The following is a 72,089-nucleotide window of genomic DNA, read 5'->3' as shown; positions in this document are numbered from 1 at the left end:
ATTTGTTCAGGAAGAATGCAGGAATATTGATGTTTTGCTCGTCCAAAACAGATAAATGGACAGCACGGTAGCACAAGTGGCTAGCACTGTGGCTTCACAGCGCCAGGGTCCCAGGGTTGATTCCCCGCTGGGTCACTGTCTGTGTGGAGTCTGCACATTCTCCCCGTGTCTGCTTGGGTTTCCTCCGGGTGCTCTGGTTTCCTTCCACAGTCCAAAGACATGCAGGTTAGGTGGATTGGCCATGGTAAATTGCCCTTAGTGACCAAAAAGGTTAGGAGAGGTTATTGGGTTACGGGGATAGGGTGGAAGTGAGGGCCTAAATGGGTCGGCGCAGACTCGATGGGCTGAATGGCCTCCTTCTGCACTGTATGTTCCATGTTATGTATCAGTTAGGGTTTCGTCATTTGTGTATGGAGCTCAGTAAAATGAACTGGTGTGCTCTTTATTTTTGAACCAGTATATGCTACAAAGTCTTGTGCTGAGAATGGGAACCTCTATTTCCACAGTCAGACAAATGGATTTGTGTCAAAACTTAAAGGCCCCTAGAGTCCTATACCTGGAAGGGCAGGGGGAAGACTTAATTTTGGTTGGAGAACGAGGGAGGTGGAATTCGAATTGGGTCGGATTGAGCAAGACCTTTTTTTTTCAAGGTGAGGAACAATGCCAAACTTTTGCTGTGTGGCATCACTCAAGAGTTGGCACTCCTACTAGTTCCATCACCAGCCAGTCTCAGCACAATCGCATTTACTCTGTCATGGCGATTGAGGACTATGGCCTGTTCAATGGCGGCAATCAATGGCAGAAAACAATGGCCAAGAAATCGCTGCAATCCTTTTTGTTAACTGTGTCTTTGGCTGGGCGGAATGATACTGGCTTCCCGAAGCTGCATCTGCTCTGGCATTCACGGTTCCTGATGAGGCTGACTAGAAAAGCTCCGGGAGCCTGAGAAGGTAAATCCAAATGAGTTTGAATTCGATAATGAAACTAAAGGCCACACACGAGGCTTACAGCACCATGGTCCCAAGCGGGACTACCGTTCCAGTCGGTCCCAGTCCACGCCAACTTCTAATGGTCGATTTCCATGCGCCCCAGCTGATGTGCCTCCGACCACACATGGTGGAACTCGTATTCAAATAGACAATTGGGCCAGGAACTGAAGGTTACCAGCGTCAGTAGAATCGTACAGCAGTGTAATTCAGCACCTACAGGTGAGGAAGGGAGAATGTTGGAGGAGGGAATCTGTCGGTTGGTGTGAGTCATGGAGGATGCTGAAGAAAATCCAGTATTTCCAGAGTTAATAATTTCCATCACGCTGGGATCTCCTTTACTATTTTATTCTTTGTTTACCCTGGAAGCCACTGCAAACCTCATAGCTTATGAAGCTGTCCTGTGCAAACATCATTTCAATAAAGAATTCATTGATCCACTAATGTGACTTCAAAGATGCTGGCATCCTTCTGTATCAATATTTATTCAGCATGAAGAGTACCTGCTGCTCACAAACCTCTCCTAGAGTCAAATGGCATTGTAATGAATCTTTCTGGCTTGTGAAATTTACATGTTGCTAATGCCAAATATTTGCAGATTCACAGTTCATTTTGGTCGCCAAGGGATATAATGCTGTCAGCCAGTGGAGCACTGAGTCTACGGCTGGTGGATTCAGGGACCTGGTTGGTGGCCAATGGATTTTAGGCCTGGCATACGTTCGAACTTTGCAACTAATAATTTTAGTCTTGGCGCAGCCGCAAATCTCTGAGGTTCAAACGGGCTTCTGTCCCAGGCCTAATATGTGGGCACCTACCTAGCCTGACGCAGTCCTGAGTTCAAGACTCAGGGCTGCCCAATTACACTCAGAAATATGGCGTATATGTTGCTGGGTTTCGTCAGTTCGTAGTAAGAACGTTATAGAAGCAAAACACAGCTGGTCCCCATAGTTTGAAAGAAGCACTAACCTAGAGGGAGAGCTCCTGCTGCACTGTGTTAGATCATCCACCTTTTACCTTTAGTTACCTGGTTGTAAATTCAGAACACGCGACAGGGATCAAGGTCTTCCCTTCATTGGCGGGGTGGTGGACTACTGAAATTTTGCAAGTTTTGGTCCATTTGTTTGAAGCTATCTCTGGATCTGGAGAGGATGCAAGGCCATTCCAATGAAAGACATTTTATGGGTCTAAAATGAAATGGGGTTGACCCTACTGCAGGCTCATTGTCAGTGAGATAAATGCTCTATAATTAAGGCTAATTGAAGTGCTTCGCTGACAAGTAGATTGGAAAAACAAAAATGCTACATTGGTGATAAAGTATATGCCACGTTTCTGAGTTCAGATACACTGTGAGCGCAATGTCTGAGGAGAGCTGCTTGGCATCTGACCCACATTATTCCTGGCAAGTGCTTCATGTCATCACTGAATGCATAGGGATCAACATGTGAAAACCTGAAGTTTGGCGATCTATCACAGGAAAGTGTACCCAAAAATAAGGATAAAAGCTGAAGAGAATTGTGATAAATATTGGAAGAGCAGATTGCTGTTAAAATGTTCTCTTGAGGTAGCAGAAAATTGGCATCTTTTGCTCAGTAATGATGATGATTAGAGTTTTAGGTCTGAGCTGCCTGATTGGGGAGGTCTAAGCTGCCTTGGATCGTTCAGTCGGTATATTATGCGGTGCTGTACAAGGCTCCAGTTTCATTCACTCTTGTATGCTATTAGGTGACTCACTTGGATACTGGGGAATGTATGATTTGTCTCTGAGCTAGAATGGGGAACAATCAGCCAGGATTTTTCCTAATCACCTTGCCGGGTACTGTATCCAGCACGTTTTAATAGCCTAACGGTACTAAAAGTACTAGGCGACATGGTGGCACAGTGGTTTGCACTACTACCTCACAGGGTTGCGCAAGGGACCCGGGTTCAATTCCAACCTTGGGCGACTGTCTCTGTGGAGTTTGTACATTCTCCCCTTATCTGTGTGGGTTTCCTCCGGGTGCTCCGGTTTCCTCCCACAGTCCAAAGATGTGCAGGTTCGGTGATTGATCATGGTAAATTGCTCCTTAGTGTCCAGAAAAATTAGGTAGGGTTCCTGGGTCACAGGGATAGGGTGGAGGTGTGGACCCAGGGGGAGTGCTCTTTCAGAGGGACGGTGCAGACACGATGGACCGAACGGCCTCCTTCTGCATTGTAGGGAATCTATGAATCTATCAATGAAGTGTTGACTGGGCACCGGGACTGGATGAGACGCATCCAAGGATATTGAAGGAAGTGAGACTGGAAATTGCAGGGGCGCTGGCCAGAATCATCCAGTCTTCTCTGGACTCAGGGGATGACTAAGGACTGGAGAATTGCAAATGTTCCACCGTTGTTTAGAAAAAGGCTGTAACAATAGCCCCAGCAATTACAGGCCAGTCAGTTTAATATCAATAGTAGGCAAGCGTCTAGAAACAATTAATCGGGAGAGAATTAGTAGTCACATGGAAAATGTGGGTGATTAGGAAGAGCCGGCACGGATTTGTAAAGGGGAAATCATGTTAACTAACTTGCTAGACATTTTTTCAGGAGATAACAGAAAGGCTTGATGAGGATAATACTGTTGGTGTGGCGCACTTGGACTTTCAGAAGGCATTCAGTGCAGTGCCACTCAACAGACTTATGAGAAAAGATATAGCTCATGGAGCAAAAGGATACAAAATTGGCTGAATAATAGGAAGCAGAGAGTAATAGTCAATGGATCTTTTTCGGGCCAGAGGAAGGTTTGTCGTGGTGGTCCCCAGGGGTCGGTAATGGGACACTTGCTTTTCCTGATATATAATGATGATCTAGATCTTGCTGGGCAGGGGACAGTTTCAAAGTTTGCAGATGATACAAAACTTGGAAGTGTTATAAACTGGACAGGACAGTGTGGAACTTCACGAGGACATGAACAAGTTGGTGGAGTGGGCAGATAGGAGGCAGATGAAGTTCAATGCAGAGAAGAGAGTTGTGATGCATTTTGGTACGAAGAACATGGATAGACAATATAACGTAAGGAATAAAATTCTAAAAAGGGTGCTGGAGCAGGGGGACCTCGATCTATGGGCGGCACGGTGGCAGAGTGGTTAGCGCTGCTGCCTCACAGCTCCAGGGACCTGGGTTCAATTATGGCCTCGGGTGACTGTGTGGAGTTTACACTTCCTCCCTGTGTCTGTGTGGGTTTCCTCCAGGTGCTCTGGTTTCCTCCCACAGTCCAAAGATGTGCAGGTTAGGTGGATTGGCCATGCTAAATTGTCCCTTAGTATTCAAAAGGTTAGGTGGAGTTACTGGATTGCAGGGATATGGTGGAAGCGTGGGCTTGGGTGGGGGTGCTCTTTCCAAGGGTCAGTGCAGACTCAATAGGCCGAATTGCCTCCTTCTGCACTGTAAAATCTATGATATGTGCATAGATAAGTGAAGGTTGAAGGGCAGGTGGAGAAAGCAGTTAAAAAAGCATGTAGTGTTCTAGGTGTTATTAGAACATAGAACATACAGTGCAGAAGGAGGCCCTTCGGCCCATCTAGTCTGCACCGACCCACTTAAGCCCTCACTTCCACCCTATCCCCATAACCCAATAACCCCTCCTAACCTTTTTGGTCACTAAGGGCAATTTATCATGGCCAATCCACCTAACCTGCACGTTATTGGACTGTGGGAGGAAACCGGAGCTCCCGGAGGAAACCCACGCAGACACGGGGATAATGAGCAGACTCCGCACAGACAGTGACCCAGCGGGGAATCGAACCTGGGTCTCTGGCACTGTGAAGCCACAGTGCTAGCCACTTGTGCTACCGTGCTGCCTAATAGGGGCATAGAGTACAAGAGCAAGGAGGTTATGCTGAATTTATAGAAGACACTAGTTAAACCTCAGCTGGAATGTTGTGTTCAGTTCTGGACGCCACAGTGTAGGAAGGATGTGAATGCAGTGGAGAGGATGCAGAAGAGGTTGGATCCAGGGATGAGAAACGCAGTTATGAGGATTGATTGGAGAGGTGGGGCCTGTTCTCCTCAAAGAGAAGAAGGCTAAGGTGAGATTTGACAGAGATGTTCAAAATCATGTGGGAGTAGATAGGGAGAGTAGATAGGGAGGAACTGCTCCCCCTCTTAAATGGATCAAGAACGAGAAGAAGGTGATTTACAAAAGAAGAAATTGTGATGTGACAAAAAATTGTTTCAGACAACAATTGGGTCGGGTTTGGCACTGCCTGGAAGTGTGGTGGAGGCAGGTTTGATCCAGGCCTTCAAGAGGGCACTAGATGATGACTTGAATAGAAGCATTGTGGTATAGGGAAAAAGCAGGAGAATGGCACCGAGTCATGATGCTCGTCTGGAGGGTCAGTGCAGGCACGATAGGCCACATGGCCTCCTTCTGCGCCGTAGCAGTTCTGTGAGGATTCTTGGGATGTATTCCTCAGTTAATGATGTTTAATAAATGCCAACTCTTGTTGTTGAGAGAGAGATGCGGAGGTTTAGGGAGGGAATTTCTGAGCTTCCAATGTCGCCAACATCAAAATATGCAATTGTGGCGTCAACACAATTTGAAGATCCGCGAATCAAAGTTCATTTCGGCTTCCCCAACGTTCTCCCTTTCTGTCTCACAGGTGCTAATCTGGTCCCTCAATCAAGTGCCTGTGGAACAGCATGTGCTGGACTAATGGTTAGGTTATAGGAATATAAAGGCTAGGCTTATGACCTGGTGATATAAGTTCAGGGCAGTTGGGGGGCATTTAAATTAAGTTGACTCAATAAAACTTGGAATTAAGAACATATCATTACTACTAGGAGGGCAATGAGGAGAATTCTTTTCCCTCAGCGGGTTGGACGACTTTAGAACCCTCCGCCTCAGTGGAGGTGAGGTCATTGATTATTTTTATGGCGGATGTAGATAGATTGTAGTTAGGCAAGGGAATCAAAGGTTGTCGGGGTAGATGGGAATATAAAAGTTGAAACACAAACAGATCAGCGATTATTTTATTGAATGGTGGAGCAGGCTCGAGGGGCCGAATGGCCTACTTCTGCTCCTATTTTGTCTGTTCATATGTTCCAATCTGCGTTTCAAGCCTGAGACATTTAGGGCACGGTTTAACCACATAAAATTGAAGTCCAGTTTCGGAAGTGTTTGGCAGGGTGTTTCTTGGTGGCTGCCAAGAAACACCCGATATTTAACGGCACTTTGTCGTACCTTTTTGCCTCGGGGAGTTTCCCTCTGCTGAGGCTGTGCTTAGAGTCATTTCTTGCTGAGGAGTTTCCATTTTGTCCAGCTGCCTCAGTCTCCTCCCGTCCTCCTCGCCCCACCACCTTTCCAGGTCCTCTCAGTTTTCAAGCCCCCTTCTCCCCCCCCCCCCACCCCACCTCAGGGAGGCCCCCGGGACGCCCCCCCCCCCCGGGCCCCGGCACCCTCCCTCCATTAAGGCCCCCCGCCAGGTGGGCAGGTGCCAGAGGGCGTGCCCATGTGCCACCTTGCCCTGTCCCCGAGCACTTGGGGGTCGCTAATAGCCTTGGAGACCCCACCCCAGGTACCATTATGACTGGCCCACGTTTGTGGAAACCAGTACTAAACAGCGCCTTGGCGAAGTCTCCCAGATGTGACTGTTAGGTCCCGGGCGCTGTGAGAATCCCACGACGTATATTTAAGTAACCCTAATGGCTCATCTCGCGAGACTCCGTTAAATATGGTGAGGTATTTAGAGCATTGCACATCTCGCGAGAGGCCTCGCATGAGATTCAGCAACCTTGTCCCGACACCAAATCAGGCACAACCAGGCTGCTAAATTGTGCCCTTTGTGTCTATAAATACCAGGACTAAATTCAAATCTTCCTTCGCTAAAACAGCCACATTCACAAAAGGAATTTGGAAAAAGGAGCCATTGGTGATACTTCCCCACTAACTCAGGCACTAACATTAATTGTAACTCTCCAACCAACCGACTCACAGGCTGGGATTAGCTGACAAGGTAAGGACCAGGGGCTGGTCTGGTCTTTATCAAATCCAATATTTCTGAAAATAAAGGACTTGAACCTTACTCAACAAGCTGCCAATAAACATTTTGTTTTCACAGCACAAGCAAACTGGAATTCATCTGTTTTTATACTTCAATGCTAAATAGAAAGGAGCAGTTGGATTGCTCAAGCGAATCCCAGGTTATGGAACACGGCGAAATGTGACTTGTGCCAACCTTTCATCGGAATCCAGGCTGAACTCCATTTCCCATCCTTTCCTGAATAGCCTGCCCTTTCCTTTTTGCCACAAAACCGTTTGAAGTGTCAAAGGTCACGCTGAGGATTTGCAAAGCATCAGCTGGAATTTGCGCACTATTCATCACCGGGCTGCTTAGAATTCCTGTCATCCTAAAGGATCAGGATCTGTACACATGGGAACAGAGATGTATTTGCACTGGGGGGTGCTTTGCAATTTACAGTACCTTTGCAGATTTAGAAACGTTACGTGAGGAGCACTGTGTACACTCCCCAAATGGAAAAAGCGAGTGACGTGTTGGATATCAGCTTTATTAATGAGTTTTCCCTCGATTCTTCTCCATTCATCCAAACTGCTCCTGCTGCGCAGGGAAGGTGCGATGGGGTAAAGCACGTCAGGCATTTGGCACCAGGGTGTTGTCTAGTGATTAATTTAATGATTGAATAGTTCAGCATTTATTGAAACAACCAGGCAGATGTTCTGAGAGATTAAACCTGTGTAAAAATGTTAGTTCAACAAATACTTGAGAATTGCAGCAAGATGCCACGTATATATCTGTAATTATGGAATCAGAGTTCAGTATATTTCACGGGCTGGAAGATGTGCAGGTTAGGTGGATTGGCCATGCTAAATTGCCCCTTCATGTCCAAAAGGTTAGGTGGGGATACTGGGTTCGCAGGGATAGGGTGGAGGTATGGGCTTAAGTAGGCCGGTGCAGATTCGATGGGCCGAATGGCCTCCTTCTGCACTGTAAATTCTATGATTCTATCAATCCCTGCCTGTTCGTTTTTTCCCCAATCTGTAACCACCTAAAGTCTAGTCAGTATGGATTTAAAAAATAAAAATAGTGTTCCTTCCACAACGATCATGATTTTCTTTCCCCTTTTTAAAATTTTCATTTTTTCCAATTAAGGGGCAATTTAGCATGGCCAATCCACCTACGCTGCACATCTTTGGGTTGTGGGGGCGAAACCCATTCAAACACGGGGAGAATGTGCAAACTCCACACGGACAGTGACCCAGAGCCAGGATCGAACCTGGGACCCCGGCGCTGTGAGGCAGCAGTGCTAACACACTGCACCACCGTGCTGCCCCCACAATGATCATGTTGACCCATGTTTGGAATGTCCACTTGTTTAGTAAAAATCCACCTTTTAGTGCATATCACACATTTTAACATAGAACATAGAACATTACAGCGCAGTACAGACCCTTCGGCCCTCGATGTTGTGGCGACCTGTGAAACCACTCTAAAGCCCATCTACACTATTCCCTTATCATCTATATGTTTATCCAATGACCATTTAAATGCCCTTAATGTCGGCGAGTCCACTACTGTTGCAGGCAGGGCATTCCCCGCCCATACTACTCTCTGAGTAAAGAACCTACCTCTGACATCTGTCCTATATCTATCTCCCCTCAATTTAAAGCTATGTCCCCTCGTGCTAGCCATCACCATCCGAGGAAAAAGGCTCTCATTGTCCACCCTATCTAATCCTCTGATCATTTTGTATGCCTCAATTAAGTCACCTCTTAACCTTCTTCTCTCTAACGAAAACAGCCTTAAGTCCCTCAATCTTTCCTCATAAGATCTTCCCTCCATACCAGGCAACATCCTAGTAAATCTCCTCTGCACCCTTTCCAATGCTTCCACATCCTTCCTATAATGCGGCAACCAGAACTGCCGCAATACTCCAAATGCGGCCGCACCAGAGTTTTGTACAGCTGCAACATGACCTCATGGCTCCGAAACTCAATCCCTCTACCAATAAAAGCTAACACACAGTACGCCTTCGTAACAACCCTATCAACCTGGGTGGCAACTTTTAGGGATCTATGTACGTGGACACCGAGATCTCTCTGCTCATCCACTCTACCAAGAAACGTACCATTAGCCCAGTACTCTGTCTTCCTGTTACTCCTTCCAAAATGAATCACCTCACACTTTTCTGCATTTAACTCCATTTGCCACCTCTCAGCCCAGCTCTGCAGCTTATCTATGCCCCTCTGTAACCTGCAACATCCTTCCGCACTGTCCACAACTCCACCGACGTTAGTGTCATCTGCAAATTTACTCACCCATCCTTCTACGCCCTCCTCCAGGTCATTTATAAAAATGACAAACAGCAGTGGCCCCAAAACAGATCCTTGTGGGACACCACTAGTAACTGAACTCCAGGCTGAACATTTCCCATCAACCATCACCCTCTGTCTTCTTACAGCGAGCCAATTTCTGATCCAAACTGCTAAATCACCCTGAATTCCATGCCTCCGTATTTTCTGCAATAGCCTACCGTGGGGAACCTTATCAAACGCTTTACTGAAATCCATATACACCACATCAAATGCTTTACCCTCGTTCACCTGTTTGGTCACCTTCTCAAAGAACTCAATAAGGTTTGTGAGGCACGACTTACCCTTCACAAAACCCTAATCAAATTATTCCTTTCTGGATGATTATAAATCCTATACTTATAAACCTTTCCAAGACTTTGCCCATAACAGAAGTAAGGCTCACTGGTCTATAGTTACCGGGGTTGTCTCTACTCCCCTTCTTGAACCAAGGGACAACATTTGCTATCCTCCAGTCTTCTGGCACTATTCCTGTAGACAATGACGACATAAAGATCAAAGCCAAAGGCTCAGCAATCTCCTCCCTAGTTTCCCAGAGAATCCTAGGATAAATCCCATCCGACCCAGGGGACTTATCTATTTTCACACTTTCCAGAATTGCTAACACCTCCCCCTTATAAACCACACGCCCTTCTACTCTAGTAGCCTGTAACTCAGTATTCTCCTCGACAACATTGTCTTTTTCCTGCGTGAATACTGACAAAAAATATTGATCTAGCACCTCTCCTATCCCCTCAGACTCCACGCACAACCTCCCACTACTGTCCTTGACTGGCCCTACTCTTACCCTAGTCATTCTTTTATTCCTGACATACCTATAGAAAGCTTTAGGGTTATCCTTGATCCTACCTGCCAAAGATTTCTCATGTCCCCTCCTGGCTCTTCTTATTTCTTTCTCTTTAGGTCCTTCCTAGCTAACTTGTAACTCTCGAGCGTCCTAACTGAACCTTCACATCTCATCTTTACATAAGTCTCCTTCTTTCTCTTGACAAGTGATTCAACTACTTTAGTAAACCACGGTTCCCTCGCTCGACCACTTCCTCCCTGCCTGACAGGTACATACTTATCAAGGACACGCAGTAGCTGTTCCTTGAACGAGCTCCACATTTCAGTTGTGACAACCCCTGCAGTTTCCTTCCCCAACCTATGCATCCTAAGTCTTGCCTCATCGCACCATAATTGCCTTTCCCTCAGCTATAACCCTTCCCCTGCGGTATATATCTATCCCTTTCCATTGCTAAAGTAAACATAACTGAATTGTGGTCACTATCGCCAAAGTGCTCACCTACCTCCAAATCTAGCACCTGTCCTGGTTCATTTCCCAGTACCAAATCCAATGTGGCCTCACCTCTTGTTGGCCTATCAACATACTGTGTCAGGAAACCCTCCTGCACACATTGGACAAAAACGGACCCATCTAAAGTACTCGATCTATAGCGTTTCCAGTCAATATTTGGAAAGTTGAAGTCCCCCATAACAACTACCCTGTTACATTCACTCCTATCCAGAATCATCTTTGAAATCCTTTCCTGTACATCTCTGGAACTTTTCGGAGGCCTATAGAAAACTTCCAACAGGGTGGACCTCTCCTTTCCTGTTTCTAACCTCAGCCCATACTACCTCAGTAGACGAGGCCTCATCAAACGTCCTTTCTGCCACCGTAATACTGTCCTTGACTAACAATGCCACCCCTCCCCCTCTTTTACCACCTTCCCTGAGCTTACTGAAATATCTAAAGCCCGGAACCTGCAACAACCATTCCTGTCCCTGCTCTAGCCATGTCTCCGAAATGGCCACAACATCGAAGTCCCAGGTACCAACCTATGCTGCAAGTTCACCCACCTTATTCCAGATGCTCATGACCTCACTACTCTCAACTTCCTGTATACTGGAGCTACAATTCAGGTTCCCAACTCCCTGCTGAATTAATTTAAACCCTCCCGAAGAGCATTAGTAAATTTCCCCCCCAGGATATTGGCACCTCTCTGGTCCAGGTGTAGACCATCCTGTTTGTAGAGGTCCCACTTACCCCAGAATGAGCCCCAATTATCCAGGTATCTGAAACCCTAAGGATGCTGAAGTGGGGAGTATGGGACACAGTGTGACAGAGAGTGCAGGGTAGGAAGAATTAAAGAGAAGAGCAAGGATTTTGAAGTAGATATGCCGGGGTGTAAACAAATAAAAAGTCATTACGTTAAGGGATGATTGCCCCATGGTTTAGGAGAGGTCACTGGCTGCAGAATTCTGAATTAGTTGGCATTTTAGGTAGTATTGGGGTTCTGAAAGAGAGAATATTGGAGAAATTTAGCCTGTAGGTGATGAAGGTGTGGATGAGGATTTCATTGCGAGGAAAGACAACGAGGCAGGGATGTAGATAGCAATCTTTAAGAGGTACAGGTAATCTATGTTTGGCAACAAATTGGATATGAGATTTGAAACTGAACTCAGGCTCAAATATGATGCAGAAGTTATGTTGTGTGGGTTCAGTCTGAGCAAGCAGCCAGGGAAACAGATGGAACTCATATCTCTACAGTGCAGAAGGAGGCCATTCAGCCCGTTGAGTCTGCACCAACCCTCCTACCTAGACCCAATCCCCACCTGATCCCTGTAACCTCACCTAACCTAACCTTTGAGGGGCAATTTAGTGTAGCCAATCCACCCAACCTACACGTTTTTGGACTGTGGGAGGAAACCGGAGCACCCGGAGGAACCCACACAGACACGGGGAGAATATGCAACTTCCACATGGACCCTGACATTGTGAGGCAGCAGTGCTAACCACTGTGCCACCCCAACTCAAACAAATGCTTTCCGATGGAAGTGAAAAAGGACGGGTTACTGGCGTTGAGCTAAAGGAAGTGTTCGTTCTTTCAGGGCTTGGCGTCAGTCAGATAGCCAAACAGCACAATGATGGTCATCTAATCAATGAACAGGTACGGTTGGGAATAATTGAAGTGCAGATGGAAGCTGACCTCATATTTATAGAGGCTGCTGCCGATGGGCAGTATGTATAAATAAAGACAAAGTGGCACCCAGAGATAGATTCTTGAGAACTTTGTGGACAACCATGCTGGCATGAAGTTTGCAAGGTACAGGAGTCTGCAAGTTTGGCTTCAGTTCACATAGACTTGAGAGTTATGTAAATGAACGAGCAACCCTGCCCTGATTACTGTCTAGTTAGACATCAGGCAGAAAGCCCTAAGGTGGAATAATAAGCATGCACCAGTGGAGCTTTTCAAACTTTTTTGCCCGGGACCCATTTTTACCAACTGGCCATCCTTCGGGACCTACGTTAGCCGATCTTTGCGACCCACCATTTTCACTTACCTTTATTGTGATAGGTGAGCCTGCTTGGTCCTCACAATCTCACTCGCTTTGTCATTCCATGTTACATTTCTGATAATGACTTCAGCTCCTGATGGAAGTTCTCACTGCCTCCGTTGAAAAATATAAAGAGGTTTGTCCTCGAACTCGCCATGCTTAATCTTCAAATGCCTTTGAAGTTTTGTGGGTTTTAATCTTTCATTTGCCAGTACTTCCCTGCATATAAAACACATGTGCTATGCACCCAGAGTTGCATTGGCACAATTAATAAACACATACCTCCAGAAAACTTATTTATGCTGCTTTGTTCCTGATTTCAGCTTCTTCTGAATGGGTTGTTCACCAGAGGCCCTGGAGCTCACACCAGCACTGTTGGCAGCTACAAAATGGAGGAATCTCTCTCGTCCCCAGAACACATGACATCAGTTTACGGGACACGTGACCTGCTCCCTGCCGCCGTTCCAGGCAGGACCCTCCATCGATTTTCAAAAGAATCTGCTCCTGGGTCTGCACACCGATGTCTGGAGGGGGCCGTCTACCTTGCTGGGATTCAGGCCTGCACACTGTTGAGGGAGCCCGCATGCATGGGGTGGCCGCCATTCTGAAAGCCGGTCGCTGCGGACATTTTTAAAAACCAGTCCGCAGCCATTGTGCTCTTCTTCCCGCGATTGGAAACGCCGCGACCAATGGCCCCACGACCCTCCTGACACCTGCCCGCAACCCACCCACGGGTCGCGACCCTGAGTTTGAAAATGACTGCACTAATAGAGCGACAACTTGGATCAGTTACTGAAGACAACTGTCACCCATTGAATTGCACTCAGGCATACATTAGCATCGATGAGAAAGGAAAAGGATTGGGGGAGGGGGGAAACGGGACGGGGGAAAGGTTAAAATAGAGGGATGAAGCAGCCATGAAAAACCAAGGATTAGAAAACAATAGCGGTTAATCTAGGGAGACAAGGCTGGTTACAGTCACAATGTGTAGAGTTTACGAAGTGTCAGCGAGATTTAGAGATGAACAATTCTTTAACACTTTCTAGCTGCAAGTTAACCATTCACCAGTGAGTCGACCATCCACCTGGGCTTCATATCGTTCGAAGCTGTCGATGGTGTCAGTCAGGTCTCCTCCAGCAACCTTGATTGAGGAGGTAATGGGTGAGCTGCAAGAAGAAGCTTTGATTTGTGCTGGTCAGCACAATTTGAATCTGACGTGGAAATGGGGCTTTATTTCTGATTTTTCGCTTCCCTCATTTGATAGTAGGGAAGGCGCAGACAGTTGTCTCTGTTGGAACATCTGACAGTTCTGAGAAGCAGAGTACGTTTCCTCCCCAGGGAGCTGAACTAATATGAAGAGAGACAATCTGCGAGCGGCAGATAGAGAGGGCAGCCCAGAGCAGTGTCAAAACGCTGTCTGGGAATTCCCACTGGGCCACTCGGTGGGGGGCACGTTGTGGATTTTGTTTATCATTCACATCACGCTGTTGTGTTTGACAAGGACTAATGAACGCTGACACTAGGAGGTTATGCAATATTTATACAGAGACATGGCAACGCATTGGACAGGCCCTGTAGGCCAGTCATGATCCCTCGTACTATTTCCATTAACCCTTAAGTAACTGCAGTCTCTCAGCAACAGCTCAGCGTCCCAAAGGAAGAGGATAGGAAATGTAACGTTTTGTGCAACAGAATCCAAATTCCAGCTTGAAGAGTGTGTTTCATTCTCTGCAACGTAAACTTTCCAGACTTTTTTAAAAATAAAAATTTAGAGTACCCAATTCATTTTTTCCAATTTAGCGTGGCCAACCCACCTACCCTGCACATCTTTGGGTTGTGGGGGCGAAACCCACACCAACACAGGGAGGATGTGCAAACTCAACACGGACAGTGACCCCGGAGCCGGGGTCGAACCTGGGACCTCGGCGCTGTGAGGCAGCAGTGCTAACCACTGCGCCACCATGCTGTCCAATCTGAATGGTGTGGGTGGATATGCGAAAGGATTGCGGTTAGCACTTGAGGTGCAGATGTAGCACCGAGGAATGGGACAGGGGCTGTATTTGCAGTTGTGAAGTCGTCTCGGGGTGAGTTGCAGCTCTTGCACAACACATGAAGAGGAGGCAGTCTGTGTTTCCACTAAAGGGTGAAGGGCAATCACATCCTGCATCCTGCTTGCTCTGTCTCACATCTCGAAATGTGGAAGAAACAGACAGAATTTAATACCATTAGTGGAGGCAGGCCTTCATTTTGCCTGTGCAAGTGGACTCAATCCCTAATTCAAGAGTGAAAGGACATTGTTTAATGTAGTAACTCCAGGCCCTGTCACCCTGGACCCTCAGCTCACATCTCATTTTCTCCAATACATAAACCAGTGGAGCCATGACTGGGTTGTTGGTGGTGGGGGTGAAGGGAGGGGGGGGGGGGGGGGGGGTTGCGGATTGTTTTAATCGAATCATCACACTGACAGGGAAAGGTCAGTTCGTGGAATAATGTGCGAAAAAGGCTGTCAGTTTGTCAATATTCGTCCACCCCACTGATCAATCCAGGCCGTTAAGTAGTTTGTGGGCCTGCACAGCAAGATTTATAACATTTTAAACAGACATCGATCAGGGGCACCTTATCAGAAGGTTCGATTATTTGAACTGTGTGAATTGTGGTGTTTATATTTTCCAAGCTTGGAGGAGCCACAATGGTTGGTGTTCAAAACGAGTAGGATGAGGGTGATTGCAAGGAGGATCGTGTGGGAGAAACAAACAAGGGTGGAGGCATGGAATGTGACTGAACAACAGTCAATTTACCGTACGATTTTATTCCCACTGTAGCCAGGAGGCAGCTATATAAATAGAAACAAGCCTGCTGTGTGGGTCGATGTCATGTGTGCCTGGTTCACAGACACAAGTCCCGTGTCTGCTCCTCAGTCTAACTTCACGAAGCAATCAGTCAGTCAGTCACCTCTTGACAAGGCGGTTAGACGAGACATCAAGTAGAAGCAAAGCACTTCCAGTGGCAGGGCCATTTAAATTGTTCTGTTTTAATTGGTCGTTCAGACAGCCAGGCAAGGTATACTCTCTGACGAACCGTGCTCACGAAGAGTTGCACACCCCGGATGGTTCTCTCCATGTTGCAGATGGTCCGTGTCAATCCTGTCCAGTTACTGCCACGTCAGGATTCAGAGCTGAAGCCACTCCTCACCTGAATCCGTTAAAATAAATAAGAGTTTGCGTTCATTGGATCAATATCAGAAGATCAAATCCTCATGGATTGGAAGTCAAGACCCCTCAACACGCTGGCTAATAATAACAATTGCTTATTGTCACAAGTAGGCTTCAATGAAGTTACTGCGGAAAGCCCCTAGTTGCCATATTCCGGCACCTGTTTGGGGAGGCCGGTACGGGAATTGAACCCGCGCTGCTGGCGTTATTCTGCATTACAAGCCAGCTATTTAGCCCACTGTGCTAAACCAGCCCCTGGTAGCAGAGCGACCCACTGCTAAGGAATGCTCGTGGGAGTAATGTCCTATTGAATTCTAAACCCATTGCTGACTGATCATACAGCAGAATCTGAGGCCCTGGGGCCTCACGGTAGCATGGTGGTTAGCATCAATGCTTCACAGCTCCAGGGTCCCAGGTTCGATTCCCGGCTGGGTCACTGTCTGTGTGGAGTCTGCACGTCCTCCCCGTGTGTGCGTGGGTTTCCTCCGGGTGCTCCGGTTTCCTCCCACAGTCCAAAGATGTGCGGGTTAGGTGGATTGGCCATGCTAAATTGCCCGTAGTGTAAGGTTAATGGGGGGATTGTTGGGATACAGGTTACGTGGGTTTAAGTAGGGTAATCATTGCTCGGCACAACATCGAGGGCTGAAGGGCCTGTTCTGTGCTGTACTGTTCTATAATCTACAGTTCTCCAAGGGGCATGAGAGAAAATGCTTGGAGACCAGGATTGCCTGTTTGGGCTCAATTAGCACTGCAAAAGAAACACTACCATTGACCTAAGAACCCTCAGATTCAATTGGGAAAAATCGAGCATTATTTCTACTTTTGATAACCACTCTATATCATCTGATGGAATGGGTGTTACAATTATGATGTTTATAAGATTGTTATGTTTTGGGACTGTGTCATTTTTTGAGGTAAAATGGACTTGTGACCAGTTCTCAATCTGCTCGACAGCAAGCCTGGGGTAGTTTGATTGTAAGAGATTAAAGGGAACCCAGGTTGTTTTACAGGGAAGAGGTTGCAGGGTGTTTCCACTTGGAGACCTTGTGCCAACACCCTATATACTGAGAGTTTCCAAAGTCCCAAAAAGGAATTGAAGATGGCAGATTGTAATCAGTTATCCTTTAAACTGTCCATTTTCTTCCAACATAAAAGAAAATTGATGTCTCAATTATAGCTAATCAAGAATTGATACCTGGATTATATGGTCGATATGACTCTCGTGGCCATGACGATGGGCTTTCAGAGGGGGAGGGTTTCTAAGATATCCCTGAAACTCACAGAGAAAGTTAGAAGGACAGGATCCGGGAGAGAGGTAGCAACTAAAGACAGCAAGATTCTGTGGTTTACTGAGAGGAATGTGGGTAAGTGGGTGCTCATTCTCAGACTGGAAGGACCAAATTTGTAGGGAGTTAAAACAAGACTGGAAGATTTGCCGAGCTTTAAATAGAAGGAGAGGTCTCCAGGAGAACTTGCAGCTTTAAAGAGAGTTCTGGAGTTAAAGGTTTCCAGGTAGGTAAAGGAAAAGATTGGAAGTAAACCCTCGGAAGCTAGGAATCATTTTGGACTGATTCTGGGAGAACCGAATGTTTACTCAAGACTCTAAAGTATGTTTCCCGGTTGTGCTAAAAGTAGAAGGTAAAATGTTCTGTGCTGTAATTTAAAGTATACGTTGCCTACAAAACTAGTGTTTAAACAATAGTGCCCTTAGTCTGGTGTTACAGTAAAAATCATAAAACATGAAATCTTGTTGTGTTATCCTTTCAGCAATTAGGCCTCGATGGTGACCGTGAGAAGGGTGATCTTGACCGGGAGCTAAGTGGCTTCTCAATACACATACATGAAGATTAGCACATTAATTAAAAAGCAGAATAGTGTGGATGTTGGAAATCAGAAACCAAAGAGAAAAAGGGGGAGGGGATGAAGGAAGCCAATGGGGAGAAAGGGTAAGGAAAGGTGGATAAGATGGGTGTTCCAGTGAAGCTCAAAGCAAACTGGAAGAAGAACATCTCATCTTCCGGTTACGAACACGACAGCCTTTCCTGTCTCAACATCGAGTTCAACAACTTCAAATGATTAGCTCTACCCCACCTCGATCTCCAGTTTTCATTCCATTTCATTTCAACTGTCTTTTACCATTACTTTCTCTCTTGTCTTTCTTTACATATATTTAACCCCCTCCCATCCTATCCACCTTTCCTTACCCTTTCTCCACTTTGCTTCCCTCTTCCCCTCCCCCCACATCTACATCTGTCACAGTTTACCCTCTGATGTTAGTTTCTCTGCTGTTTGGCCTTTCACATCTTTTGTTCTCTCTGGGGACTGCCATTAACACTCTTTTCCCTTGGTTTCTGTAGCTATTAGCACCCTGTTTCCCTGAGTTTCTGTAGCTATGACTCATCTTTCATTCTCACTCCACAGTATAAATATTTCCCACTTTCTCTGTCTTATAGCCTTGACAAAGGGTCATCTGGACTCAAAACATTAGCTCTTTTCTCTCCCTACAGATGCCGCCGGACCTGCTGAGATTTTCCAGCATTTTCTCTTTGACATCAGGTATCATCTGTGGAAAGAGAGTTTGGATGAAAGTTTCAGGTCGATGACCTTTCATCAGAACTGGGAAAAGTTAGGAAGCAAGCGGTGGGTGGGACAAGGACAAAAATAAAGTCTGTGATCAGGTGGAAGACATGAGAAATTGAATGACAAAGGAGTTAGTCTTAGCGGCCAAAGAGAATAGGTGCAAGGAAATGAACAAAAAAAAATGATGAGCCTAGACCAGATGTTCTGCTGCCTGAAAGAGGGGGAAAATGAACAATGCAAAGAAAAGGAATCATGATGGGAGACAGGGTTTATGATCTGTTGTCGAACTTAATACTGAGTCTGGAAGGTTAGAGAGTGCTTAATCGGAAGATTAGGCTGGTTTAGCACAGTGGGCTAATCAGCTGGCTTGTAATGCAGAACAAGGTCAGAAGCACGAGTTCAAAATTCCCATACCGGCCTCCCCGAACAAGTGCCGAAATGTGGCGACTAGGGGCTTTTCACAGTAACTTCATTGAAGCCTACTTGTGACAATAAGCGATTATTATTATTATATGAGATGCTGCTTCTCAAGCTAATGTTGAGCTTCACTGGAGCAGTGCAGCAGGCCGAGGACAGAGGTGTTAGTGTGAGAGTAAGGTGGAGCATTTAAATGCCAGGTCACTGGATGCTTGGGGATATCCTTGTGGACTGAAAGGAAACAGCGATAGAAAATTTTAAGAAGTAGCGCTTTCTCAGAGGCAACCAGCTGACTCGATGTAGAATTGCCCAGGTTCAGAGGAAGCCAAGGACAGAAAGAACATGAGGGCCCAGGTGTTAGAGCTGACCCTCGATCAATGTCCAGATTTAACCTGATGGGCAGGACCCCTACTACACTGTGATTGAATAAACCAAAGTCCGCTTGTGTAGGCGGGAATCTAGGATTTGTGCGCTGGTCCCACAGTTCTATCTATTTTCCATGAAAATTACAAACAGATGGTCGGGCTGAGGGGCCATTTTTTGATTAATGAGCAGGCCAACTATTACAAAGAAACTGAGAGCATGTTGAACAAAGGCACAGCACCACCTACTGACACTCAGTGCAATTATACAGGTAGTAGAGAGAGAGAAAAATCGATAGGCTAGGTTTCGAAAAGAGTCCATCCATTACATTAATCTGTTTGCATAGTAGCTGCAGTGCAACTTGATTCCTAGACTTGAAGCATTGATATGTAGTGGTTCGTGTTACCAGAAACTGTTTAACCACAATCCGACCTCTGGAATAGAGACATACAATTTGTCATACTGGTCCAATAAGCTAGATGCTGACCACTCTCTGCTACACAGTTATTTAAAAGCTCATTTTTGAAAAAGTTCAAATTCTTATTTATTTAAAAACAAAATTTTAAACGCTTGGAGATTTTTCCATAACTTTCCCCGACGAGTGAGATCCTCGAATTAAGCACAATCCAGGAATCGCCACTCAGTGGGTCTTCTGAGTCTGTACTCCTTAGTATCAAAGCAGGCTGTGTATTTAAAATATCAGGGCTTGCAACTTTTCTCCTTTGTTTCTTAATCTCCTGGAGCTGCTGACTGAGACAGTTTTGCATTGACACCAGATGCCCCCTCCTACCTCAAACAACTGGCCATGCCTCAGTTGTAAGCTTTAACAGTGAGTGTAACTCCTGCTCGATTGCTAACCTCCCTTTTCTTGCCCAAGGTTCTCGAGCATGTTATCACTACCCAGCTCTGTGCTCACCTCTTTATTTGAACGCCACTGGCCTCCGTGCCCCTGGCCAAGCTGTTCCAGTACAGCTACAACATTGGCATCTACCTGCCAATGTGGAAAATTGCCCAGGTATAGAACATAGAACATTAGAGCATTACAGCACAGTACAGACCCTTCGGCCCTCGATGTTGCGCCGTCCTGTGAAACCCCTCTAAAGTCCCTCTACACTATAGAACATAGAACATTGATGTATTGGGGTATGTCCTGTACACCAGTGTTTTTCAAACCTTTTTGCCCAGGACCAATTTTTACCAACCGGCCATCCTTCGGGACCCAAGTCGGCCGACCTTCGCGACCCATGCTGGCCGGTCTTCACGACCCACGTCGCCCAAACATCGTGACCCACCATTTTTACTTACCTTTATGTGACATGTAAGGCTGCTTGGTCCTCACGATCTCTCTTGCTTCATTATTCAATGTTACATTTCTGATCATGACTTCAGCTGATGATAAAAGATCTCACTGCATCCGTTGAAAAAATAAAAGATGTTTCTCCTCAAACTCGCTATGTTTAGTCTTCAAATGTCTTTGACGTTTTGAGGGTTTTAAACTTTCATTCGCCAGTGCTTCCCTGCATATAACATACATGAACTTTGAATCCGGATTTGCAGTGGCACAATTAATAGCCCATACCTCAAGTAATCACTTTACACAGCTTTGTTCCTGTTTTCAGCTTCTTCATCATGGGTTATTCAACAGAAATCCTAGCGTTCACACCAGCACTTCCGGCAGTTGCAAAATAGAGGAATCTCTCTCCGGCGCCGAGAACATGTGATGAGCATACAGGGTGCATGACCTGCTCTGCCACCACTCCAGGCAGGAAGACTCCAGCGATTTTTTAAAAGACCTGCTTCTGGGACAGCGCACTGACGTCAGGTGGAGGTGTCTGCCTCACTGGGCTCTGGGTCTGCACACTGCTGAGGGAGCAGAACAGCCAGCATTCTGAAAGCCGGTTGCGGCTGGCATTTTTAAAAGCCAGTCACGCCGTTGGGCACTTCTTCCCGCGATCAGGAAAGCCGCGCGCATGGCCCCGCAACCCTCACCTCTGGGTTTGAAAATGACTGCTGTACACAAGCAGGACAAATCCAACCCAGCCAATAACCACCCTATCAGTCTACTCTCATTCATCAGTACAGTGATGGAAGGAGTCATCAACAGTGCTATCAAGCAGCACTTACTTAGCAATAAATTGCTCACTGACGCTCAGTTTGGGTTCCGCCAGAGTCACTCAGCTCCTGATCTCATTACAGCCTTCGTTCAAACATGTACAAAAGAGTTGATCTTCACAGGTGAGGAGAGTGTGATCGCCCTTAACATCAAGGCAGCATTTGATCAAGTATGGCATCAAGGAGCCCTCGCAAAACTGGAGTCAATGGGAATCGGGGAAATTCTCCACATACCTCGCACAAAGGAAGATGGTGTAGTTGTTGGAGGTCAGTCATCTCAGTCCCGGGACATCACCGCAGGAGTTTCTCAGGGCAGGTCAAATCATCTTTAGCTGCTTCATCAATGACCTTCCTTCCAACATAAGGTCAGATGTTGGGATGTTGGCTGGTGATTTCACAATGCTCAGCACCATTTACGACTCCTCAAACACTGAATCAGTCCACGTGCAAATGCAGCAAGGCTTGAACAATATCCAGGCTTGGGCTGACAATTGGCAAGTAACATTTGTGCCACACAAGTACCAGGCAATGACCATCTCCAATAAGAGAGAATCAAGTAAATAAAAAATATTTATTAAACATGGAAAATATAATTATGATATATTACTCCTTTACTCTGCCTCCCCCCATTTTACCAAGTACACGCAGATTTTAAGATTAACACAGATTACAAAGCATATGTTAAGCTGCAATGGTCCCATAACATACAAGATGGCTGTGGTCAAATGCACTGTCCACTCTGAACCCAAGTACGTCTGTGGATTACTCCTCAGAATCCCCCCAGATCATTGTCACATGAGAGTTTCTAAACTCCACTCCCAAAAAATACACTTTAAAATCTTTTTGCAATAATGCTATTCATTAGCGGTTTGCATTCCAAAGTGCAGTCCAGGTTTTCCAAATTATTCTTCTAAACAAAGCTTCTGCTCCACTACTAACAAGGAATCCAGTATCCACGTTTTACCACTACCTCTTTAGAAATTCTTTGTCTTGACTGTTGTACAAACTCTTCACAATTGCTTTAACTATCGATTCCCAGACTCTATTAAGATGATATAAGACTTCTGGAGACACACAATGGTTAGCACTGCTGTCTCACAGCACCAGGGACCCGGGTTCAATTCCGGCCTTGGGTGACTGCCTGGAGTTTCCACATTCTGTTAGGGGCTGTTTAGCTCACTGGGCTAAATCGCTGGCTTTGAAAGCAGACCAAGGCAAGCCAGCAGCATGGTTCAATTCCCTGAACAGGTGCCGGAATGTTGCGACTAGGGGCTTTTCGCAGTAACTTCATTTGAAGCCTACTTGTGACAATAAGTGATTTTCATTTCATTTCACTTCATTCTCCCAGTATCTGCGTGGGTTTCCTCTCGGTGTTCTGGTTTCCTCCCACAGTCTAAACCTGTGCAGGTTAGGTGGATTGGCCATGTTAAATTGCCCCTTAGTGTCCAAAAATGTTCAGGTTACGTGGGGTTACGGGGCTAGGGCAGGGTCTAGGTCAGATGGTCTTTTAGAGGATAGGTGCAGACTCGATGGGCCAAATAGCCCCCTTCTGCACTGTAGGGATTCTATGGGTTTACCACTTAGCTCTGCTTTCCCACTTTAAATCTGGTTATTGCAACTGTATCTTTAACTCAAACACTTTGTATACTATTCCTGTTGAATTCTCCTGATCAATACCTTTGGCCTCTGTTCTCTGAACTTCAGCCTTCTTCAGGCATTTTTTATGTCCCAATTCCCTGTTTATCTGGACTGTATCTGGTTATTTAGGTTTTCTGCTTCTTTGCAGCTCCCTGGTCATATCCAGTCAGACAGATGTTCACTCCCCAGCACCCCGTCTCCAACTGCCAACAAATTCAGCAAAACTAAGAACAAAAAGCCTCCCTATCTTTAAAGGTCCCTAGTTGCTAAGCAACCACTGCTACTTCAAATAATTCTTCACGCCGTAACCTGAATCGCAGCTGGAATTGAAACCAACTCCCACAAATATCCAACATAAATCTAACTATAGGTTTTACCTTTCCAGGAACAGAAACATTGACTTAAAACCAATTTAAAACTAATGCTTACCAATACAAATATAAATCCCTTAAAACTATCTTTATTTCCCAAACAGAATTCATGTGGAGCATCCATTCCCTTACCCAGGAACAATTAGGCCAATAGTAGCAGCCCTGCTAGCACCCTAATAAGAAAGCAAATAACCCCGGGAATCAAATCTTCGAATTGCAAATCGATGTGGTTGAGCTAAATATTACCTTTACTAACTGATCAAAAAGTATAACTTTTAATAACAAACCTGCTTGTAATTTTTGGTCCAATGTCGAATTTCCTCCATCCTTTCTCAGTAGAGACAGACTGCTGCAGGCTTGTGCCCCAGGATCACATTTTAAGCCACCAAGTATAAGATACATCTCTGTCAATGTTTCATGAACTTAAAATTAGTATCGCATTAAAACAAATTTTGAACTAAAATATTCAATTGCTTTTTAAAAGAAATCTATATTTTCCTTCCTTTCAGTTTTGAATAGAACTGACTGTATGGACATATCCCAAGAGGGCCTGTTATCAGAGGGAAAGTTAAGGATCCAGATGGGTCAGATCTCTACTTATAATAATATAATAATCTTTAACACTGCAATGAAGTAGGGCAGCACAGTGGCCTAGTGGTTAGCACAACCGCCTCACGGCACTGAGGTCCCAGGTTCGATCCCGGCTCTGGGTCACTGTCCGTGTGGAGTTTGCACATTCTCCCCGTGTCTGCGTGGGTTTCGCCCCCACAACCCAAAAATGTGCAGAGTAGGTGGATTGGCCACGCTAAATTGCCCCTTAATTGGAAAAAATAATTGGGTAATCTAAATTTATATTTTTTAAAAAACCAAAAAAAAAAAAACACTGCAATGAAGTTACTGTGAAAATCCCGTAGTCGACACATTCCAGTGCCTGTTCGGGTACACTGAGGGAGAATTCAGAATGTCCAAATTACCTAACAGCACGTCTTTTGGGACTAGTGGGAGGAAACCGGAGCACCCAGAGGAAACCCATGCAGACACAGGGAGAACGTGCAGACTCCGCACAGTGACCCAGCCAGGAATTGAATCGAACCAGGGACCCTGGCATTGTGAAGCCACAGTGCTAACTGTTGTGCTATGCTGCTTCGGATAACACACGCTGCTACTTGATGCAGTCTTAACTGAAGGATGCTCCAGACTCTGAAATGAGTTCAACGTGTTTATTGAACTATTAACACAGTTCTCAAATGAGTTTGACTCTCTGTTAATCTAACTGTAGTAACTCAGTCTAACTGTACCAGCTTGCTCTAAGCCACGTGCTGGTGTGTGATGCTGCTGATCAACCTTGTCTAACTCTCTAGATGTCTGTCTGTGGAAAGAGACAGGGTGTGAGTGCCTCATCCCTTTTATAATGTTTATGTCATGGCCCCTCGTGCCACCTCTGAGTGTCCTGACTGCCCATTGGCTGTGTCCTATTCTGAGTGTTCATTGGTTGCATGTTTGCATATCATGACACTAACCACTGTGCTGCCCTTGTCCGCAACTAAACAATATGAACCAGATTAACAAATTTGTTCACTGGAAATATAAATATATATGTCCCTAGAGAAAAATTCCTTTGTTACTTCCTTTACTTTAAATGCTTCCAGCATATCCAGTATTCGATGGTCTGAGCAAGTGGATGAATGGTTCCAGTGTACAGTGCCGCACAGGTAGATCCATAGCTGACAAATCCAATGCGGGGCCAACAGCTCAATGTACTGGCCCATGGCCAGAAAGGCAATCGGGGCAATTTCTCCAAGGGCTTTGCTAGTGCTGCTCAGAAACTTTTTTCCCCAGATTAATATTGTTTCAACCTTGACTAATTTAAGAACATAGTAAATAACAGGGAAAAATAATGTCACACGATAAAAAATGGCATTGAGTTCCCAGATGATGTTATAACTGGATGGGAAGATCCCAGAATGAAACCCTGACTTAAAGGCCTTGGACGCAATTTGATAGCGAGAAAGATCTCGCTATTTAATGGTACTTTGCCTTTTGTTTTGGCTCCAGGGGAGTTTCTCTCCGCCGAGCCGCACTTAAAGTCATTGCCTGCTGGCGATGGTGCCATTTTGACTGGCTGTCCCAATCTTTATAACACCCCCACTTTTCAGCAACCCCTACCCCCAACATTTTCAATTCCCTCCCCCCTTAAACCTCCAGGAGGCTCTCGAGAGCACTTCATCAGTCCTCCTCCACCCAGTAAGGCTCCCCAGGCCCGATCCCTGGCAGTGCTAACCTGGCATCCTGACATTGCCACATTAGCAATGGCCTTGCCAGCCTAGCAGTGCTGCCCATGCACCCTGGCAGTGCCAGGCTGGTACTTCCAGGGTGTCCAGATGGCACTGCCAGGGAGCCCGACTGGCAGTGCTCAGGTGACAGAGGGAGTACCAGGGTGCCACTCTGCCGTCCCCGACCACCTGGGGGTCTCTAATAGTCTGCGAGACCCTCCCACCCCAGGCGCTGTTACTGCTGGTCCACGTTTTTGGAAACCAGTACTAAACGGCACACTGGCGAGATCTCCCAGGAACGGCTGTTAGGTTCCGGGCCACCAGGAGAATCGCGCAAATGCATATTAGGCTCATTTAAATATGCTGACTTGGATCACACCCAGTGAGGGCAAGATCCAGATCGTAACGTTTCACGAGACTCCATTAAATCTGGCGAGGCGTTTTAAATGTCGCGTATCTCACCAGAGGTCTCTCGTGAGATTCAACGGCCTCATCGTGACAGCAAGTCAGCCATGATGGGGCCGTTAAATCACGCCCCCTAAATTTTATTTTTTTATAAAACATGGAGAAACAGAGTCACAGGACCACTGAATTGTTTCAACGACAAGAAAAAAATTTATTACCCGTTGATTTATTAACAACTGGATTATAACTAAACTCCTTTACTCCCCGTTTAGTGGTACAAACACATTCAGATTTAAAGATAAGCATGGGTTACAAAGTACATCTTAAAGTACAATGGTCTCATTCACCCAAAAGTCCCTTTTAAGCACACAAGATGACTGTGGTCAAAGACACTCACTTCGCTCTGAACCCAAGTTAGTGTCCGTGGATTTCTCTATGCCCTCAGATGGTGATCACTTGAGAGTTTCCAAACACCAGTCCCAAAATGTCTTCTTTCACAATAATGCTTTCCCTCAGCGGTTTGCATCCAAAATCCAGGCCAGGTTTTACAAATTACTTTTAACCCAAGCTTCTGCTCCAGTTTTAACAGTGAATCCAGTCCAGGATTTTACAGCACCCTCTTTTAGGTTTCCTTTTTCTTAACTGTACAGCCACTGATTTCCATAGTTATTTCAACTCACGTTGACTGTAGTAAAATCTCACAATCCTGATTACCTTTCTACCATCTCAACCTTCTTCTCAGCTTTGTTTGTCTTTGCTGGACAGTTTCCTGTTTTAGTACCGTTAACCTCTTGAAAACTTATCTTCATGATGTGACCATCAATTCATTCGGAACACATTGGAAGTAAACTGTGATTTTAATAGTCTTACAACTGAGCCTGCCTGCGACCAGAAGAACTGAGGGCAGGCTCACACGGCTGCAGCACATTATACTTCCGGTAGTGGGCGGAGCCATGGGCGGAGCCGAGGGTGGAGCCCTGTATAAGCTCCTCATCTCCCCCTATGGGCAGAGCCGCGCAACGACTCACAGACAGAGCCCACAAGGACACAATACAATACAATACAATACAGTGTGAATTACATTCACCACACTTCATTTCTCCAGTTTCCTTAACTAGCTGCTCTTCAGATCTTTGCATATGTTTTCTTAACTATAACTCTATGACACAGTTTTTCTTCTCGCAAAATTGAGAGATGTTCTCTCTCCAGCCTTCTAAACCAACTGCTTCTGGTAGAGCTGTGAGAACTACTTCTCTCTCACCGCCTATCTCCAACTGCAATCAAATTAGCCAAACTAAAACGTTAAAACAAAATCTTTCTATTGGCATTTTCAAAATTTATAAATAGTTCTGTACATTGTTGGCCGTATTTATTCTCTGTACAATACAGAAAAGTTTGCCTTTTAGTTCCCTTAATTCCCCTATTTATATTCTGCCGCCCTCTGGCTCGACGTGTGGTCCCCCCCAGCCTATCCCCCTCGCCCTTGTGTGTCCCCTGGTCGGTTTTGGGGAGAGGGTGTTTCTCTCCCCTCCCCCCTTTCTTTTCTTCCCCCGTCAACGTAAGCTGTGTTCCCCCTGTAATTAGGAGGTGGGGGAGGGGGGGGGGGGGGGTTGGGTTGCCCCCTCCCTCCCACGTCCATTTTGTGTCCTCCAGCCTTTTCACCTCTCCCCCCCCCCCCCCCCCCCCCCCCCCCGGGTTGCACACTCCTGTGGTTCCCCCCAAGCAGTATTTTTCCTTCTTCCTCTTCCTTTTCATAGAATTTTTTAGAAATATAGGCCCATCGAATCTGCACCAGCCCTTGGCAAGAGCATTCTGCCCTTGGAAAGAGCACCCTAGCTAAGCCCACACCTCCACCCTATCCCCGTAACCCAGTAACCCCACCTAACCTTTTTGGACACTAAGGGCAATTTATCATGGCCAATCCACCTACGGACTGTGGGAGGAAACCCGGAGGAAACCCACGCAGATACGGGGAGAACGTGCAGACTCCGCACAGTGACCCAGTGGGGAATCGAACGTGGGACCCTGCAGCTGTGAAGCAACTGTGCTAACCACTGTGCTACCGTTTCTTTCCAACTTTCCCGTTTCCCCATCTTATTCGTTGTTGCTGGCCTCGAACATGTTCTGGAACAGGCCTACAAACTGCACCCATGCGTTTAGGAAGCCTTCCTCCGACCGCGGATGGCATACTTAATCTTCTCCAGGTGGAGAAATTTTGAAAGTTCAGCAAGCGAGTCTGCAGCTATGGGTGGTGCTGCTGATTGCCAGCTGAGCAGGATTCTTTAGCGTGAGATTAGGGAAGAAAAAGCTAGGGCATCGGCCCCCTTCCCCATGTGTTGTTCTGGCTGCTCTGGTACCTCGAAGATTGCCACATTTAGGCATGGCTTCACCCTCACCCCCACAACTTGGACATTGCCTCGGAGAAGGCTGTCCAGAAACCCAGCAAGTATGGAACAAGCCAGAACATGTGGGTGTGGTTGGCCGGGCCCCTCTGGCACCGCTCACATTTGTCCTCCACGTCCCGGAAGACCTGCTCATTCGGGTTCTGGTCAGGTGCGCTCTGTGCACCACTTTGAGCTGCTTGAGGCGGAGTCTTGGGCTGGAGGTGGAGTTGGCCCTGCTCAGTGCCTCACTTCAGAGACCCCACTCCACATCTGTCCCCAGTCCGTCCTCCCATTTCCGTCTGGTCTTGTCCTGTGGTGTTCGGGCCCTGTCCAATTGCTGTCCATACATTTTCCCACAGAGTCCCCCTGTGTTTATCAGGTCCTTTAATAGTGTAGTGTCCAGGGCCCCGGGTACCCTACAGTCTCTTTGTGGAGGAAGTGCTTTATTTGTAGCTGTCTCATTTCCTGTCCAGTCGGCAGTTCCCACTCCTACCTCAGTTCGTCCAATGTCGCTAGTCTGTGCTCTACGTAAAGGTCCCTGTCAGTGTGTCCCCGACCCGTCTCCATTTTCTGAAGGTAGTGTCTAGCATGGCTGGGGGGAATTTATGATTGCCGCAGATGGGAGCCATGGGGGACATCCAAGTCAGCCCAAAGTGCTGCCTTAATTGGGCCCACATTTACAGTGTGGTCGCTACAACTGAGCTTGACATGTATTTTGCCGGGGGGGGGGATGGGAGTGCTACTGTAGTCGAGGCCCGGAGAGTCGTCCCCTTGGAGGAGGCCTCCTCCATCCACACCCACTCTTGAGTTGCCAAGTCAAAATTTTAAGACCTGCCAGTCATCAGCACGAGCCTGAAATTGTCCAAGTCTTGCTGCATGCAGGCACGGACCACTTCATTGTCTGAGGAAATGCGATTAAAACACAACACTCTAACCGTCGGCAAGCAGTTCCACTTCTGACTGCTGTAGTGTGTGCCATTCCTTCATAATTCGTTCCTCTCCCATTTCCTTCCCTCCTCCCTCCTGTTCTCCTGAAGATGTCAGCTTCCTCAATGAAAGTAGTTCAACAAGCCTTCGGCCTAATGGGCGCTGTTCCTGTCAGCCTCAGCAGTGGGTGTTGTCTTGTTTTGCTCTAGGTGTAGCATAAGCGGCTTCCTTGTGGTGCACTTGACAAAGGAAGGTTCAGACGTGGAGATAACTTTAACACGTTTATTAAACTGTATACACTTCTATAACTCGGGTTCAACACTACTGTTAATCCTTCTATAGCTACCCAGACTGACTAACCAGACTGCTACAATCCACGTGGTGGGAGTGATATCAAATCAACCCTGTGTCTGTACTCACTGACTGTCTCCACTGAAAAGAGGCAGATCATGTGTGTAGTGTCCTTTATATATGGGTTGGTGTAATGCCCTCCTGTGGTCGTGTCACCTCTGTATGTATCGTGAATGCCCATTGGTCGTGACCTATCTAACTGATCTATTGGTTGAGTGTGTGTGTGTGTGATGTCTCTGGTGCTCCCTCTAGTGTCTAGCTAGTCTACATGTATTTACATTAATCCCATGTGTATTTACAGTGATGCACATCACCACAGGTGTCAGCTGCTGTCATGTGAATGGTACAAAGACTTATCAATCCAACGGTGTCAATCCAACGGTAAAGTTGCCATAGTCCCAGATGACCCGTCATCTATTACAATCCAAGTCTGCGCTTTTCTGCAAGAGAGCAATCTGGAAAAAGAACATGATCACATTTTCCTCATTCCCAACTCTTGGGCACCTTTAATTGTTGCCCTTCAACCCTTGTGTGGCTCAGCCACCATAATGCAGTCTAGGGATCAAAAATGGAGCCTTCATAATCTGAATGGCTGACGGATTGTGGACTTCCCTCCAGTTTTTTCCAACATTTTAAAAACCTTGGCACTAGCGTTTTCTATGAAAGAGAAACAAATCGTTTTGAAAACCAAACCGCAATTTATTGGCAAACAATTTTACATCATGTTTTTCAACTCTACAAACTTTTCAAATTACATTTCTGTATCACTCTCATTTGGTAAAATCAGCTTCCAATTGGAACTGTCACCTGCCTGTGACTACACTACCAGGTGCGTTGTTGGAGCAGGCATTTTACCATTGTGGAATACTGGGTACTGTAATAAGGCTCATGCGAACGGTACAAAGATCCACAGTCCAACTTGCTCTTGACCACAATTCTACTGTAACCATCACTCCACTCCCTTAGGTTTGTACAGAACTCTAAAGATAAACGGTAAAGTCGCCATAGTCCCAGAAGACCATAGGCTGTTTTGCCCTTTTAGAGGGAAGAGCTGACTGGTAGTGATTTAACCTGAGGGTCACCACACCTCAGGCAAGGGGCAAGACTGAGAAGGCAGGGCCTTGATGAATAACCTCCAACCTCATAACCTCTATGGGTAAATTCTATCAGAACTCTATCAGAACATTGTTGAAATGTCTCAATGTGCTTTCCGTAAAGAATTATCTGTGGAGTGCAGTGACTCTGCTTCTGCAGACCAGCACAGACATTTGCATGTCCTAAGGTGCTTGCTCTTATGTCTTACGTAATAATGGAGTGTCAGGGTGGCGTAAAGGTAGCATTCTTGTTTTGGAATCAGGAGATCATGGGTTCAAGGCCCAATGCAGGATTTTAGACCATCATCCGGGCTGCCAGTTCAATGGAGTACTGAGGGAGCACTGCACAGTCAGAGATAACGTTTCACGCAAGTCATTAAATCAAAGCCCAATTTTCCAGTCTAAGTAGACATAAAATATCGCGTGGCACTGTTCAAAGAGGAGGCATCTCTCCTGATATATCAGCCAAAAAGGTGTCCTTCAACCAACACCGGCTAAACTGGTTAACAGGAATCATTTATCTCACTGCCATTTGTTGCACCTTGCTGGGCACAAATTGCTGCCACGCTTGTCGACAAAATAACAGCAACTGCACTTCAGAAGTAATTTATTGGCTGCATAGTTCTTTGGTATTTCCTGAGAATTAATGCAAGTTCTTTCCTCATAACACTTGGCAAATGAAGGAGAGAAACCAGACGACCAACATTAAAGAGGATAGTAATTGAAAGCTGGCACAAAACATAAAAAGCCCCTCTCCTTAGATACGGTCTGTTAACAAGAAAGTGGGAAAGAAGTTCAGCATCATGTGGAGACGGCGGCACTTTGGACAATTCCATTTGTTACACAATGACTAGATCGGTTCTCCTCAGCTGCCCGTACAGTTGCAAAAGTTTGGCCGCAGTGTCATTCATATTCATTTCCGCCCCAACGCACAGCTGGTCTCGCAATGACTGCACCTGTTTAAGAAGGGCCTGAAGGAGAAGAAAATCCAAATAAAGATCTGAAGATTACACAGGAGATTTCCCGCCCTTTTAAAAATAAGGGGTCTCCCATTTAAGGCAGAGATGAAGAGAAACATTTTCTCTCAAAAGATACTGAGCCAGTGCAACTCTCTACCCCAGAGAGCAATGGAGGCAGGGTGATTGAATACATGTACAGCTGAGTTAGATTCATTCTTAATTGAAAAAGAAGTCAAAGAAGATAGGGTGTAGACTGTAAAGCAAAGTTGAGGCCATAATTAGATCAGCTATAATCTAATGAAACGGCGGAGCAGGCTCGAGGGGTCGAATGGCCTGCTCCTAATTTGTACGTTTGTACGTATATGTACTGTGCTGCGGGAAATCTGAAATCTGCCCATTAACATTGTTTTTTTTTTGAATATTCGAAGGAACCGGCTGACGTTGGGCTATTTTAGACTGCACCAGGGGACAAGGCAGGGATGCCCCCTCTCTCTGTTGCTGTTCGCTCTGGCCATTGAGCCACTGGCTATGGTGTTAAGAGCTTCCTGGGGCTGGTCCGGGGTGGGATGGAACACAGGGTCTCGTTGTACGCCGACGACCTGCTCCTGTATGTTTCCATACCGTTAGAGGGGATGGGACAGATCATGGGGATTTTAGGGGGATTTGGCCGTTTTTTGGGGTACAAATTGAACATGGGGAAAAGAGAGTTGTTTGTGATCCAGACAAGGGGGCAGGAGAGGAGACTGGGAGAGCTGCCGTTCAGAGTGGTGGGAGGTAGCTTCCGTTATTTAGGGATCCAGGTGGCACGAGACTGGGGGCTGTTACATAAACTAAACTTGACCCGGTTAGTGGAACAAATGAAAGAGGACTTCCGAAGGTGGGATATGCTCCCCTTATCACTGGGGGAGAGGGTACCGACAGTGAAAATGACTGTCCTCCCGAGATTCCTGTTTGTTTTTCAGCGCCACCCCATCTTTATCCCAAAGGCCTTTTTCAAGCGGGTAAATAAGGTGATCACCGGTTTTGTGTGGGCGGGTAAAACCCCGCAAGTGAAGAAGGTGATGCTGGAGCATGGCCGGAGGGAGGGTGGGCTGGCGCTGCCGAACTTTAGCAACTATTACTGGGCGGCAAATATAGCCATGATTAGGAAGTGGGCAGTGGGGGAAGGGTCGGTGTGGGAGTGAGTAGAGGCAGCACCTTGTAAGGACACGAGTTTAGGGTCATTGATCACGGCACCCATTCTCTGCCGTTCTCGCTGGCCGGGTACTCCACAAGCCCATGGAACTGGCAACCCTGAGAGTCTGGGGGCAGTGGAGGAAACATGTGAGAGCGGAGGCAGCATCGGTTTGGGCTCCAATCTGCAGCAACCATTGGTTTTCCCCAGGGAGAATAGATGGAGGGTTTCGGGGATGGCAGAGAGCAGGGATCGGGAGGATGGGAGATTTGTTTATGGATGGGAGCTTCCCCGGTTTGAGGGAGTTAGAGGACAAGTTTGAGTTGACGGTAGGGAATGGGTTTAGATATCTGCAGATTCGGGACTTTTTGCGAAGGCAGGTTCCAACCTTCCCGTTCCTACCGCCACAGGGGTTACAACATAGGGTCATTTCTAGAGTATGGGTGGGAGAGGGGAAGGTCTCAGATATCTATAAAGAACTCATGGAGTCAGAGGAAATGCAGATAGAGGAGCTAAAGCACAAATGGGAGGAGGAGTTAGGGGGAGAGATAGGGGTAGCTCTCTGGGCAGATGCATTAAGCAGGGTCAACACGTCCACATCATGCGCCAGGCTCAGCCTGATACAATTTAAGGTCATTCACCAGGCACATATGACGGTGGCCCGGATGAACAAGCTTTTTGGGACAGAAGATAGGTGTGCAAGGTGTGTGTGTGTGTGTGTGTGGGTGGGTGTGGGTGGGGGGAGCGAACCATGGCTGGTTTAGCACAGGGCTAAATCGCTGGCTTTGAAAGCAGACCAAGGCAGGCCAGCAGCACGGTTCAATTCCCACACCAGCCTCCCCAAACAGGTGCCAGAATGTGGAGACTAGGGGCTTATCACAGTAACTTCACTTGAAGCCTACTTGTGACAATAAGCGATTTTCATTTCATTTCATGTCCACATGTTTTGGGCATGTTCGAAGCTTAGGGGATTTTGGCAGGGGTTTGCAGATGTCATGTCCACAGTGTTAAAAACAAGGTTGGCACCCAGTCCAGAAGTGGCGATTTTCGGCGTGTCGGAGGACCTGAGAGTCCGGGGGCGAGAGAGGCCAACATCTTGGCCTTTGCCTCCCTGGTAGCCCGGAGACGGATACTGTTAGCGTGGAGTGACTCGAAGCCCTCGAAATCAGAGACCTGGTCAATGACGTGGCTGGGTTTCTCAGTCTTGAGAAAATCAAGTTCGCCCTAAGAAGGTCAATGCTAGAGTTCGTCCGGAGTTGGCAGCTATTTGTCGACTTCCTCAGAGAAAATTAACTGGCAGCAGAAGGGGGGGGGGTTAGTCTAGATTACTGTTTTAGGAAGGAGGGACTTGTGAGGGAGGTAGGGGATTGTTGCACTATGTTTATAGTCGTTTGTATATGGTTTACTGTGATTGTTATAAAATCACAAACGCCTTAGTAAAATATTTTACAAAAAAAAACTTTTTTTTAACTCTCTGTAGATCCTGCCAGACCTTCTTCGTATTTCCATCATTTTCTGTTTCAGGCCAAATTGTACACCCGGATCAGGGACTTTACGAGGGTAAAGATGGAATCAAACTTGACTCAAGGTAGAAGTGAAATTGAACTTGATTAAGTAAAACAACCTTATAATTGACTGTTTTAGGAATTTCAAAAGTCACTGTCATTTTTGTTGGTTCGAAGATTCTGTCCATTGAATCGAATCTGCCTCCCAGCAACCAACATGCGAGGAATTAAAAAAAAACTTAGCTTGTACTTGTTCTTGGAGGACGGCACAGTGCCGCAGTGATTAGCACTGCTGTCTACGGCGCTGAGTCCGCAGGTTCGCTCCCGGCCCCAGGTCACTATCTGTGTGAAGTTTGCACATTCTCCCCGTGTGTGCATGGGTCTCACCCCCCACAACCCAAAAAGATGTGTGTGGTAGGTGGATTGGCCACACTAAATTGCCCCTTAATTGGAAAAAAATAATTGGGTACTCTAAATTTATTTTCAAAAAAGTATTTATTCTTGGAATGCAAGAACGGTAAATAATTCCCATCTTTAGTTGCTCCAAGGGCATTGGCAGTCTTCACCTCAGTATGTGGTTGGAGTCACAGACCAGCTAGGTTACTGTATTGGGACTGGGGAGTTTTTGTATGAATGCAAAAATGGACAGCTTCGTGCTTTCTCTGTTACCGCCAGCAGAGGACTCTAGTACACCAGGTAAATTCTCTATCAAGAGAGTCATTGCTGCAACAGGCATTATTTTAAATTGACATCTAATACTCAAGTAGTTTTAAAAATTAAATTAGATGTAGGATTGGCACCATTCGCTACAGAGGCATTCATGTATAAAGCTGGAATCTTTACAAATGAAAGCATTTTATTCCAATAATATTTCAAGACGATTTGCTTTCTGCGTGTGTATTTGCTGTGCTTAACTGACCACAAAGAGATCAAGAGCTATAATGACATTGTGCCCAGTGCAGTACAATAAATACCAACCACTAAATGGATAATTCAGTCCTGAGACTGCTAGTATATTACTCTTCTATGTGTGAAGGTAGCTCTTCAATACCGCACTTATATTAGTCATTCTACAGATGTATGCACAAAAGTGTGTTTGTATTGACTGGTTGCTTAACTATGTGAGCATCACAACCAAACTCAATCCTGTTCACATCTGAAATGCACCACACACAGTTTCCAAAAGGGGTCATTTGGCGGTCAACAGGACCTTGCTGTGTGTTTCCCCTTCGTAATACAGGGAGAATTGTCACGTCTGATGGAAAGTAGAGCCTTCAGTTAAGTGGGCGCTGACAATCAAACCTGGGACCCTGCTTACACTCTTGCTGCCTGTTCCTTTAGCAAACGTGACTATGGCCTATCAGCAAACATCACGCTGTCTCGAGATATTACTGATCACAAATACAGGGATAGGGAGAGACTAAGGGAAAGAGAGGGACTAACTCAACCGGGGAATAAGCTCATTCATCATAGTAAACTTTGACAGGCTCAGACCGGCTAATGGATGTTAATGATACAGCACGCAACCAGGCTGAGCAGGTCTTGGAAGGAATAGCCACCTGCTCAGGAAACATAACTACGGTCCTCATCCACACCCAGGATAAGCACACAAGGCTCTCATTGCAAAGCACTGAAGTAAATGGGTTAGAACAGACCTAATAACATGTGATCCCAGACCAACAACAATGTGATTGACCCTTAAATGCCCTCTAAAATGGCCGAGTAAGCCACTCAGTTCATGGGCAAATAGGGATGGGCAAAAAACGCAGGCCTTGCCAACGATACCCTCATCCTATCAAAGACTCTTTTTTTTTTTCAAAAGTAAGCTCCACGTAGTCTGGTTGTGTGGTGTATCGTGCACAACTGCATTGCAGATGGAAGGTAGCAGAATGTATTCAGGGTGAATGAGTGCCTTTTAAGTAGCTGTCCCCAGGACCATTTTCTAAATGATTTCTCTTTTTTATAAATTTAGAGTACCCAATTCATTTTTTTCCCCCAATTAAGGGGCAATTTAGCGTGTTCAATCCACCTACCCTGCACACCTTTGGGTTGTGGGGGCGAAACCCACGCAAACACGGGGAGAATGTGCAAACTCCACACGGACAGTGACCCAGAGCCGGGATCGAACCTGGGACCTTGGCGCCGTGAGACAGCAGGGCTAACCCACTGCGCCACCGTGCTGCCCTTTCTAAATGATTTCTACCTGTGGTGACAGAAACACATCATTTTTTTACCTCGGCAGGGAGGAACCTTGGGCTTTGTGGGTTTTTCAATTAGATGATCACAAGCACAGGTTACCTTCCCAACATCTGTCCAGCACCTTATCTCAGACTCTGCAAGATTCCCGAGTTTACTTCACTCTCCCCTTACCTCTGCATTGTGTACCAGCTGTCTGAGGCACTGTACTCGAAGGCCAGCACGCAGTGAGTCACCACCGGGAGAACTCTGCTCCAAAAGCATCTGCTCAGTGTAAAAGTAACACACGTACAATTAATCAATTTGAGAGGACCAGTAAAATGACAGGTCTGCTATGAAGCTCTTAAACGTGGATTTTAATGAGCGCTACCTACCTACATTGCATAAAATGTTTTTTTAAAAATAAATAACCTTTATTGTCACAAGTAGGCTTACATTAACACTACAGTGAGGTTACTGTGAAAAGCCCCAAGTCGCCACATTCCAGCACCTGTTCAGGTGCACAGAGGGAGAATTCAGAATTCTCAGCTGGTACGGGAATTGAACCCGCACTGCTGGCCTTGTTCTGCATTACAAACCAGCTGTCTAGCCCACTGGGCTAACCAGCCATGTCGCTCTCATTTAATTATTTTTATAAACAGTGCGACTGTTTGAGTGAGAAATATCAACAATTACTGCACAAAGAATCAATTTAACTTGTAAAGATGAATGATTTGGACATGCCAGTGTTTTGAGCCGTATTGTTCCCTGTTAAAGAAACATTGTGCTGTTACTCCCTCCATCCACAGGAGACACCCAGACCAGCCACAGTGAATGGCTACGGCAGTGCTGAGAACAGGCCTCATAGACCTTTCCACCCTTCCCCTGCAGAAACCTCTCTCTCTCTCGCAGTAGTTGCGTTCATTTCCTCTTCGCAGCCCACCCCCCCACCCCCCACCAACAGCAGAGATAATTAACGTGCCAAGTCAGGGAGCAGTGCGGATTCACAGTATTGCCACCTCGAATGAAGATAACCTAACTTTGTATTTTTCCACTAACACTGTGCTTCAGCATCACTTTGCCTTGCATTCTCCTGCTGTAATATCAGGCTTCTGTTTATTCTCACTAGCATAAAGTTTCCTTAACACAAGATTCACTCTTTCCAGCTTTTGTCCACAGCAAAGTTTTTTCACAGGATTCCATGGCTCCAGAACAGCTAGCTGAGAGTTTTTGTCCCATTACTCTTTCCTCCAGGTCTCATTGGTGAGGACACAGCAGCAACGGAGATACAAAGGTCTGAGAACACGCAAGAACAGGTTCAAAAACAGCTTCTTCCCCGCAGTTACCAGACTCCTGAATGACCCTCTTATGACTGAACTGATCTCTCCACGCATCTTCTCTACTGAGATCTGTCTGGACTGTACGCAGAACAATACCTGCATCTCGGTATACGTGACAATAAACCCAAATCCAAAGTAACTCATTGTTTACAATTGTACATCCAAAACAATTGGATCATCCAAAAGGAAAACTGACTTTAATCAAAAACATCAAACAAAATTCTACCTTAGCTATTAGATTACTGCATAAAATGGGGGGAGTGATTTGAATTGCAAGGGGCTCTGGACTCTCCTTTCAGTCTGAGTGTCTTTTCGATGATTGAACAGTGCAGGTCAGACAGGTCAAAGTGAAGCAATTCTTGCACAAAACAGAGGTCAAAACTAAACTGGTTTCATCAGCTCCATTGAACAGGACCACTGTCCCCTGGAAAAATGGAGAAAATACACGACCATCAAAGTGAATCTTACAACAGCTTCCCAATCAGTGGAAAAAAGTACCAGGCCAAGAGCCGGCACAAATACAATGGGCCAAATGGCCTCCTTTCGCGCTGCAGAATTTGATGAAATAACAACAGACGACCAGTTCAGGGCTCAGCCAATGTTTCACTTCAACACACGACACAGGACTGGATAACGTAGGGTTCAGTCTGGGTGACTGCACGGACTATAAAGACGGCATAACGTACAGCAACAGGTGCGGAGATAACTGTGCGCTGAGGCAGACTGTTGATATCCTACCTGGACACGCCGCGCAATTGCCTGATGCAAGAAACAAAACGTAGTCAGCGAGGAACACTCCATCACAATTTCCACCATACTGAGTGGTCCATCAACAGATAAATCATCAACAGAAACCTGGAGGGCAAGGAGTGTAAAAGAAAAAGCATTGTGGTCCGTTAGATCACATCATCTAAATGTTGCTAATGAGAGGGATAAAACCCATTAGTAATTAAATAATGCCCCGGAAATTAAAGGTAAATAAGCAAACGCTACACATTCTGTGCATTAAGAACAATATTTCAATTGAGCTCTAGAGAAATAAATCCAAATATTGAGGGCTCCCCCCTGCTAACAAATGTCGCTGTGGTCTCTCCTGCCTCTCAATATAGAATAATGAGCAGTAATGGACTGATGTTGCCTTACAAGACCGAGAGTTCACCATTTACCTGCTTTGTGAGTATCCGGACACTGTTGCCGTCTGGTGTGGTACAGTGCACAATCGGCAGAGGCTGCACCCTTACCGTCGCCACCTCAGGATTGGCAGACAGCAGCCACTGAAGGACATCAGATCCATTCTCAGCAGCACTTCCTTTGGGGGGGGGGAGGAGAGAGAAAGAGAGAGAGAGAGAGAGAGAGAGAGAGAAAGATTAAACAAATCAACACATTGGAAACGCTCAGAAAGGGTCACCCGATTCAGAAAATGTTAGCGCACTTGATCATCAGGGATACAAATCATTGAAAACTTACAGGGCAAAAGGAGCGCATTCGGCCCTCACTGAGCCACCAGAGACCATCCAACCTTCTCCCAATTTCCAGCTCTTGGTCCGTGGCCTTGTAAGTTGGGCACTTTACGTGCAAATCCAAGTAGTTTTCAAATGTTAAGAGGGTTTCTGTTTCTGCCAATCTTTCATGCAGCACATTCTACATCGTACAACCCTATGGGTGAAAAACGTCCCCTCAAATAACAGCAAAACGTTCCACCTCTTACCTTAAAACCTATGGGCGCGATTCTCCGCAAATGCGGAGAGTCGTGAAGGCAGTCGTGAAGTGCTCCCCGGTCCGGGCTAGCAGTGGGGCCCCGTGAACCTCGGCATCGCAGGCGTAGCGAAATTCGCTAAGCCCGCGCGCCAAAGTTAACGGCGGCTGACGTGCACGATGACGTCAGCCGCGCATGCGCGGATTGGACGGCTCCAACCCGCGCATGCGCGGATGACGTCATCACGCAAATGCGTGAAACCCACGCATGCGCGGGCCGTTATGCCCCTCAGCCACCCCGCGGACTGATCCAGCGGGGCGGCGGAGGAACAAAGAGTGCGCGGGGTTCGGACCCGCTGCCCGCGATCGTGCCCACCGATCGTGGGCCCATGGCACCCTTGGCACGGCCGTGCCTATCGGTGCCATGGTTCCCCAGAACGGCACTTTGCGGCCGTTTTCACGAACGGTGAGAGCAGGTGTGTTGGTGTTCATGAAAACGGCCGTAAAGGCCTGGGAAATCGGCCCATCGGCTAGGGGAGAATCGCTGCTCGCCGTAAAAAACGGCGAGCAGCGATTCGTGTCGGGGGGGGCGGCTGTGGGGGGGGGGGGGGGGGGGGGGAGAATAGCGGGAGGTCGGGAAAAATGTCGGGAAGGCCCTCCCGCTATTCTCCGACACGTCGTGGGGGGCGGAGAATCGCGCCCTATGTTCCTTGTTATGGATCCTTCAACCAAGGGGAATAACACCTCCCTATCCACTCTGATCTAGACACTTCAGAATTTTATGCTCTTCAATTCGGTCTCCCCTCAGCCTCCTCTGTTGCAAAGTAAACAATCCTAGCCTACCAATCTTTCCACGCAACTTCCAATCCCGGCCAAACCACTAACTACAAAACAAAAACATCAGATTCAAAGCAGGAAACTATTTTCAGGGTAATGGACCAAATCGTGGTTTGGGATCTGTCTCTTCCATTTTAAGTAGGTACCTGCAGTAATATCAGTCTTAGATCCAAAAGACAAGTGGAAAGTAATATTCCAGCACGGCAGCACACAGTTCCCACTCATAGATTCCTGTAGCACATTCCCCAAGTTAGCAGCAACCTCAACGCTGCAACAATAAAGTGTCAGACTTCAATCTGGGGTGGATCCATTGGCAGAAAAAGGACTGTCGGACTTGGAAAGACTGCAGTCTCTGCCTGTCTGGCAATGAAAATTAGGACCAGCTTGAAGCCCATTTTATGCCAAATTGAGACTGATCATTTCTTGGTCCTGTTTGTTCAAGCATGCACATTTTGACTTCAGGTATGAACACAGTGAGACAGATAGGCTCCAATACAGTAACACAACGCACTGATCGCCTCCTACAATCAAAATCATTTATTTGGGGATGTGGGAGGAGCGAGATAGCATCACATACAAAATGGTAGCAATTTCGCTGTTTTTAATACAAAGAAGAGATCTGTCCCTCTTATTCTAATAAACTGCCTCTTCTGAAACACATCAGCCCACCCCCAATTGAACCTAGCCCATAAGGAGTGTTGTGTGGAGCTGCAAATACTTTAAATGGACACTATCTTCACCATAGGTATTAAAGCTGAGCAAAACATCATCCACCTGTGCAATCACAGTGATCATCAGAGTTTGTTCTATGCACTGTGGGTCCTGGTCGCCGTTGTAAGTTACTCAATAATAATAATCTTTATTGTCACACGTAGGCTTACATTGTCACTGCAATGAAGTTACTGAGAAAAGCCCCTCGTCGCCACATTCCGGCACCTGTTCGGGTAACGGAGGAAGAATTCAGAATGTCCGAATTACCTAACAGCATGTCTTTCGGGAATTGTGGGAGGAAACCGGAGCACCCGGAGGAAACCCACTCAGACATGGGAAGAACTTGCAGACTCCACACAGAGGAGTGACCCAAGCCGGGAATCGAACCTGAGGCGCTGGAGCTGTGAAGCAACAGTGCTACCCACCGTGCTACCGGGCTGTCCAAAACCACCACCACCTGCCCGCCTCAAGTCCTCAACTGCTACAATGTTCCAGTGAAACCCAACTTAAGATGGAGGAGCAGCACCTCATCTTCCAGTTAAACATGGAGTTCGACAACTTCAGGCCATGCCCTCTCTTCTCCATTTTCATTTTTTTCCCCGCACCCTTCTCACAAGAACAGTATCTTGTTCTGATGTTTTTCCTTTCAGACAGCGCTGACCCCTGGCTCTGCTATTAAGACACACTGCTATTTTGCCTTCAGACAGTGCTGTCCTTTATTCTATTAACACCTCCTCTGGGGCCAAAGCTTTAGGGCGGGATTTAACTAAATGGGAACAAAGCTGCATAGCAAGCGTGTTTAACTCACAGCGCCGAGAAACACAATGCTATAAAATGGCGCCTGCAGTGCCAGAGTGCCACCCTGCCCAAAGGGCAGGCGCCTGGTGGCCTCTGATGCCCCTGGGAGACCCCCACGAGTGCCGTTCCATCCAGCCCCCATTTGTGGAGACGGATTCTGAACCGCGTTCAGCCAAGGTCTCCGCGGTGAAGGGGACAGATCCCAATGCCTCGGGTACCTCAGGAAACTGCATATTAAAGTGAGACTAGCTGCCTCAAGTCCACAAAGCTTTCCTCTCCCTCTTCTAAAGAGTCACATCGGACTCAGCATTCATTTTTCTTTCGCTCTGCACAGCTGCTGCCAATTCTGATGATGTTTCGCCAGCATTTTCCGGGTTTATTTCAGATTTCCAGCAGCTGCAGTATTTTGCTTTTATTATTAATCACCCCCCCACCCTTCAGATTTTCTGAACATTTACATTTACTAGGTTAATGTAACTAATCCGAGGATAATTTATTGTATTGGCACCATTATACTGAGCAGGAAGAGTTCTGAAGCCACCACATGTTTTATGTGAATCGTTTAGCTTATGGTCTCTAGAACAACTAACACTTTATTCTGAGTACCTACCACTCAAAATGCTCGTTTGGGTCACCAACCTGCCTTAATGTCTTGGGGTCTCTGGGGATTAAAGGTGAACCTCTTGGGTGCTGCTTTGAGTAACCCTGGAGAAATATTGGCCCCCTTACCCCAACATTCTTTAGACATTAGTTTTTTAAACACTGGGAGATGGGAAACAGTCTCTTTTTTGGGTGGGGTGGCGGACAGAGGGAAGTCAAGTGATAAAAGCTCCAGGAATGCATCCAACTAGAGTTGGCAACCATACTACTCTCCAGGCGCAACTGAAGTTTGGAAGAGCCAAAATGTGTGATCAGCCTGCTTCCTGTTTTTCAAACGGACCATTGTATCTTGCTCAAACCCAAATGACAAAACAGCCCCTCAAAACAAAAACCCTCCGACAATAATTTTTGAAAAATCAGCTGCAACATCTGGTAACGACTGCAGTCAGTCAAAATGCTCATGGGTGTTTGGTTCATGCTTCAGCCCAGAGAAAGTTCCAGAAAATTCCCCACAAAGAAGTGCCAGAAGGGCCACAAAGCGGCCCCATGGGGAAAGTCATTTATCCCTCAATGTTTCAGGTCCAAAGTACAAGCACAACACGGCAGATGGCAGTCAGCTGCCCTGGTGCACAATTCGCAACCGCAACAAGGCACGGTACCGTCCACCAATCTCCTCTGTATCTCCGATATATTTCTACTGAGACAACAGTCCATTCCTGACCTGTCGCAAATGCCAACTGATCTCAGCGATGGGGGTGTTGGCCGAAGCAATCCGTGCTGTAAGTGTACACATACATTCAAATAATCGAAGAGTCATAGAATCATACAGCTCAGGAAAGGATCTTGTGAGGCCTTGTCAAAAACTTTGCTAAAATCCATATAAGCTACATAAATTGCACTTCCTTCATCCACACCCATGGTCACTTTATCAAAAAATTCTATCAAATTTATTAGGCATGACCTCCCTCTGACAAAGCCAAGCTGACTATCCCTAATCAACCCATGCCTTTCCAAGTGAAAATTAATTCTCTCCAGAATTTCCTCCAATAGTTTCCCTACCACTGACGTGAGACTCACTGGCCTGTAATTCCCTGGTTTATCTCACCACTCTTCTTGAAAAAGTGGAACATGAGCTGTTCTCCAGTCCTCTGGCACTCCCTCCGTGGCCAGAGAGGAATTAAAAACTTTCTGACTCCCATAGCAGCCTGGGATGCAATTCATCCGGGCCTGGGGATTTGTCTATTTTTACGGCCATCAAAGTCTCCAATACCTCCTCACTTCCTATGCCAAGCTGTTCAAGGTTCTCACAGTCCCATTTCCTGAATTCTGTATGAAAAGTATTCATTTAACATTCCAGCAATGTCCTGTGGCTTCACACACAGATTGCCCCTCGGTCTCTAATGGACCCTACATTTTCCCTAGTTAACTTCTTCCCTTTAATGCATTTATAGAATATCTTCGGGTTCTCCCCAATCTTATTCACAAGTCCTTTTTCATGCCTCCTTTTTGCTCTTCTTATCGCTTTCTTGAGTCCCCTCTTGCACTTCCTACATTGCTCGAGAGCTGCGGTTGAATTTCTCCCTTTGGACTTGCTACAAGCCTTTCAGTTCCTTCTTATCCAGTCCTGGATTGTCCGAGACATCCAGGGTTCCCTGAACTTATTGCTCCTAGGGTTCCCTGAACTTATTGCTCCTACATTCCCCCCTATAGCGAACATGTTGGATCTGCACTCTCCCAATTTCTTTTCTGACTGTCCTCCATTGCTCCACTGTAGATTTTCCCACAAGAGGCTGTTCCCAGTCAACTTTGGGCAGATCATGCCTGATTGTAGTAAAATCTGCATTGCCCCAATCCGAAACCATCTTCTGCAGGTCATCTTTTCCTTTCTCTATAACAAACTTGAACCGTACCGTGTTGTGGTCGCTCTCACTAAAATGCTCCCCCACTGCCACATTGAACACTTGTCCGGCTTTGTTCCCCAGACCCAGATCCAACACAGCTCCATGTTTTGTTGGGCCTTCTACATAATGATATAAAAAAATACCTGAATACATTTCAAGAAATGAGGTCCCTCTAAACCCTTTACACTATGACTATCCCAATTTATGTTGGGGAAGTTGAAATCCCCCAGTATTAATTACCTGATTATTATTCTTACAACACCTCTCTAAATTGTCTACATATCTACTCCTCTATTTCCCACTGACTCTTTGGGATCCTATAATACACTCCCCAGTAATGTGGCTGTCCCATTTTATTCCCAATTTCTATCCATAATGCCTCGTTTGAAGACCCTTCTAAGATATCATCTCTCCTCATTGCAGTAATTGATTCCTTAATTAATAGTGCAACACCACCTCCCTATTTACACCCTCCTCTGTCTCGCCTAAAGATCCTATACTCTGCAATGTTAAGTTGTCAGTCCTGCCCTTCCCTTAACCATATCTTGATGATGGCAACAATGTCACAATTCCATGTGTCAATCCACGTCCTTGACTCATCAGTCTTACCTATCACACTGCTAACATTAAAGTAAAGACCATCCATCCTTGTCTTACTCTCTTGACATTCAACATAACTGTACTCACTTTGACTTGCTTCCTTTACTATAGCATGGACAAGAGGACAATACCTACCTGCAACTAACCTCACTGTCTTAAGCAGCAGAAAGAAATGATGGAGAAGATCAAACCAAATGGGGTGGCAGGGGAGGGAAGATTTTGACTTTGTGTGATGGTGAAATTGTCAGCCATTTTACCTCTCTGCCTATTTCTATTTCCACTGGGGTGTACAACGTGCTGTCAATTCACCATCACACCTCTTCCACTGTCACGTAGTCAAAATATACCTCAAAAAGCTTCACATTGGTAATGCCTACAAAACCATTCACAGCAGAATCCTTAAAACGAAGCGCCAAACAGCAGTCAGATTACGCACTGCGAAATTCTGTGCACCAGTCATTCCTCTGCGTCATCTGGTAACAAGCTTAGCAGGGGCAGGACGGTAAAGGTCTTGGCACGGGGCGGCAAAGGCCTTGGCACAGGCGGCGGTGGTGCCACCCAGCAGGAGATCCAGAAATCAAACCAGGCAGAGAACATCTCAGATTTACACGTTTATAGCACACAGCTCATCATTCATAAATAAAGCTTCCGCACCTGTACCCAAATCTTTCACAGCAATCTTCACCAAGTCAGAGGACAACTTGATGGAAGCTGAAAATGGTCCTTTAGTTGCATTTTCACCACCTGGAACACTGAAAGACCCTTTCAACCTTTCACTGTCTTTAGCATCATTAACGCCAGAGCACATAGCGGACTGTAGAAAAATCTCCAATGGGTCCGATGTGCTAGCTTTGTAGTTGTTATTCAGGGCTGACACCATTTCAGTTGCTCCTCCATGAATGTGCAAGCAATCTAACAAATCAATAACGTGCGTGTTTAGAGGCAGGCAAATTCCATCACTTTCTGAAAGACCAGGTGACAGCACGGAACTACGAGAGGAAGGTTGTTCACTGGCACCCCCAGGCAAAATGCTGTTCAAACTATAATAGAGAAAGCTGTGAACCGACACAGGAAGCGCTATAAAGCTATCACTCTCAGAGTTCAATGGGGCAGTGACCTCCATCTTCTTCCCAGGCCCAAGTTCGTTGATGGGGAAACTATAAGTAAAGGTTGTGCTGTCCGAGGCTTCGGTTAATGCAGATGTCTGGATAACAAGTCTCACACAAAGAGACCACCTGCGTTCCAATGGCCAATCACTGAGGTTCTCCAAAATGCAGGAAACAACTAGCAAATCCTGCAGCAGTAAACGGTTCCACCTCGCAGTGACACGGCAGCTGATTGGTTGATTGGAGGGCACCATTCCTTTCCCCTGGCTTTCCCAGTTGGACAGCAGTGCACAGCATATGTTGAAGTCCTGGTTCAGTCCTTTCAAAGCCTTGTCTTTCTGCTCCATGACACACTTCAAGGACGAGATTCTGGGGACCAAAACAAAAATGAGATGTGAATGTTGTTTGCTGCCGTCCTGACTGTCTCTCCTCCTCCCCCACAGGTGCTGGTTTATGCTGGGAAAGTGTGTTTCATGAGCATATGATCTAAGAAGCCATTCTCCATACGTAAGCTTAGACAGTGGTGGGCAGCGGGCTATCCAACCACGAATGGGGTCACAGCATAACCCAATATGGTCGGTCACCACTGTTCACACTTTCTAATCAGGAGCAGCAACCTCATTTTAAACCAGGAGCACTGTCACCGACAGCAGCATCCTCACTGCTGTGAACAAGTGGTCTGCCTGTCCCAGTATTAAACCAGGCAGCACATCAACAAAACTTAAGCACTGTCCTCCTACCTGTCGGAGACACTGCCAATCCCAGAGAGAAGATCCTTAATGCGTTTTCCTGCACTCGTTGCCTTGAGGTCCATGCTCAGGGCTGCTGTCAAACTGTGAGGCAAAGTACACACCATCACCTTGCCTTTTTCAGTCAGCGCGACTACATCGACATCACCTGGTTAAGAACACAAGTTGTGAACAAAGGAGAAACCTGACCTCACCCATTCCAGCCCACGTACATCCCAGTCTCCGATTCCCAATAGCTGTCTCGGCAGCAGTCAGGATTCGGAGGCTCGCCTGATCTTGCCACCCGAGTCAGGGTTCAGAATCGGAACATTCAAACGGAGAGAAAATGCAGGTGCCTTTATCAAGCACACTTTCCTCTCCTTATAAAACACACCAAAGAGTTTGCGGTCGGGAGTGTTTATACAACAATGTGACACATAACAGAAAATGTTTTCACTCCCTAGAGATGTATTATTTTTTACCCGTTAAGTTAGAACAATACATAAGACATCATCCTCCCCAGAATCAGTGGCAGTTCTTGCGGTGAGGAAGTTGCGCAGCAGTACAAGGAATACTCACTGACCATCAGTGAGAAATCTGCCAGCATTTACATTAAAGGATTGCAACATTACAATGGGCCTTTACAAGACTGCGATCGTGGTTAATAGGATCAATCCCTCTCTTCTCCCCACCAGCGCCACAAGATGAATAAATTTAAATGTTAAAGAACAGGATGAATAATTTGCAATGTAAACTTTCAGACCCCTCCCTCCCTTCATTTACTTAGTCTGCATATACTTAGCGCAAGACCACAGAATCGCTTGGCTGACATCAGGAAGGGGTCCTCAGGGACTAATGCAGATTACCATCTCTACAGATCCTGGATACTAAAGCAGCAGGAGCCAAGATGGGAAAACTTTAGTACAAGGAAGTACGGAGGAATTCTAATGAGTTTTTCACAGTAACTTCATTGAAGCCTACTTGTGACAATAAGTGATTACTATTATTATTATTGTTTCCTTTAAAAGGGATTTAGGAGTAAAAGTACTTTTGCACTAACACAATTGCTGTTAAATGTTTGCCTGTGCTACTGTCAGGAATCTAACAGAATGGTGCCTACAAACGGTTTACTCAGTTCTGCTCAGATCTCACACTCTGGCCAGTTTCATACAGAAAATGCTGGAAATACTCAGCAGGTCAGGCAGCGTCTGGGGAGAGAGAAGCAGGGTGAATGTTTCAGGTCGATGCCCTTTCATCCGAAAGCAGAGTCCTGGCTTAGGATGCAGGTAGATTATTACCTTTGGCTGTCAGTGAGGGTTTGGAAACAGCTACAACCCCACAGATGTTCAGACTGATGGGTGTAAGGACGGAGGGCAGAACACCATCCGTTTGGTCGCTCCTTTCATCTGCTGTCCTCCCCATGACTCCAAACAATGGGTCCCTTTGTACAAGCTCAACGCTGAAGAAATCCCAGCGAGTGCTGTAGTAAAGGGTGCTAGCGAGGCAACAGGCACTGACGATGGGCCCTCGAAGATGATACTGGACAAAGTCAGGAAGCCACATCTCCATCTGAAGACTGGCCTTGATAATCACCACTTTGCCACCTTTTCCGATCACCACAATACCGTCAGCAATCAGTGGTTTGTCTGTTGACAACTGGTGCCCCTGATCACCGTCCCTCTCCGGTTTTATCATCAATCCTCCAAGAAAAACCACTGGCTGTTCCAGGTGGTACAACACCGTCATTCGTGGTACATGACCTCTGGCCTCAGATCTGCCGTATTTCATTGGCACGAAGCAAACCTGCCCATCTGGCAGCCCGCAAAGGATGATGGGCGAGTTCAGCATGTTGGCATCAACACTGAAGAGTAGACTGAAGAGTGATGGTTCCACACGGAGGTGATCGTCACCCCTTGAGCATTCCTCGGAATCCTTCAAAGTCTGAGGGTAAATGCAACATAGCACTGGCGAGTAATTCGATCTGGGAGATTTTTCACAACATGTCATATTGGGATGCAAAGCAAAGTCTACGTCTTCAATCTTTCTGCACAGCTGAACCTCACAGCCCACAGGTGGGAGTGTGAGGAAGCTCATCCTCCATGACTGACTCTCGCTAGCGACTGTCACGACAACATCGTCTGACACAACAAAGGAGCAGATTGCCGAGTCCCTGATGATACATCTTTCATCACTGACAGCACAGACACGAGGCATGCGACGTCCATGGCTACTTCCCGATTGGGATGCATCGAGGAGCGACTCCCGAACTCCTGTCTCTTCGATAAGGCTGCAAGAAGAGGTAGTGGGGGGGAAAAAAGAAAAGAAACTACATAACGATTCCATACAGGACATATGCAGATAAAATCAGCTACAAATCCTGGGACATGTTGTGACATATCAAAACCTTGCCAAGTGTCACAATTTTACAGGGGGCTTTCCAGTTCAAATTGCTAGATAATGACTATGGACAATGCAGCAATCGCAGGCCAAAAGTCAGGAGAGTCTGTGATCTTGCAGAATATACTGTGCAAAAACAGGAAAGCTAGGGAGTGAAAAGGAATCCATTATATGGCTCAGCATTGTTGGAAGTACTCAGCTGTGGGAATGGTATCAGCAACCTGTCTGCACTGATGAGGCCTTGGCAACAGGAGGGCACAATGGTTAGTCCAGGATATATTTCTTCCGTTTTTGCTTTGAATACAGGTCCAATTTTTTTCTACCTCTTGTGATTATGGCAATCCTGAATGCGGGGGAGTCCACAATCATGGGTCACAGTCTAAAGATATGGGTTAAACCATTTAGAACATCAGATGAGGAGTAATTTCTTCACCCAGAGAGTGGTGAGCCTGTAGAATTCGCTACACATAAAGCAGTTCAGGCCGAAAAGTGTTGTATGTTTTCAAGAAGGAGTTAGATATAGCTCTTGGGGCTAAAATAATCAATATGGGGGAGGAGAAAGCAGGAACAGGTTACTGAATTGAATGATCAGCCATGTTCATAATGAATGGTGGAGCAGGCTCGACGGGCCAAATGGCTCCTCATGTTCCTATTTTCTTTGTCTCAATGTGCCATTTAAAAAAAAAATTTGTTGACTGCCTATAGTCGGGTTAATGTATCACTGGCCAGCATTTAATAATAATTATTCGTTAATAATAATTTGTAAATATTTGTTGACCATCATTGCATTTATGAGTCAACCATATTGCTGGGGATCTGGAGTCAAATGTATGTCAGACCACGTAGGCATGGCAGATTTCCTTCCCAAGGGCATGAGTGAACCAGATGGGTTTTTACAACAATCAACAATGGTTTCACCTTTGTCATTAGGTTCCTGCATTCCAATTTCACCATCTGCCTTGATGGGATTTGAACCCAGGTCCCCAGAGAATTACCCTGGATCTCTGACTCACCAGCCCAGTAACAATACCACTACACCACCGTCTCCCCTGACATGACATGACAGAGCACATCAACCTTTTACAATTGTCCTGTGTAGCTTCATTTACCCTCCAGTCTGTTAACTTTGTTAAAATGTCACAAAAACAGCCAATTGCCTGTATCTCGTGCCTTTAACGTAGACAAGTGCCCCAAGGTGCTTCACAGAGGTTCAAGGTGCCAAAATGGATGCTGAGTCAAAAGAGATATTGGCAGCGTCACCTCAAAGCTGGGTCAAAGTGGGGAGATTTAAGAAGGATCTTAAAAGGAGAGATAGAGGCACATGGGCCTACATGTAAATCGTGAAGCATGGGTGACTGCCAATGGTGAAGAAAAGGAAGGAGGGGTTGCACAAGTTGCCAGGGTTAGAGAAACTGGTGGTTCAAAGGATCAACAGAAGCAGTTGAATGGGTGATCTCAACTGTACTGGACAACAAATATTTTAAAAGGTCAGAAGAGCAGGGTAGAACAAGGTGAGGATCTCAAAGAAGGGGAGATACCAAAGAGTAAGAACTCGAGGTGTGACTTGGTGAAAAGGACCACCACGTGACCATCATGGTTTGAGTGGGGTTGGTGTTAGAGAGTTAGCCAAAGTGGTTTTCGAGAAAGAGGCAAGCTACAGTCAAAGAAAAGATGTAAATGCAATTGTCCACAACAAGATTGTGGACAGCAGGGGCCTTTTAATGAGTCGACCGACGTTCTGGAGGGAAATGTGAAGAGGGGTGAGTAATGATCCACGGGCAGAGTTCAAAGAGGTGATGGTGGGAGGGCTAAGCAGGTTAAGAAGATTGGCGAGACCAGCTTCTGAGAATACATTGGGCAAGAAGGTCGGTGAGAGAGAAGGGTGTGACATCTGGGCTTGCTGCTTATAAGGGACAACGATGGATTCCTCAACGGGTCCAGGGGGAGAAATTAAAGGCCAGCAGGTAATGGGGGGGGGGGGGGGGGGGGGGGAGGGGGGTGCTGAATGGTTAACAAACTACTTCTCTAATTATGATGCGTTTGAATTTCCCATGAATTGCCATCAACAGCAAAGCAAATGACTGCCCTCTGTTGTGACCCGGGTCCCAGCATGCAACCTGTCCAGTTTCAGACCCAGACCCAAGTGGAAGGCAATGGAGAATGAGCCCAGGGTGGCAGCTGCAAATTCAGATTCAAGCTGTTCATTTTCTTCCCTTTACCAATCAGGTTTCAGCCAGATCCAGCTCCCTTGTCAATCAGATGGGAATTTCGCTCAGTGGCTGAAGTAAATCCCCTCCCCGCCATGTTTCTTTACTCTCACGAGGCGATTGAGCCAATACTGAGAAACGTGTACCCTAGGGAACGTCTGGGCATTAAATGACAGTCTAGACCAAGATTCCTGTTTGAAGGCAGCTGGCGTGCAACAGCTAGCAGGCTGCAGCTGGTAAATATTTTACGGGACAGCTTTTATTCAGCGCAGAAAATATTCCTCCAACGTGAAACAGAATGGTACATCTGCAAGAGTGCTTTTAAAACCATTTCAGTTTCTGGCTCTCTGCTGTTCATATCGCAATCTTATTCTATTTATTGGCTTCCTTTTACTCAGACATGTTCAAAAATGTCTGGAAAAAAACATCAGAAACTTTATCTCTTTCATGTTTTCACCTGTCTTTACAGATTTGTTTTTACACATTTACATCTCAGAAATTATGGGCTGAGGGGTGGCATCTGGCGCAGTGGTTAGCACTGGGACTGCGGCGCTGAGGACCCGGTTTCAAATCCCGGCCCTGGGTCACTGTCTGTGTGGAGTCTGCACACTCTCCTGATGTCTGCGTGGGTTTCACCCCCAGAATCCAAAGATGTGTAGGTTAGGTGGATTGGCCATGCTAAATTGCCCGTCATTGGCGTTTTACGACCAAATATTTGCCGTAAAACGCCAGCGATCCTCCGTTTGGCTGGGGGCTAGCATACAGGTAGCCCAGAGCACTCAGCTTGAGCTGCCGATACGGCCCAGAGAACCGCCGGGTCCATGGCTGCGCATGCACACGGAGGCGGCGTACAGCGGCTGCGCCGTGCAACATGGCGCCGGTCACTCGCGGACCTGGCCCGCAAAATAGTGCCCCCCTTTGGCTGGCTCACAAGTCCCGGACCATCCCCCAACAGTGCCCCCAACCCCTGTCAAAGTCGCCCCTGCCCGTGGATCGGTCCACCCCCGACTGTGGCGACGCTGGACTGAGTCTGCAGCCATCACGCCAAACTCCCGACGGATGGTACCACATACGGCCGACGCCGTCGGGAACTCGGTCGGTCCAGGGCAGAGCATTGGGAGGTGGGCCTCAGACAACGTCCTGAGGCCGTCGATACGGCGCGCGCCGTACTCACTTTGGAGGGGGCGGCACATCGCAAAAGCAGCGCCACCAATCTCCGGCCAATCGCCAAACTTGGTTTTGCCGTCGGCGACTGTAGAATTTCGTCCTATAAGTTTTGTTTCCTTTCTCACACATTTCCCAAGGTCACAAACATTGAGAGACGCAATAAATTAGGTTGGATAGGCAAATAATACCATATCTACTGTGCATTGTCATCATCCAGTTGTACTGTCATGACCAATGTTGATTAAATAATTTTACATCCTGTCTTACATACATAGAACATGAACATAGAACTTCCACTGCAGAAGGAGGCCATTCAGCCCATCGAGTCTGCACCCATCCACTTAAGCCCTTACTTCCACCCTATCCCCATAACCGAATAACCTCTCCTAACCTTTTTGGACACCAAGGGCAATTTAGCATGGCCAATCCACCTAACCTGCACGTCTTGGGACTTTGGGAGGAAACTGGAGCACCCGGAGGAAACCCACGCAGACACGGTGAGAACGTGCAGACTCCGCACAGACAGTGACACAGTGGGGAATCGAACCTGAGATTCTGGCGCTGTGAAGTCACAGTGCTATCCACTTGTGCTACCGTCTTTCCTTGTTTCAAATTTTAGTTTTATTCACGATCCTTGCGGAAATTTTGCCTCAAATTTTATTAATGACAAAAAAAACAATAACCTTGGTCCACAAAACAACCATTTTGACGGATGAAAATCTTGCTGTGGACTGTATTAGACTCAGCATATACAGGTTTATGCTATAAATGTTTGTTGTAGTGCTCTGATCAGCATCTAGTGCTACATGTCTCCCGAAAATATCTCAATAACATGTGTACTTCACTGGTAGCCTGACTGCTTGAGTGAAGGCACTTTTGTTGAACATGCCGGTTCGTTCAAGAAATTGAAAAGTCGCTGCAGAATTAAGAGTGGATTCAACCTCAGGCATGAGAGTAAATGCTGCGATTTATATTCATAAGCAAGTTGCAGATATTTCAAAATTAACTTAGAATCAGGGAATGGTACAGTACACAAGGCGATTCAGTCCATCATGTCTGCATAGCCCGTTCAGAGAACAATCTCCATATTGCTGCAATCGGGCAGAATGGTAGCACAGTGGTTAGCACTGTCGCTTCACGGCGCCAGGGTCCCAGATTCAATTCCCGCTTGGATCACTGTGCGGAGTCTGCATGTTCTCCCTGTGTCTCGTGGGTATCCTCCGGGTGCTCCGGTTTCCTCCCACAAGTCCCGAAAGATGTGCTTGTTAGGTGAATTGGACATTCTGAATTCTCCCTCAGTGTACCCAAACGGGCGCCGGAGGGGGGGCGACTCAGGGATTTTCACAGTAACATCATTGCAGTGTTAACGTAAGCCTACTTGTGACACTAATAAAGATGATTATTATATTATTATAATATTATTATTCGTACTATTATCTCATCTCCTTCAAGTTTTTATCCAATTTACCTTGGCAAGCTGTTACTGAATCTGTTTCCACCACCTCATCATATGTCCTATTCCAAATTCTAACCGCTCATTTAATTTTGCCTCCGGTTAGGACTTTTTTCTCTGCTAATTTTAATACAACCTCCACTCCTCAAATAAATAATTATTTCCTGATTGCAGAGCAGTTGAGGTGACAGACACAACAGTGAATCTGACGGATTCACACCAGTCACCACGCTGCCATGGAAACGGTGTCAAGCTGCTCGTTGTTGGAGACCAATAGTTGCAGTCTGTACACATGCAGATGATAGGAGTCCCAACATGGATGTGATTATCTTTCTTGTGATCATATTTTTTTAATTAAACGATGGAATGAATACATCCATTTCTCACTGAGGGCACGTTCAAGAAGAAAGTGTCAAGGGGCATGAATCTCATATTAAGAGGACAATGCTCGTGAGTGATTTATTGTCATTCAAAATTTGAAGAGAAAACATCTTCAATAATCACTCCCGCTTGGCTCTTAGGGATAAAGGAACAGCAGTGGGCCACTTAGCCCCTCGAGCCTGTTCCACACAGTTCAATCAAATCATGACTGATCTCAGCCTAACTCCAGCGAATCACCATCGCCCCATACCCCTTAACAGTCTTAATAAAAACAGGAAGTGCTGAAAAAAAAACTCAGCAGGTCTGACAGCATCTGGGAGAGAGAAACACATAGTTAACGTTTTGAGTCGGTATGATTCTGCAGAAGTCATACGCACTTAAAACGTTAAGTCTGCACTGTCTCCGAGGGCAAGATACGCTTTCTAAGGGGTGATGCCCAGAGCTGCTCAAACTTGGCGTGGTCTGTCAGGTTTTTGTAGAGCTGAGGCATGACTTCTACCCTCTTTGTTGCTCGAGAAACAAAGACCAGCACAATACATTTAATGGAATTCAGTTATATTTTTTAACCCATTCACTAAGTTTGAACTATCATCATAGCAAAAGTACAGGCATTCCATCGATAGCAGACAACCATGAGGAAATACACTGGGCGAAATTCTCCCCCCCCCACGACGGGTGGGAGAATAGCGGGAGGGCCTTCCCGACTTTTTTGACGCCCTCCCGCTATTCTCCCGCCCCCCCCGCCGAAATCCCGACACGAATCGCTGCCGCCGTTTTTTTACGGCCGGCAGCGATTCACAGCTGTTAGAAGGGCCGAAGTCCCAGCCCTTTACGACCTTTTTACGAACGGCAAACACACCTGGTCCTGCCGTTCGTAAAAACGTCGTGACCACCTGGAAAAAAATAACCATGGCACCGATTGGCACGGCAGTACCACGGCCGTGCCAAGGGTGCCATGGGCCCGCGATCGGTGCCCACCGATCGCGGGCAGCGGGCCCGATGCCCGCGCACTATTTGTCCTTCCGCCGCCCCGCAGTATCAATACGCGGGGCGGCTGAGGGGCAACCCGGACCGCGCATGCGCGGGTTTCGCGCAAAAACGCGATGACGTCACCCGCGCATGCGCGGGTGGAGTCTTCCCACCTGCGCATGCGCGGCTGACGTCATATGACGCGTCAGCCGGCGCTAAGTCCGACAAGCGGGCTTAACGATTTTCGTTGAGCCCGACTTGTCGGAGCCTCCGACGTCGGGCTGCTAGCCCCGACGGGGGACCAGAATCGGTCCCCCGTCGGGAAGGGGCGCGATGCCGCCCGGGTTTTACGGCAGTTTGACGATTTCTCCCGTTTTGGGAGAATTTCGCCCACTGTAAATTAGACATACCTTAAGATACAGCAATGTGCTGACAACCACCAGTGCCTTGAACAATGCAGATCATGGATGTACTGCAGACCATTAATCAGAGTTATAATATACAAATACCTTTGCTTTTCAGCCTTGTTTCATTAGCAGGGCTGCCATGATGACCAACAGCTTCCAAAGCCAGGAACATTTAATGAAAAAAACTCGAGCCTATGAAATCATATCATTTGGGAAATTATTTGATTGGCTGATAATAAACAATATTGGAGTTTGCATGCATGTTGATTTTACAGATGACTCCAGAATCACACAAATCCCAACGTACCCTAATAATACAACAGACATTGAATATATTGCACTTTGAGGTACGCCCAAAGAGCAATTGTGTTCTGCCTCGTTCAGCTCCGCTGTTTGGCAACAAACTATACATGCATATTTACTACCGCTTAAACAGGATAATATTGCACAAAATGCATCTTACCTGCCTTTCTGGTTTAACGGTATGCTGTATATTCCACTGCGAGCACACAGAACAAACAACCGCTCACTCCTCCTGTCCACTTCCACTTGTCGTACAGAATTAGGTAACCTGTACACAATCTAGTAACGCAGAAGACAAGTCAAAAATGTTGCAACCTCTTCAATTCTCTCCCCCTCTTCGAGCAGTTGAACCCTATTGTGGGAACAGTTCTTCAGGGGCCAACACCCCTCCACCAGCTCGCCCAAGAAAGGATTTGAATTTTTATAACACGCATCACAATCTCAGTATTTTATGAAGTTTGGAAAGCCCCACAAATAGCAATGTGATGAATGACCAGATTTTAAAAAAAATTTAGATTATCTAATTCTTTTTTTTTTCCAATTAAGGGGTAATTTAGCGTGGCCACTCCACCCACCCTGCACATCATTGTGTCGTGGGGGTTTGATCCACGCAGACACGGGCTGGGATCGGGGTCCTCAGCATCGTGAGGCAGCAGTGATGAATGACCAGATAATGTGTTTCAGTTGGTTGAAGCATAAACATTTGCCAGGGAGACTCCCCCTCTATCCTTTCTCATAGTGAATGGGATCTTTTACTTTTTCCCCCAAGGACAGATTGGAGCTGAGTTTAGCGTCTCATCTGACTGACAGAACCTCCGACAGTGCAGCACTCAGTACTGCACTGAAGTTTTAACCTAAGTTAATTCTTGGATGGATTCTTGGAGCGGGACTTGAACACTCGACCGTCTGATTCAGAGGTGAGAGTGCTACCACCTGAATCACAAGGGTCTTAATTCTTCATTCATGAAGCCTAAACAGTGTCAGCAGATCATTTGACCATGGAAGGTATCACAGCCAATTCCAATGCTGTTCCCACTCGATGCCTGTGATTTAACACCTGCCCCTTCCCCACGGCGGGTTTTTCCGTAGCGACTGTGGCCGACTCAACAGCCGTGGGCGAGATCTTCCAGTCCTGCCAATGCCTACCCACTTCTGAATAGCTCACTCACACCGCTGCCATGAACCCACCACTGGGGTCGACTTTGGCAGGTCGGGAAGAGTCCTCTGACAGGGCATGAAATCCCACTCAATATTTATCCAAGTAGGTCTTCAAAGGTTCCTGCAAATGAGCAGGAGTAACAACTGTAAATTATCCTCCTCACCCTTTGCATGAGCTACTGACACCTGTCGCACTTTCACAGACAGCTTGGAAATTTTACTAAAGTGACTACCAGGCTGCTTGCTTTGCTGCGAGCACCAAGGACAAATCCCAGAAGGGGAGCAGGTCCAGAAATGGCAGGGAAGGGGGGCAGGGGAGATGGTTGGGGGGGGGGGGGGGGATCGGAAGACTGAATCCTGATTGGGGAAGGCCAGAGTCCTCCTGCACTCATCAGCAAACAATGCCAGCAAAGGCACTGAAAACAGATTTTAGGCCTCTCATTTGAAATGAAAATGAAATGAAAATCGCTTATTGTCACGAGTAGGCTTCAATGAAGTTACTGTGAAAAGCCCCTAGTCGCCACATTCCGCCGCCTGTCCGGGGAGGCTGGTACGGGAATCGAACCGTGCTGCTAGCCTGCTTGGTCTGCTTTAAAAGCCAGCGATTTAGCCCAGTGAGCTAAACCAGCCCCTAGTGAGCTAAACCAGCCCCTATTACATATATAGGGGGTTATAAACAGCATATATAAAGATTCATAAATAGCACTTTTAGACTATAACTGAGAACACCTATAAAATTATCGCAATGTATTTAGCAGTGGCCTTACACAAAGCTAGACTGGGTACCGGCTGAATTACTGCAAAAGTGGTGACTGTTGCTTTTCCAAGTATTTCAATCTCTCTATTCTCCTTTCACAGCCCCAAATAAAAGCCACCTCTACGCCCAACCCTTGGGTCACACCATCTACCATCTACTTGGCACACTAGATTATATATTTGTCAAACGTCTTGGGACGCTTTACTCTATTAAGGTGCCTTTTGACTGCAAATTATTGCTAAACTCTAAACCCCAGCAAGAGTTATTTGTTTGAGGAAAGGGCAGATAATTATGGAAATAAATTGTTTGAAGATTAGAAATCTTGGCAACCATATGGCAGTGTGTGTGGTCGGAAGCTCATCTCAGGGTCAACTACAACACCAGGGCTGCAAACAGTCGTGTTCGGCCTCAAGAGTTACAGGGATAGATGGAGTCGATGGCTATGAAACGGTGTTTGTGGCAGACATTAACAGCTTTAGTCTTCCAAACATTTAGTTGTGGAAATTACTGTCCATCCAGTGGGGGATGCCAGATGAGCAGCCTGGCAGTCTAGTGGCAGTGGAGTGGACAAGAGGTGGTAACGTGGTGGTTGGTTGTCAGTTTATAATATCCTGTTTCTTAGTGAATGACGCAAGTCTGTGGAGATTGGACATGGGGTCGCCTTCTCAATAAATGAAATGAAATGAAATGAAAATCGCTTATTGTCACTTTTCTGTAAACTACCGTAACCTCCAAGGGCAGGGGGAGATGATTACGTAAAAGAAAGATGGAAAGACCATGCTCTTCTATTGGTCAGTTGCCCTGTCTACTATTGGCTAGAATTACTTTCCTTTCATTGGCCTAAAATAAAAGTTTATCTGTGATATTATTGGTGTGTGAGACATGCAAATGAAAGATTAGACTGCAACTGTAATTCTACTGGTTAATCAAGCTATAAATGTTTCTGCTTCACTGGATTCAGGTAGAGTAAAGCAGTGTACCCCACTGGTTTGCTCTCTGTGTGCACAAGTAAATAATGATTGATCAAAGAGTGCTCCCGTGTGTGCCTTGCAAAACTTCAACAGAATCAGACGAGTGCAGTCCCAGTCAACTGGACAGCAATGGAGGCTTTGGAGGGGGATGTTGTGGTCAACAGTGTCAAAAGTAGAAGGCAGTAGAAAAGGACAAAGAGGATAGTTTGCTTTAGTTAGAAAGGATGTAGTTTGTGATTTTGGTAAGAACCATTGGTACTATTGCAGAGGATGAAACCGCCCACCCTTAGTTCTCTTTGCTCCTTTTAAGGCACTCCTTAAAACCTGCCTCTGTCCAAGCTTTTTGGTCTCCTGCCCTAATATTTCCTTATTTTGTTGTATAACATTCCTGTAAAGAGCTGGGGTTAGTTTACTACATTATGGGCACTATGTAAATACAAGTTTTTATTGGAATCAAATAGTCACAATGAGTCATAAAATCAGATTTATCTGCCTGGCAGTGATGTAAACTTTTAAACTTTAGGACATCGTATGTCCTATGTTCTTCATATATCGAACAATCTGCCTGGATTGTACGCAGAACAATACTTTTCACTGTACCTCGGTATACGTGATAATAAATCTGAATCTAAAATTTGCCAGGAGATACTTTTCCGCCTAAAAATGTTACGTGAAAGACAATTACTGTATAGACGGGCATGCTTCAGTGGGTCAGTTCCCATTTTGCATCCTTAACTTTTCAGGCCATGAGAACATCAGAAATAGGAGCAGGAATAGGCCATTTGGCCTATTCAGACCTACGCCACCATTCAACAAGATCATGACGGATCTGACTGTAGATTTACCTCCACATTTGTGCCTTACATCACCTCCCCCTTCCCCAATAACCCTCAACTCCTTTGTCGATTAAAAATTGTTTTACTCAGCCTTGAATATAGTCAGTGACCCAGCCTCTACTGTGCTCTGGCGTAAGAGAATCCCAAAGCTCAATAACACTCGGAGAAGAAATTCCACCATATCTCTGTCTGAAACAGGAGACCCCTTATTCTGAAATGGTGTCCTCTGGTTCTCAATTTCTCCATGAGGGAAAATGAAGCAGCGTTTTGTGGAGGCTGCCTACTGGACAGCTGGTCAGTCTCCCATGTCGCATCTTTTTGACAAGGCCCACTGCATCTTGTGCCATTCGGGCACGTAAAGTGCCAGAGGATATCTTTACCCAGCGTCATAGACCCCAGGGGCAACACTCTTGCTCACCAGGAGCTTCCGGCCAATCAGAGGCGGGCAGCTCTTCTGTCCTCAGCAAAACATCTGGAGAAGGTTGTGGCTGCTGCTGGTTCTGCACCAACCCGACGCCTCAGGCACAGTGAGTATTGCCGGGAAGGGGATCTTGGGGTGGGAGTCACAGGGGACGTGAGTCAGCAGCACAGGCACAGGTGGATTTCAGCAGGCCCCCTTCCTGATGCCAGGTCCATGAATCAGGCAATGAATGCAGTTAAGCAAGGGACACCCCCCCCCCCCCCCCCCCCCGCACCCGCCGCCTTTCTGGAGCTTGCAAGCAAACACACCAGGGTCTGCTTGTCAACATCCCCATATAGTGGCTCCCCTGCCCGCTGCTGAATTAATACCAGCTGTCGCAGGATGTGGACATTAACTGCCCCACATAAGGGCCCCAATTGGCATTGGCATGAGAACACCTTCCATGGGCCGTGGACTTAGAATAGAATCATAGAATCTACCCATTCACCTGAAGAAGGAGCCGTGCTCCGAAAGCTCGTGTTTGAAACAAACCTGTTGGACTTTAACCTGGTGTTGTAAGACTTCTTACTGTGCTCACCCCAGTCCAACGCCGGCATCTCCACATCATAGAATCTACAGTGCAGGAGGCCATTCAGCCCATTGAGTCTGCATCTGCTCTTGGAAAGAGCAGTTTACCCAAGCCCACACCTCCACCGTATCCCCATCCAACCTTTTTTGGACACGAAGGGCAATTTAGCATGGCCAACCCACCTGACCTGATCTTTGGACTGTGGGAGGAAACCCATGCAGACATGGGGAGAACGTGCAGACTCGATCGGGATGGAAGCAGGGAGGTGGCAGTACTCCCCCCCCCCCCCCCCCCCCCAAACTCACCATGCATAGTGAGGGGGCGGGAGCATGATATACTCATGGTGTCTACCCTGTCAACTAGCTGAGCTCCTGTGGGGATAATTGCACAAGGCTGAACATCTTCACAGAAGCTATACCGAGTACAGGATCTATAACTATGCCAGTAAGTGGATACAGTTGGACTGTATCTTTAAAAGGATACAGGAGGCAGATACAATGTAGCAGCCCGGCGGGGAGGGCAGGTTAACAGCTGTCACTCGCCTCCAAGGAGCCGCTGTCCCTCTGGTAAAGGGAGACAAACTGGGAGCCGCTCCACACGCAGAGGCGGCCCGGAGCGGCCAAAAGCCGCAGCCCTCCCCGGGCCGGGCCCACTTGAACCTGGTCCAGGTACCGCACCGCCTTAACCCGGGATCCCGCCATCCGCCAGCAGCGCGCGGAAACCCGCGCCAACAGGGAGGAGCCCCGCAGGACGGGTCTCCGCGGAGGACGGAACAACGAGGCGGGGGAGGGGGAACGTCAAAGTGCTGAACAGACTTGGCTCCATCAGCCACCCAACCCCCTGAAATAAAGGGCCAAACCTGAATGAAAAGCAGCTGCAAATGCAGCCAGTCTCCCCCCATTCACTTCACAATTGCTGACTGCCTGTGGTGGGTTTGGAGCGTTTTTCATTTCTTTCCCGTGCACTGGGCAGGATATTTTATCCCCTAATAATTATTAAAGTACATTTATAAAAAGGAATTGGAAGAAACAAATCAGGATCTGCCTGGAACCCCCAAACCACAAGACTCCTGATCAGTCCCACCATACAGTATTTCGAATTTATATTACACCTCTCTCAGTACTCAGCAAAGTGATTGTCTATATGCTCAAGTCAGTTTTAAAACATCCAAAAGGTTCTTGGGTTTTTTCCCGCCTTTTTTTCTTCTAAAAAGATTTCAAAATTCATCTTTTAGAAATGTGTTTTCTGACAGTGGGCTCATTGTTAGTTCACTCTAGCCTAGGGTGCAGCCAGATTGAAAGCCAGAGACAAAACTAAAAAAGATGCCAATTTCCTTGTGCCAAAAGCAAAACGAACTGTTTCCCCCCTCTAAATTTCTGGATGGAATATGCTTTAGTGGATCCCAGTAGTTGTTAATCCCACAGCACACTGGCTACATAAAGGTATGTCTTCCACAGGTGAGTAACGAGGGTTGCTCTTGATAAATGTAGTAGTACGGTTTGGCACATACAGCGTTAATACCTGAGTTTAATACCGCCCACACAGTGATGTAAGAAGGCACATCACCCAGAGCTAGGGTCAGTCTAGATATGGACAGAGTTGTGTAAGGACCAAGGATGGCGACAGCTCCATACCCATACCCTCAACAGTATATGTGGATATAATTATGATAGCATACTCAAAAATATGAAACCTACTTTACGATGTCTGAAGCAAAGGCGGGATTCTCCCAGCCCTGGGCTGAAAATAACCGCAACCGGGCCACGCCGCCCAATGACTGCACGTGATTCTCCACAGAGTGGAGAATTGGCGCCATTGGCACTGGGGTGGTTGGCACGGCGCAGGCTGCTCTGTGCGGCTGGCCCACCGATTCTCGGGCCGGGGTGGACCGACTGGCCGTCATGGAAACACTGAGTGCCGCCGCCGCCGTCCACACCTGCTCTCAGCTAGCAGGAGCTCAGCGTGGAAGGGTCGGGTGGCGGCCTGTTGGGGGGCCTCGGATGTGGCCTGGCCCGCGAGCGGGGCCCACCGATTGCCGGACTGGCCTCTCAGGCTGGGGGACTCATTTCCTACGCGCCAGCCCTGTAGACCTGCGCCATGTTGCGCAGGTCCGGCGCATTGAAGGAAGCCAATGTGCATGCGCGCGTTGGCGCCAGCGCCACTTCACATGCATGTATCCCGCAGCACCCAGTTTGCACGGGGATCGGCAGCTGGAGCAGCGTGAACCACTCCAGCGCCATGCTGGCCCGTTGTAGGGGCCAGAATTAGTCCTGGGAGCGGCCGGTTCACGCCGTCGCAAAACGCGACAGCGTTTACGACAGCGTGGACACTCTGCCGCGGGATGGGAGAATCCCGCCCAGGATTCTTCAGTAAGGGTAGATGATGTGACCATCAATTCACTCGGAACACGATTGGAAGGAAACTGTGGTTTTAATAGTCTTGCAACTGGGGGTATGGGGGTGGTCTCCGGGTGTGTTTCGGTCCGAGCTCCGGTCCTGACCGGTGCGATGGGCGAAGGGGGGCGCAGGAAACCTATAGGCGCGGGGGCGCAGGGCGTGGGGGGTCGGGAGGGGTGTAGTGTGAGGGGTACCTCGGCAGTGGTGGTGGTGGATCCTGCAGGCGCCAGGTCCCGGAGGGAAACGGTGTCCTGACGGCCATCGGGGTATTCAATAAAGGCGTAGTGTGGGTTCGAATGTAGCAGTAGTATCCTCTCTACTAGTCGGTCCATTTATGTGTCCGGACGTCCTTCCGGAGGAGAACCTGGCCCGGTGTCCTCAACCAAGATGGGAGCGAAGCCCCCGTGGTAGTGCCCCTAGGGAAAACAAATAATCGCTCGTGAGGGGTCTGGTTGGTGGCGGTGCACAGGAGGGACCTAATCGCATGGAGCGCGCGGGGAGGACCTCCTGCCAGTGGGAGGTCGGGAGATTCCTGGACCGTAGGGTCAATAGGACGGTCTTCCAGACCGTCGCATTCTCCCTCTCCACCTGCCCGTTCCCCCTGGGGTTGTAGCTGGTAGTCCTGCTCGAGGCGATGCCCTTGCCGAGCAGGTACTGACGCAGCTCGTCGCTCATGAAGGACGAACCCCTGTCGCTGTGTACGTAGCTGGGGAAACCGAACAGGGTGAAGACACTGTGCAGGGCTCTGATGACTGCGTGGGAGGTCATATCGGGGCACGGGATGGCAAAGGGGAAGCGGGAGAATTCTTCTATGACGTTGAGGAAGTACACATTTCGATTGGTCAAGCGGAGTGGCCCTTTGAAATCGATGCTCAGGTGTTCAAAGGGCCGGGATGCCTTTACCAGGTGGGCCTTGTCTGTTCTATAGAAGTGCGGTTTGCATTCCGCGCAGATCGGGCAATTCCTGGTGATGGCTTTTACCTCCTCGGTGGAGAAAGGCAGATTTTGTGCTTTGACGTAGTGGGTGAGCCAGGTGACCCCCGGGTGGCAGAGGTCGTTGTGGATAGCCTTCAGGCGGTCGTCTTGCACGCTGGCGCATGTGCCGCGGGACAGGGCATCTGGGGGCTCGTTGAGCTTCCCCGGTCGATATATGATGCCATAATTATAGGTTGGGAGTTCGATCCTCCACCGCAAGATTTTATCGTTTTTTATTTTGGCCCTTTGCGAGTTGTCGAACATGAAGGCAACCGATCTTTGGTCGGTGATGAGGGTAAATTTCCTACCTGCGAGGTAGTGCCTCCAGTGCCATACGACTTCCACAATGGCTTGAGCTTCTTTTTCGACAGAGGAGTGTCGAAGTTCCGAAGCGGAGCGGGTCCGGGAGAAGAAAGCTACTGGTCTCCCTGCCTGGTCTAGAGTGGCGGCGAGAGCGACCTCTGACGCGTCGCTCTCCACCTGAAAGGGGACGGATTCATCCACCGCCCACATGGCGGCTTTGGCGATGTCCTCCTTGATGCAGTTGAAGGCCTGGTGGGCCTCAGCTGACAGTGGGAAGAGTGTGGTCTTAAATAGTGGGCGGGCTTTGTCCGCATACTAGGGGACCCACTGGGCGTTATAAGAGAAGAATCCCAGGCACTTCTTGAGGGCCCTGGGACAATGAGGGAGAGGGAGTTGTAAGAGGAGGCGCATATGGTCCTGGTTGGGGCCCAGGACTCCATTTTCCACGACATAGCCGAGGATGGCTAGTCTGGCAGTGCGGAAAACGCATTTCTCCTTATTGTAGGTGAGATTGAGTTTCTGGGCGGTTTGGAGAAATCGGTGGAGGTTGGCGTCGTGGTCCTGCTGGTCATGGCCGCAGATGGTGACATTGTCCAAGTACGGAAACGTGGCCAGCAGCCCGTACTGGTCCACCATTCGGTCCATCGCTCGTTGGAACACTGAAACCCCGTTCGTGACGCCAAAGGGGACCTTGAGGAAATGGAAGAGGTGGCCATCTGCCTCGAACGCCGTGTAGTGGCGGTCCTCCAGGCGGATTGGGAGCTGGTGGTATGCAGACTTCAGATCCACCGTGGAGAATATGCGGTACTGGGCGAACTGGTTGACCATGTCTGCAATTCTGGGGAGGGGGTACGCATCGAGGTGCGTGAACCGGTTAATGGTTTGGCTATAATCAACCACCATCCGGACCTTTTCCCCGGTCTTGACGACCACCACCTGAGCTCTCCAGGGGCTGTTACTGGTCTCTATAACTCCCTCACATAGGAGCCGCTGGACTTCGGCTCTGATGAATACTCTATCCTGTAGGCTGTACCACCTGCTGCGAATGGCTATTGGTTTACAGTTAGCCGTTAGGTTAGCAAAGAGTGGAGGGGGGTCGATTTTTAGAGTCGCTAAGCTGCATATAGTGAGTGGAGGTAGGGGTCCGCCGAAGCTGAGTGTGAGGCTCTTGAGGTTGCATTGGAAGTCGAGCCCGAGTAAGAGTGGGGCGCAGAGGTCGGGGAGTACGTACAGCTGGAAATTAGAGTAGCTGGCGCCCTGAATCGTTAGGGTCGCGACAGTGCGCACTTGTATTTGGACCGAGTTTGAGCCCGAGGCAAGGGAGATAGTTTGCCGTGCAGGTAAGATAGGGAGCGAACAGCGTCTTACCAGGTCAGGATGTACGAAGCTCTCGGTGCTCCCGGAGTCGAAGAGGCATGGTGTCTTGTATCCGTTGATTTGAATGGACATCATCGAGCTCTGGAGGTGCTTTGGACGCGACTGGTCCAACGTGACTGCGTTGAGTTGTGGGTAGTCGGCGGCTCGATCAGCAGTGCTGGAGTGGCCCAGTGATGACTGTCCGCGGAGGTCGTAGTCGTCCAGGTGAACATCGGGTGATGGCCATGATGGCAGCCTCCGTTGATCGCACGTGGCGGGCGATGAAGACGATGGCGTCCAAGATGGCTGCCCCCGTGGATCGCACGTGGCGGGCGGCGAGGAAGATGGTGTCCAAGATGGCGGCCCCCATGACTCACACGTGGCCGGTCACGTGGGGGAGGATTGCCAAGATGGCGGCCCCCATGAGTCGCACATGTCGGGCGGAGTCGGCAGACACGCTGCAACATTGTGGGGCCTGCGGGCCTGCGAATTGGGGAAGCGATTGTTCTGGACTGCGGGGGATTTAGAGGGTTTCGATTTTGCCAGGCATACTCTGACATAATGTCCTTTTCGACCGCAGCTGCTGCAGGTCGCGTTGCGGGCCGGGAAGTGCTGCTGTGGGTGTTGGGGCTGGCCACAAAAATGGCACGCTGGAGCTCCATAGTGAGTGGGTGGCCGCGCGGCGCAGGCCTGGGGCAGTCGCTGGTCGTGGGTCCACGATGGGTGTCGCTTGGTCCACGGGGAATGAGTTTAGACTTCGGAACGCGACCTCCATAGTAGTTGCTAGCTCTACCGTGTCCTCCAAGTTCTGGGCCCCTTTCTCGAGTAATCGCTGGCACACATAGTTAGACCGGATCCCCGCAACGTACACATCACGGACAACGCATTCCATATGCTGGGAGGCCGTTACAGCCTGAAAGTTGCAGTCCCGAGCAAGGGCTTTTAAATCGCACAGGAAGTCCTCTAGCGACTCTGCGGGGCGCTGGCGGCGGGTAGTGAAAATGTGCCGCGCATAGACCTCGTTTACAGGCCGCACGTACAATCGGTCGAGCATAGCAAGGGCCTCAGTATAGGAGTCGGTACAATTGAGTTGTGTAGAGATGCGATGGCTCACCCGTGCGTGCAGTAGGCTGAGTTTCTGCTCCTCTGTAGTCTCGGAGGTGGTCGATGCAGCCAGGTAGGCCTTGAAACACCAAAGCCAGTGTAGGAAGATTTCCTTCGCCTTTGCAGCCTGCGGGTCGAGTTCTAGTTGATCAGGTTTGAGGGCTGATTCCATAGTAGTTTTTTTCAAGTTTTCTAAGACTATTAAATTGATGTGACCATCAATTCACTCGGAACACGATTGGAAGTAAACTGTGGTTTTAATAGTCTTACAACTGAGCCTGCCTGCGAACAGAAGAACTGAGGGCAGGCCCACATGGCTGCAGCACTTTATATTTCCGGTAGTGGGAGGGGCCATGGGCGGAGCCAAGGGTGGAGTCCTGTACAAGCTCCTCATCTCCCCCTATGGGCAGAGCCGCGCAACGGCTCACAGACAGAGCCCACAAGGACACAATACCATACAATACATACAGTGTGAATTACATTCACCACAGTAGAAAAAACACCGAAAGAGAAAAGGACATTTCAAAGAGCCTAATCATAACACGATGGAGTTGGTCTGCAAACTGATACTCCGGTTATCTGTTAACTATATTGTTTGCATTTGTATGAAATATCTATACTGTCTCACTGTGACATGATGTACAGTGAATATCTTTATGAATATTTTATTTTCAAATGAGGGCATACATAATGAAACAAAATACAATCCCCCTAATTTTACACCTTTCCCCTTTTTCTCTCCTGAACTAAGCTACCACCCCACACCCCCCCCCCCCCCCCCCCCCACCCTCTCCCTACCTGCTGCCAACAAACAGATCCGTAAACAGAGACAAGAACAGCCTCCATCACATCCAGAACCCCCATTCGAGTCCCGAAAGGCAAACTTAATCTTTTCCGGTTCAAGGAATTCCGCAACATCCCCAGCTATGCCGACTCCTTTGAAGGCTCACCCCGACCTCCAGTTTAATAAAAAATGGTGAAGGCCACCACGTCGGCCCGCTTCCCCTCCATCAGCCCCGGCACCTTGTCACCCCGAAGGTTGCCTTAGGAGGACCCGGTAACATCTCCATCCCCACAATTTTCGTTAGTGTCTCAAATGCTGAGCCCCAGAACCCCATCCACCGCGGATATGACCAGAACATGTGGACATGGTTAGCTGGTTCCCCTCTACACCTCTCACACCTATCCTCTGACCCTGCGAAGATTCGCGCCTGTATCATATGGGCCGTATGCAGCACTTTGTATCAAGCTCATTCGAGCACATGACGATGTAACATTGACCCAGCGCATCATTTCACTCCACCCGCCCCATTTCAACTCCATCCCAAACTCCTCCTGCCACTTCCATTTCATCTCCTCAATCAGTGTTTTCGGTATGAATGTGATTGGTTTTATGTCATTGAAAGGGAGGAGGGAGAGGAAGAGCAAAGGGAAGGTCTGGAATTGGAAAAAGAGCAGGAGAGAATGAATGACAAAGATGTCATGGAACAAAAGCCAAAGGGAGTGGGAACGTTTGTAGTAAAGAAACAAATAATTTATCCAGAGTGAGTGCGAATGGGAGAATAGCAGCTCTGTCCAGAAATAAAAACAAACAAGATTCTGACTGGCACATGGCGTAAAAGAGACATTATCACAACGGGGGACAGAGGTCTGAAATTGAAAACTCAATGTTGAGACCAGAAGGCCTAATTGGAAGATGAGGTGCTGTTCCTCGAGCTTCATTGAAGTAGTGCAGCAGGCCGAGGGCAGAAATGTGAGTGTGAGAGCCCGGTGATGAATTACAATGGCAAGCTTGGGGGCTGAGCAGAGGTGTTCTGCAAAACTGTCACTCACTCTGCATTTGGTCTCCCCAGGGCAGAGCAGACCGCGCTGTGAACAGAAAGAGACAACATCGAAAGAAGTACAAGTAGGGGCGGCACGGTGGCACAGTGGTGAGCACGGCTGCCTCACGGCGCCGAGGACCCAGGTTCGATCCCGGCCCCGGGTCACTGTCCATGTGGAGTTTGTACGTTCTTCCTGTTTCTGTGTGGGTCTCACCCCCCAGAACACAAAGATGTGCAGAGTGCATGGATAGGCCACACTAAATTGCCCCTTAATTGGAAAAAAAATGTTTTTTAAAGAAAAAAGCACAAGTGCTGCTTCACCTGGAAGGAGTGTTTTGGACCATGGACGATGAGGATAGAGGAGGAAAGGTATTACAAATACTGCAATTACATGGGATGTTGCCCTGAAAAAGGGATTAGGTGTTGGGAGTGATAGAGGAGTGGACCAGAGTGTCACGGTGGGAATGGTCCTTTCAGAATGTTAACAGGGGAAGGGATGGAAAAATGTGCTTGGTGGTGGCATCATGCTGGAGGTGGTGGAAGTGATGGAGGATAATTATTTGAATGTGGAAGCTGGTGGTGTGGAAAGTGCAGGCCAGGGGGATCCTTTTGCGCTCATAGAATCATAGAATTTACAGTGCAGAAGGAGGCCATTCGACCCATCGCGTCTGTACCGGCCCTTGGAAAGAGCACTCTACTCAAGCACACACCTCCACCCTATCCCCGTAACCCAGTAACCCCACCCAACCTTTTTGGACATTAAGGGCAATTTAGGACAGCCAATCCACCTAATCTGCACACCTTTGGACTGTGGGAGGAAACCGGAGCACCCGGAGGAAATCCACGCATGCACGGGGAGAACGTGCAGACTCCGCACAGACAGTGACCCAAGCCGGGAATCGAACCTTTTGGACCCTGCAGCTGGGAAGCAACTGTGCTAACCAATATGCTACCGTGCTGAACCTACTTGGAGGTTCTTGGAGGAAGGAGAAGGAGTGAGGACAGAAAGTACGGGAAATGGTTTGGAGTCAGTTAAGGGCACTGTCAACCACAGTGGATGGCATCCTCAGTTGAGGAAAAAGGATGGCATCTCAGAAGCTTTGTTGTGGAAGGTAGCATCACAGGAACAGATGCAACAAAGTTGGAAAAACTGGGAGAATGGAATGGAGTCCTTGCAGGGGGAGGCAATGCAGTCAAGGTAGCTGTGTGGGTCAGTGAAGTGGAATGAATATTAGTACATGGTCTATCCCAGAAATTGAGACAGAGATAGACCATGTGAAGGGGAGCAAAGGTGGAAATGGGAAATAAAGTTGATTCAGTTTTCCATTTCTGGGCAAGAGCAGGAAACAGAGCCAATACAGTCACAGTACAGGCGGCCTGTGTTTATTTGGAATAAGGAATGTTCCACTTTCATAGAATTTACAGTGCTGAAGGAGACCATTTGGCCCATCGAGTCTGCACCGGCCCTTGGAAAGGGCGCCCCATTTAAGCCCATGCCACCACCCTATCCCCCTAATCCAGTAACCCCACCTAACATTTTTGGACACTAAGGGCAATTTTGCATGGTCAATCCACCTAACTTGCACATCTTTGGACTGTGGGAGGAAACCGGAGCACCCGGAGGAAACCCACGCAGGCACGGGGAGATCGTGCAGACTCCACACAGACAGTGACCCAAGCCAGGAATCAAACCTGGGACCCTGGAGCTGTGAAGCAACTGTGCTAACCACTGTGCTACCCCGCTGCCCACTTGAGACAAGTTAAAAGAGAACAGGTTCCAGCCAGGCAGAGGAGGGTGGTGGTGGATCTGTCGGCTTTCTGTTCAAGGAAGAGGCAGAGGACTTTCAGACCATTCAGAGGGGCTGGTTTAGCATAGGGCTAAATAGCTGGCTTTTAAAGCAGACCAAGGCAGGCCAGCAGCGTGGGTTCAATTCCTGTACCAGCCTCCCCAAACAGGCACTGGAATGTGGCGACTAGGGGCTTTTCACAGTAACTTCATTTGAAGCCTACTTGTGACAACAAGCGATTTTCATTTTTTGATTTTTCATTTCATTCAGGTGGGTGATGGAGGTACAGAGGGATTGGACATCCATAGTGAACCAGACAATCACTGATGTAGGTGGGCAAGATAGGAAGCAATAAGTGCAGTGAGGCAAGAACAGGCTGAAACGATGGGTCCACCAGGACAATCCTGTTTAAGGATTTCGAGAAGGAGGTAGAAGTGGGCTGCATGGGGTTGAGGCGACTATGAGGTGGGAAGCTGTGAAGGGAAGGACTGCAAAGGAGTTGAGGTCAGTGGCAGTCTTGGGAACTATGGCTTGCTGTTCTATGGTGGGTCATGGTCTGGGGGGAAGTAAGACAAAGTATTTGAGAGTTGTTGCTCAGCCTGCGCAATGTAGAGGTTGGTCGGTCCCCCAGGCAACAACAGCAGCACCCCCGCCCCTCCCCCATCAGCAGGTTTGATAACTATGTCCCTCTCAGTGAGAAGGTCTAGAGCTGGCAAGAGGCCAGAGGGAGGGATCTAGATGGAGAGAGAATATTGGAGGTGAGTGAAAGCATCTGCAAATTGATCACTTTTGTAGAAAACATCAAACTAGGAGGCACAATGGGATTGAACAAGGCCACTCACAAACAGCAGAAGGGTTTTCACAATTATCTGTGTGGGCCCAACAATGGCAGATGAAAATGAATGAATTCTCAGCGAATCCTACCAGTTCCCTGCCTTTTCCCTCTGTGCAATGAAAACAGCCAGAGTTGACTGTGAATACCAAAAGCGATTAAAAATGCAGCAGCACCGTTAGCAACTGCAAAGAGAGAGTTGAATGTTTCCCGTTGAGATCATGTGCAGTTCTGTCTCCCAATCTGAGACATGAAACTCTCTCTCTCTCTACAGTCCTGGCCTGTGCATATTTTCAGCATCTCAGGTCTAGGGCATTTTTCCTGATTTCCTGAATGAGAGCCATGGCTGGGATAAAATATTGACGCTCCTAATTGAATGTACAGTATTTCACTGCAAAGCTACTGTGCATCTGAGTGCTTTTGACTTCCAGAAATATGGTTTCATTTAAATATCACTAAAACGGCTGGTCTGGATATTCAAAGCTATCAGGTTTATTACTGTCAGGAAAAAAATAAAACTTGACCTTCTTCTGCACTCATACTGCAAAAATAACACACATCACATACCTTCCAGTGAAAGTAATCACTGCTCCGTACAGATGAAAATA

The 72,089-nt window shown here is 47.4% G+C and overlaps 1 protein-coding gene and 1 long non-coding RNA gene across 3 annotated transcripts; both read right to left on the bottom strand.

Moving 5' to 3' along the window:
- Positions 1 to 15,427: 15,427 nt before the first annotated feature.
- Positions 15,428 to 20,701, bottom strand: LOC119952963. Its single transcript, XR_005457917.1, has 2 exons — positions 20,532 to 20,701; positions 15,428 to 15,846 (listed from the first exon to the last, which is right to left on the bottom strand). It is a non-coding gene; the product is annotated as an uncharacterized LOC119952963 (long non-coding RNA).
- A 9,664-nt stretch (positions 20,702 to 30,365) lies between these two features.
- On the bottom strand, positions 30,366 to 61,640 carry faap100 (FA core complex associated protein 100). 2 transcript variants are annotated; one of them, XM_038777222.1, is made up of 9 exons: positions 61,448 to 61,640; positions 56,355 to 56,473; positions 48,209 to 49,197; positions 46,923 to 47,079; positions 45,731 to 46,551; positions 39,101 to 39,243; positions 38,673 to 38,789; positions 36,790 to 36,879; positions 30,366 to 31,752 (listed from the first exon to the last, which is right to left on the bottom strand). In XM_038777222.1, exons 1-9 carry the CDS (start codon positions 61,604 to 61,606, stop codon positions 31,621 to 31,623), a joined length of 2,727 nt encoding a protein of 908 aa, XP_038633150.1. In that variant the 5' UTR covers positions 61,607 to 61,640; the 3' UTR covers positions 30,366 to 31,620. The 2 variants fall into 2 exon arrangements, with proteins under 2 accessions (XP_038633150.1, XP_038633151.1); XM_038777223.1 differs by lacking the exon at positions 61,448 to 61,640 and having other exon boundaries at positions 56,359 to 56,735.
- Positions 61,641 to 72,089: the final 10,449 nt, after the last annotated feature.

Source organism: Scyliorhinus canicula, chromosome 18 (genome assembly GCF_902713615.1).
Source record: "Scyliorhinus canicula chromosome 18, sScyCan1.1, whole genome shotgun sequence".
Lineage (NCBI taxonomy): Eukaryota > Metazoa > Chordata > Chondrichthyes > Carcharhiniformes > Scyliorhinidae > Scyliorhinus > Scyliorhinus canicula.
Note: the sequence above shows the minus strand (reverse complement) of the source record. Positions and strands in the feature narration are given on the sequence as shown.

Excerpts from the sequence above, each read along its gene's own strand:
- faap100 (XM_038777222.1), bottom strand. The coding sequence starts at position 61,606 with ATGGCGGGATCCCGGGTTAAGGCGGTGCGGTACCTGGACCAGGTTCAA. Across the intron at positions 56,474-61,447 it reads GGGACAGCGGCTCCTTGGAG|ATTGTGTACAGGTTACCTAA; the intron begins GCGAGTGACAGC and ends CTGCGTTACTAG. Across the intron at positions 38,790-39,100 it reads TCCGGATACTCACAAAGCAG|GTTTCTGTTGATGATTTATC; the intron begins GTAAATGGTGAA and ends CTTGCCCTCCAG.